Below are 72,089 nucleotides of genomic sequence, written 5' to 3' on the forward strand. Positions count from 1 at the left end.
AGTGTTGATCCTCAAAGTCAAAATAGGACCTTCGGAACTGTTTAAGACATTCTTCGTCACGGATTGCACCGCTCCATACAGCATCATACTGGGTAGGGACTGGATACATCGAGCTTACTGCATCCCTTCTACTCTACACCAAGAGATGTTGATGTGGGATCCCGCAACTGACAAGGCAGAATTAGTAAAAGCAGATGATCGACCATACTCGGTCGCGTCCTGTATTCTGGATGCTGAGTATTATTATGGTGACATGAGACCTTTGGGAGTTGCCGGGATAGATACTAAGGGTCGTCCAATTGGGGTGACTTCTACAGAATTGACACGATGGGGTCTAGTACAGGTCAAGACAGACATAAATCGACCTGGCTTCATCATGAAAGCCAAAAATCGTCATCCATGAGTACATCACTGGCCAAGGAGCAGGAGCAGGCTTATGTGTCCTTTCTCCAACGTTTATCTATTTACAGAGAGGAACAAGAGGCTTGGGGGGCAGTGGCACTAGTCGAATGCATTGAGGATGATTTGATTGAAATTCAGGCAGAGGAGGAGTTCATTCAACCAGCACCAGCAGCTTTGGGTGATACTCCACCTAAAGTAAAGGATCCAGTGGAAAATATCAATCTTGGGACTACAGACGAGCCCATGGAGGTTGGAATAAGTAAGCACCTAGGTGAGGAACTAAGACAACATTTGGTGGAGTTGTTGTAGGAGTTCCGCGATTGCTTTGCTGAGAAATTTGAGGACATGCCGGGCTTGTCACCAGATTTGGTCTGCCATCGTTTGCCAATCATGGACGGGTACAAGCCGGTACAACAAAGTCCATGACGAATGAGTGCAGACACAGCAGCAGCAGTCAAGAGAGAGGTTCAGAACATGTTCCAAGCCGGTATTATCCGACCAGCCAAATACTCTCAGTGGTTGTCAAACATAGTACCGGTACGGAAGAAAAATGATAAGATTCGCGTGTGTGTGGACTACAAGAACCTGAATACCGCGACACCTAAGGATGTCTATCCTATGCATGTGGCAGATATGTTGGTCGATGCGGTCGCAGGGCATGAATTATTATCTTTTATGGATGGTACTGCTGGTTACCATCAGATTCCTGTTTATGAACCGGATAGGCACAAAATAGCATTTCGATGCCCAGTGTTCACTGGAGTGTTTGAATATAACAACATGCCGTTTGGTTTGACCAACGCGGGGGCTACATACCAGCGAGCAATGAACCTAATTTTTCATGATGTGCTGGGGGGCATTCTCGAAGTCTATATCGATGACGTGGTGGTTAAGTCTAAGAAGAAGGAATATCACATCGAGAATTTGCGGACAGTGTTCACCAGGATGAGAAAGAACAAGCTCAGGATGAATCCAGCTAAATGCATTTTTGGGGTTCGAGCTGGAGACTTCTTGGGTTTCATAGTGCATGAAAGAGGTATTGAGGTCGCAGAAGATAAGGCTAAAGCTGTCTTAGACACGCCGGCACCAAGGAACAAGAAGGAACTTCAGAGTTTGCTTGGGAAAATAAACTTCCTTCGACGCTTCATTTCTAATTCCGCTGGCAAAATCGCAGTCTTCTCTCCTTTGCTGAAGCTTAAGGCAGATCAAGAATTTCGGTGGGGACCTGCGCAACAGGCAGCTTTTGACAAAATCAAGGAATACCTTACCCATCCACCTGTTCTTAGACCCCCACGGCCGGGAATACCTTTGAAGTTATACATTTCCGCATCTCCTTACTCCATCGCAGGACTCCTAGCACAAGATGGTGATGGAGAGGGGGGGGGGCAAGAAGCTCGAACATGAGGTTTATTACTTGAGCCGAACCTTGTTAGACGCTGAAACTAGATACTCGCCGATTGAGAGGTTATGTTTAGCTCTGTACTTCGCAGGTACTAAGCTTCGCCATTACATGCTATCCTTTACTATGGTGGTGGTGGCACAAACTGATTTAGTGAAGTATATACTTACCAGACCTATGCTTAGGGGTCAGATTGGTAAGTGGATTTTGGCATTATCAGAGTTTTCTTTATCCGACTTCTTGTTGCATCATCCTATTGTGGAGGATATTGACGACCAGAATGTGGTTGTTTCCTTTGTTCACACTCAGCCTTGGGTTTTATACTTCGATGGTAGCAGCACCGATCATTTGTCCGGAGCGGGTGTTGCATTGGTTAATCCCTCTGGCGTCAGACATTGTTACTCTTTTCAGCTGGAGTGGAAGTGCACTAACAATCAGGCAGAATATGAGGCCGTCATCATTGGCTTGGAGTTGTTGCTTGATCTGGAGGTCACCGAGGTAGAGGTATTGGGTGATTCCCTCCTAGTCATTAACCAGCTCAAGGGGGTCTACAAGTGCAACAACTTTACATTACTCCCTTTTTGGGAACGAGCATCGGAATTGTTAGACCAATTTACCGATGTGGTGCTTGATTATATTCCTCGCGAACGAAATTTCGCTGCCAATGAGTTAGCACAATTGGCTACAGGCATTCGCCTGGCAGATGGCGTTCGTGAACGAATTTTGATGGTTCAGAGACGCACATTACCTTCCTTTATGGCAAGGAAAGAGGTCAACGATGAGTGGTTGGTAGCTGTTGTCGACGCTATTGATGAGGATTGGCGGCAGCCAATCATCCAGTACCTCACTGATCCTTCTTCACCGGTGGACAAGAGGGTTAGATATTTCGCTACTAACTACGTCCTTCGAGGCAATGAGGTATTGCGCAGGGCAGAAGATGGTGTGTACCTAAGATGCATCTATGGAGCTGAGGCTAAGAGGTGCTTGCAAGAGGTTCACTGTGGCAATTGTGGTTCTCACCAAGCCGGTCCAAAGATGCGTTGGCTCATTCGCCGATATGGTTTTTATTGGCCTACCATGCTCAAGGACTGCATCAGCTTCGCACAGGGTTGCATCGAATGTCAAATGCATGGGCCAGTCCAGCATGTGCCTGACGTGCCTCTACAACCAATCATTAAACTTGGCCGGGTCGCAGCTGGGCTTTAGACTTTATCGGGGAGATTCATCCCAATTCTTCCTTGCAGCACAAGCACATTCTCTTGGCTACAGATTTCTTCACCAAATGGGTCGAGGTCATACCAGTCAGGACGACGTCTTCAGAGGTGATCACAGACTTCATCTTCAAATATATTATCACCAGGTATGGTATTCCAGAATGTTTGGTTGCAGACAGGGGGCATGTTTCATGGCTGAGAAGACCCAGAGGTTCTTAGCTGGCTATGGGATAAAGTTTCTGCATTCCAGTCCTTATTATGCTCAAGCGAATGGCCAGGCAGAAGCTAGCAACCGCGTCATTCTGTCTATACTCAAGCGAATGTTGGATGCAAATCCGCGATCGTGGCACATAAAGTTGAATCACACATTGTGGGCTTACAGAACTTCCAAGCGTACTCCAACTAGTACTACACCCTATGCATTGATGTATGGATATGATGCGGTCATTCTTATGGAAATTAATGTTCAGTCGCTGCGGGTTCGCGAACAGCACCAGTTGATTGTGGAGGACTATGTTCAAGCTATGTTTCAAGAACATGAGGACTTGGACCTTCGCCGAATGGAAGCTCTTGATAGCCTTATTGCCGAAAAGAAAAAGATAGCACGACTTTATGACAAACGCACGCGAGGACGCAGCTTTGGAGTTGGGGACTTAGTTTGGAAAGTTTGTTTTCCTTTTGGTGAACGAGTTGATGGTCGCGGTAAATGGTCTGCTAAATGGGAAGGTCCTTATGTGATTGATCGAGTAATGGGCAAAGGCGCCTACAACCTTTGCGACACTGACGGGAATGCTCATAGAAATCCCATGAATGGTCGCCATCTTAAGAAATACTTTCCTAGTGTTTGGGAATATGAAGATCCACCGATTGCGGTGCGAGCAATATAGCAAGGGTTCGTCTAGTGTTTTCTTGGACTACATTCTTTCAACCAAGTAAACAGGGGGCAACACCATAGATACTCAGAGCAATCGCGAATTTAGGCATTTTTGCTCGGTCGTGAACATTCTAATCCATAAGTTCGCGAACCCAAATTTTTTTTTCTCGAACCTAGCGAGTTTCTGAAACTTTTTGAGTTTCTTACTTGTGCTCCGGCATTTTGTGTAATACATTGGACCAATATTTGTGGTATAGCATGGGTTATAACTTTGGTTATGCAGCAATGAAACAATAACAAGTGTTTTTATGAAACAAGTTGTGTTTTATTCATATGGCTTCGTGGCCAGAAACTTTATACAAGACCTATACTATTACATGTGAGCCTTAACAAGCTCTGATACCATCTATAGTAGGTGGAAAAGGTCTTCGCGATGCTTCCTGTTCATCCCACCACCGCGAGAAACTTGAGATTAAACTGCACCAGTTAAGGACCAATTGGAACCAGCTTGTTGCCAAATATAGGTTCTAATTGGAAAACTGGTGGTAGCATGAGGGATCCTGAGCCTTGGTTTGCAGCATTCACCTGATGTTCCCTCAAAGAAGGGAGATTGGAGGATATTGCACATGGGAGGTACAACAGCTGGCGTCGCGTATCAAAAGAGGTACGTGACGAGCATGCTGTACCTATTGGCTCTGGTCCCAGATTTGGCAGCCTGTTTCCCGATGCCCGGCAACTAAACAATGATGCATAGGCCGCGGGAAGGGCTGCCTTTTCCTCTATTACTTGTAATCCTTCACTAGAAACAACCCTTAATGCAGGGTAGATCCCCGGTGTCGAACTACAAAGAAGGGAGGATGCGAGGGTAGAATAAGACTCCCACCTCACATTTAAGGGTAGAATAAGGCTCTCACAAAGTGCTACTGAGTTTGTAGGTCTGGGAGATGAAACTTAGGAAACCTCAGGGGTTTCGAAGGAGGAAATGGAATCGACATGGTTGGAGGCTGCGGAAGAAAGCGTGGTGAGATCTTCCCTTAGGGTTTCATTTTATAGCGGAAGAAACTTGGATTCAAGGGTTGAGATTAAAGATACGGATTTGGAGATCACACCCGGGATTAATTGCAGCAATAATGGTCAACCTGAAACGGTTTGCACATTCGCCAATATTAATTGCTCCGGTTTATGAGGGTTTGCATGCGAACTTACACGGTGACGAATTGAGTTGAGCTCCAGTCATGGGCTTATAGTTGGGTTGTGAACGAATCAAGGAGACGCGAGTAGGAGAAGCAGATAGAGATAAGTTACAATTCTTACTATTGAAATGCATTGATGTTCAAGTTACATTTTATTCCCAACAAGGCGAATATCTAAGAGGAGCTTTCCAGTATCGTTGGCCTTGTCACATATCAGATTGTTGAGTCTCCTTTCTTCAGCCTCAGAGGCCGCCAGTTGCCTTTTGCGCTCTTGTATTTGGGGCACAACACTTCTTATCTCTTCTTCTACAACCTTGAGCTCCCTAGCTTGCTCAGCTTCAAGCTCTGCTAGTTGTTGCTACAATGCACTAATTTGTTGCGCACGGCTGGTCTTGGCATGATGAAGTTTGGTCCTAAGTTGAGCAGGGCTTTGCGTAACGAATTATCGGGCATCAGCGTTGTGTTGGGACAGACTCTGAGCTTGGCTCCTCAAGTTGTGGCATTCTGCCATGAGACCCAGGATGGTGTTCTGTGCCTGTTCAGTATTCGCGAATGGGCTCGGCTCAAGTGAGTATAGTTTCAGGTAGCGAAGGGTATCCTTCACCTTAGCCAGACGAGCTGGATCAGTTAGGTCTTCAGAGGATAGTTCCGCGAGTTGTGCCCGGGTCTGGACAAGTTCTTGAGACTTTATAGATATTAGGGGGCTGGCCGGACCTAACATATCATCCAGGAGATCTTCCAAAGAGGGACTAGGGCAATGCCCAGTTGGATCAACAACGGGTGTGGATCCAGAGGCTCCAACAGTTGGCACAATTGGCATGCTGGAAGTAGTCGCGATTGCCACAACCTACAGAGAGTAAAGAACAATTAATAAAACAGCTAAGTGTTTACAAAGAAAGGTAGAAACGCATAAACCAGGAAGGGGTTAAAGGTATTACCCCATCAGAATGAGGAAAGGGAGCCTCGCTTCCTAGAGGAGGTTGCGGTGCGTCATCAGGGCTCGCTGGGTCCACAGTCGCGAAGGAGTGCTGCACATCTTCATCTGCTTCGTTGGAACTGGTCACGTCTTCTTCATCTCCCACTTCATTCTCCAGAATTTGGGTTGAAAAGGATTGGGAGAGCACCGTTGTAGGGACGATTGACATTTGCAACTCCAAGATCTGAGCGTTCGCCACCGTAATAGGGGGAGTGGTCTGAGTGGTTTCTTGGTTCACAGCCACAGTCGGTAATATAGCAGTCGCGACTTCCGTGGTAGGTGATTGAGCGTCAACATGAACCTGTGTTAGAGACCATGAAGGATATCATTGACCCACAAGCAATTAATATAAGTTAAAGAACTACATCTTAGCGAACAATAAAGTGTTGCTCTATGGGGCAACAGCGTGTTTGACCACTTACGGCAGGGTCTTCCATCGCGGGGGCTACAATATGAGGGGTAGACAGAGGTGTAGAAGTTGGGTTCTCGCGAACCTACAAATCAGATGAGAATCAGTCAGAGTGGTTCATGGATACAGCGCCAATTGGAACAAGTAGTGTGTTCTTTTTACCTCGATAGCTGTCTCTGGATTACTGGTCCCAGTCATTGGCTCAGGGCTGACCTGGTTCGCAATCGCGAGCGGGGCAGAGGTGTTTGAGGCACCTATTCTTCTCCTTTGAATCAACTGACATTTACAGGAGTTGGTTAGTTGAGGAGGTTACAACAGTCTTTAGTGTTGTTGTCCAACAAGGAGGAAGACTTACAGGATTGAAGTCTATGGCGTCAAGATCATCCGCGTCATTATCAGGACTAGAGGTTGTTCTTCCTCATTTACGGCTTTGGGAGGAGGAAGCACCAACTGTGTTCTCAAAAACCTGCAACATGAACCAGTTAGTGGTTTTTAATCAGTGTTGAAACAAGAACTGTAGGAGTTCGAATAGGCGTTAGGATTTTACCCTTGAAGGAACGATTCTGACAGCATTTGGAATAACCACCCGCAGCAAATCCTCGTCTCCAGGAACCTCAGGGTCCTCTTGCAAATATCTCTTGAGCCCCGTCTGGAAGATGTATTGGAAAATGACCCGCGAGCGTTGCTCCCACTGGCCAGAATTGATTCTCTCCCACCATTGAGGGTAGGCTTCGTCGATACGAAAGCAACGAAGAATACTTCCACTTGCTAGTACAGGAAGGGGAGTGGGTTGCAATTGAGACGGGGGCTGGTGTCCAGGATTAGTGTCAGTAACAGGGACCATGGGGCGTTGCCATGAGGAAAACAGGTTCAGACTCTCAATAGGAGGGAATAGAACCATTTGAATCATTCCTAACTGCCTCGCGAATAGATGGGGGGCATAGAGTTCTACTCCGTTGCAGGGATGTCGGGGTAGATCTGCCATGGATACAGCCTGTTCAAACAAATATCGACTCTCTCCATCATAGCGTCTGAGGGTTAAGAAGCCGCCTCAGATGGCTTTAGGGTGAGTACGGTCTAGCAGCAGTTGTGTGGAGTCAAGAGCTGAGGCGTCCAGGGTGTAGAAATACTCGAAGCATGCTGCGTAGCGAAGAGAGAAGTTGGGCTCCAAACCAACAAATGCATTTCCCAATACTTCTGTTAGACGGAAGTCCCTTGTATTTTCATTTCGCAGCTGCACAAAGTAGACCTGAATCCAGATGTCTAGAATCCACATAGGCCCTGACAGATTATGATAATTGAGGGGTTCCAGGGAGAGCGCACGCAGCATACGGTAGATTTTTGCCAGGACTATTTGCGCTAAACCCACAATGTGGCCATTCTAGAGAAGGGTCGCGAGCTGCAGGTGGTGCCCAGTCATCTTCTTGGAATTAGAGCAGAACATGAACTTGGTTAACCAAAATTCTAAGAAGGAAATTCCAGCATTGGCAGTAGGATTGCGATCAAAACTGGAGACCCAAGAGCCATACGATTGGTAGATACCAACGTCGCGAGTGGCGGTGACCGGGCACTCAGCATCAAAATAATCCTGATCTCTATAGAGCCTGGTACCAACTAGAAGACCTATGATAGCATATATGTCTAGCAAAGATATACCCATTTGACCAAATTGAAAGTCGAAGGTATTACTTGCAGAATTCCAGAAATAGGCGGCAATCATGATGGCACATATGTTGCTTCCAACCTGAGCCAGTTTGAAGGAAAGGTCGATACTTTCCAAGATTCCTGCCGCATGCCAGATGTCGCGATCGAGCAGGCGACGACCTTCATACCATAGTTGCATAGCTTCGGAAACTTTGGGCCATGCTCCGACAAGGGCATGGTGGTGACTGTGCACTTGTCATCCTCTGAAGGTGGCTGGGGTGTTCCTGAAAGCAAGCGGAGGAGTTCGCGAGCAGTGGTGGTAGTCGGTGTCGATATGCTCCGGGATTCCGGCAAGAGAGGGGCCCAAGTACACCGTGCTATCGTCAATCACTCCGATGGTGGTGCGATTGGTGGGTTCGCGGTTTGGATAATCGCGAAGAGGTCTCGCACCTGCCTGGGCATCACGTTGTTTGGGTTTCGGGGCCATTGTTGTCGGAAATAAAGAGCTTCAAAAGAGGGCTTTCTAGATTGTATGATGATAGAGCAATCGGGTTGGATGGATTTGTTGGGTTCGTAAACGCGATTTATATAGGAATTGAAAGGGTTTTTGAAATCGAAACTGATGGGTTCAGGGAAGAGTCATGTTTGCTCGATTGGAACTAGTTTGAGTTTTGAAACAGTAAGTGTTTCTCGCGTACTTCAGCTCGAAAGGTTGTAGTGGTTTGAGGAGAAGGCGCGCGTCAGTTGGTGACGGGGGAACTTAAAGCGTTTCAGATTATTTTTAAAAGATAACTATTTGGGGTTTTCTTTTAGCCCTTTTCAATTCTGCAAGGTCTTCAATTTAAAGGCCTGGGGGGCAATGTTTGGGCCTAAAATAATACTCCGGTATTATCTAGACTACTTAGGCTCGTGAACCGGATATTTGGGGAAAGTATATCACAAAGCAAGATTATCTGCCGTATTGGAATAGATTTAGGGGATTATCGCCGTATAGAATCTGAGTTGATTAAGGAAGGTGAATCTAAATCAACTAGGAGATTCTGAGGACTTGATTCGCAAGAAAGAACAATTTGTGTTATCTATATAAGGAGGGTCGAATGCGCAGAATAACACACGCAACGTCAAACAAACTATCGCGCAGCCGCATAGTCAAAATCTCCCAACGAAGTGAAAGTCTGATTAGCTTCGGCAACCAAGTCTCCCATTGGAGCGGAGCTACCCAGATGCACGCCTCGCGCTGCATGTAGCAACAAGTCCGATTAATTTTGGCAATTCGAGTCAAGTCCATCGAGTCGCTAGCCTAGCTTCTAGCAAACCCAAAGTCTGCACTAGTCAGCAAATTCCATTCGCGAGAGAGTCCTGCTATTAACGACACAATATAAGCTCTGCTTTTCCCCAAGCGGTCTAAAGTAAGATCGGCCATCTACTTGAGGTGGAGTGAAAGGTACCTAGCAACTCCGGTTGTGTATAAGTCATTCGAACTTCAGCGGTTTATCAGCAACTGCGGAGCAATCGTTTGAGATGAAGACAGTATGTGGAGCGCAATCATCGTCAAACAAATCAAGAGTTGTACCTAACTCAAAGGTACTGGCACGCCGACAACAACAGAGAACGAAGGGTCGAACCGTCTAGGGTTCGACACCGGGGCTTGCTGGTTGTTTTCTGAGGAGGATCCATTTTCCCAGCTCGAACAACCAGTGATCCCTATAATTTGATCTCGAAAAACTGGACGACCAGTACTCCAGTTTGCAACTGGGTTGGAGTTATTTGTGGGGCACGCTATCTCAGAGCCACAGTTTTTGAACCTCCCTTACTTTGATCTCCAAGGCACTATTCCTCCGCACCTAGGCAACCTATCATTTCTTGTTGAAATTGACTTCACAAATAACAGTTTCCACGGCCCATTGCCTCCGGTACATTAATTTCACATTCAATAGGTTTGTGGGAATCATTCCATCGTGGCTTGGCTTCGTATCTAAACTTCAAGGCTTGTCTTTGTATGGTAATAAATTTTCAGGTTCCATACTACCGGTCATCTTCAACTTATCTGGATTCCAAGTAATCGATTTGAGCTATAACCAGCTATCAGGTATGAATTAACATAACTACATATTACAAACAAATCTTTTGGACTTGTACAAACCGTACGTCTGGATCTTATTTGTACTTTATATGTAAACAGGTAGTATACCAAGAGATATCAGAAATTTAACAATGCTGAGGAAAATTTACTTTGATCATAATAATTTTATAGGTAAGGAGCCTGACTAGGTGTGCAATTCTATATTTCTTTCCATCAGTTTCCCTTCTGAGATGATGCATTGGAGAACAACTAGTTAATCATATAATATTTTTTAGGGGAATGAATTAACTTCATTGGGCATAAGCCCTTTTTACGACCATAAGGTTCAAATACAAGAGATGATAGGTCATCTCTCATACACGCTAACAACTAAGAAAATATATAAAGATGCAAAAACGCGCTTATTATACAAACCAAAGTTTGAAAAAATCCAAAACAAGCAGACATCTAAGAATGAAAAATGTAAAGCAAGTATGTAACTCCTCAAACCCTAAGCTTTGATGACTCCATCAACTGATTCGGGCCTAAGGCATCAATTTGCATACCCTAACGGAAGAATGGTCGAAAATCTAGAAAATTAAGGAGGGTCTTCACCCATGAGGCTCGAAATCAAACAAAACCCACAGAACAAACAAGAAAAATGAAAAAACAAGACATGGCCCATGAAGCAACAGCCCAAAAGGCCAAAGCCTAGCATCCCACATCTCCTCTGCTGATACTGACGGATCTAGTCAGATCCAAAACCTCAAGGGCTTCTGCCGCCGCATCAATCTGGGGACTTAACTAGCCTGGAATCCATGAAAACATGTAGAAGAAAACTTGGGAAAGTCGCTGCCATTCCTTCCCTAACACTCGACGTACACCGCCTCCGTCAAAATCCGATTCAGTTACCTTCACACCGAAGGGAATAAAAACTTCGGTATTGAAATCTAGCACCACCTTGCCTGCTAGTAGTCTCCACAACTCGAGTCGTTGCCTTCTGATCGCAAAAACTACTGTTGATGGAGATCTGCAAATGGAGATCCACCACCCGCACGGATCTTGATCTCGCACGCCTAACCCACCCTTGCACGTCATCAACACATAGAGGATCCCGCAACAAGAGGCTGAAGCCTAGCGCCGCCTGCACCAGAAACCCTAGGTTTTGCTATTCTGAGCTCCGACTTAGACTCAGCGAATTTTAACAATAGCTAAAAATCCTGGTTAATCATATACAATGTTATTCATGCATATTGGTTTAATAATCACTTATGTTTATTCTTCTTCTTTTTAGTTTTAGAAATTCCAAATGAGATTGGCGGTTTAAATAAACAGGAGATTTTGTTTGTGCAATATAATGCCCTAGAAGGAAATGTTCCAATGTTTGTCTTCAACATGTCTTCTTTGATTACTTTGAGTCTATGGGGAAACAACTTAAAGGGTAGACTTCCGGACAATATGTGCAAGATACTTCTTAATATTCGACAGCTATATTTTAGTTATAACCAACTTGAAGGTCCACTTCCATCTAGATATTGGCAATGCAAAACACTTGTTACTTTGTCACTAGAGCGCAACAACTTCAGTAGCATTCATACCCCAAACTATTGAAAACGCAACCCAGTTAGAGTTGGTCCATCTTGCCCAAAACAATTTGACAGGTAAATGTACCATACATCACATATTATATTTTAACTACTTTATATAATCAAAGTGTAAGATTGTGTTATAATCATTCAAATATAATCGATATTAGTGTCTATCATCTAAAATAACTCAACAATAAAGCATCAATTTTTGTAGCTGACTTTAAATATTATTGGTGCAGGTACCATACCATATAAGATTGGTCATCTTTCAAACTTAGTGGAACTAGTCCTTCATACTAATTATATGAAAGGGCTCATCCCACCCAATCTCTTCAACTTGTCTAGAGCAGTGATTTTAGAAGTTTCGATTTGGGTTATCTAGTTACACCACTAAGATATCTATCCTTAGAGTCCAACCTGTTGAATGCCACAATACCATCTACCTTCTGGGGACTTTCAAATTTGTTATTTCTAAACTTGTCATCAAATCATCTAAGAGATGTTATAGCTATAGATTTATCAACAACCACTTATCTGGTAGTATTCCTAGAACCATTGGGAATCTACAAACATTGTCAAATCTATCCCTTGCTAATAATAAGATTGAAGGCCTTATTCCTACTTCGCTTGGCAAGTCGCTTAGCTTGGAAATTTTGGACTTGTCCAAAAATAATTTGTCTGGAACGATTCCAAAGTCACTTGAATCACTCAAATATCTCCAAATTTTGAACTTATCTTTCAATATGCTCCAAGGAGAAATCCCGATGGGTGGACCTTTTCAAAACTTCTCTTTCCAATCATTTGTGTCGAGCAGAAAACTTTGTGGTGCACCTCTATTACGTGTCCCAGCACGTAAGAATAGTACATGCACATTCAAGTAAATCGAGGAGATCCATGTTGAAGTACATTATCCCAGGGATCTTGTCAGCAATGTTCATAGTTACCTCAATTTAGATAGTGATATTACGTAGAAGAAAGAGCATGGTTGTTGCAAGAGAAACTATATTGTCACCCCAACTTCCATGGAGAAGAGTTTCACACCTTGAACTGGTTAGAGCAACAAATGCATTTGATGAAAGCAACTTACTTGGCAGTGGTGGTTTTGGCTCTATGTACAAAGGAACATTTCCTAATGGGATAGATGTGGCCATAAAGATTTTCAACTTAGAGGTCAAGGGGCTTTCAAGAGTTTTGATATTGAGTGTGAAATGCTAAGCAACATTAATCATTGAAATCTTATCAAAATCATCAGTTGTTGTAGTCAAACTGATTTCAAAGTTGTGGTACTAAACTACATGTCTAATGGGAGTCTTGAGAAGTGGTTGTATTCTCAAAAGTTTCATTTCGATATCATGCATAGATTGAATATTATGATAGATGTTGCATCAGCGTTAGAGTACCTTCATCATGGCTATGGAATACCTATTGTTCATTGTGATTTGAAGCCGAAAATATCCTACTAGATAAGGATATGAGTGCACAAGTTGCTAATTTTGGCATTGCAAAACTCCTGTGTATTGGAAGAGATTCCATGACCCAAACCATTACTCAAGCCACAATTTGATATATGGCCCCAGGTAAAGAAACATTGCTAGTTTATTCTCTAATTTACATGTCTTTTTCTCATATTAACCTTTATCTAAAGAAAATGACTTTACATATTTATATGTTGCAGAGTATGGAATGGAAAGAATAGTTACTAGAAGAGGGGATGTGTATAGTTTCGGTATTGTATTAATGGAAACATTCATTGGAAAAAAGCCAACAAATGAGATGTTTGATGGGCAAATAAATTTGAAGCAGTGGGTTGCAAATTCCCCATTACGTGATGTTCTGGATGCTAGCTTACAAGTGACAAAGGTTGAGAATCATGATTTTGTGAAAAATAACGAGTGTTTGTCATCCATAATGAGATTAGCTTTAGCATGTTCAGCGGAATCACTGGAAGAGAGCGAATATGCAAGAGGCCGTTTTTAACGACGTTAAACATGATCCCAGTTAAGCTTTTGAATGACTATGTTGGAGATTTGGTGTTGAAACGTTCTCTTGTTTAAAAGCCCTTTATTTGATGCATAACATCTATGTTTTCCATTTAGTTAGTCTTTAATTATTCTTATTGTACTGTGTGTCATCTACTATCTGGGTGACTAGTTCCATTTCTTATTTTCACTCATGTTGATTGAAATGCAATCCATACATTCCTACATATAACATATATTGCACAATTCTAGTTTGGGAAGAACTAATAAGTGTAGGTTGACTTGGAAATTTTGGAGAAACATGAAAAATAAGCAAAGGTTTATCACTTTATATATTCCAAGTACACCAAGTAACATCTAATGTTTACGTGTAGACCCTGAAAACTTTCAGTAACCATCATCATCATCATCATCTTAAAGAGTTAAAGGACGCTTAGCCTTCATCGCTACTATAATAGCCACTATCCTTGTCCACGTCAAGAATGTCCAGCTGAACATGTTTCACCATTATTGGTTTCAAACTAGATGGAGATGTGGTGTTTGGAGGAAGCAGAGTTGGGTGCTCCATGACTGGTTTCTTGGGCAAACTGACATCCAGGTTGAAAATAGAATAGATGAGAAGCACACATGTACTTTTCCTGTGGCGCTAGTGGGAGTGATCCGTGAAGAGAACCTTTCTCGACCCCAAATTCCAGTGGTGCAAACATCGTGTAGCGTATATGATGTGTGTATTTGCTACATTCAACGAAGCATGATCCAATCTCATCCTTTTTGATTTGGGGCGGGACAAATGATGAGAGTAATCATTAACAAGATTCTCGAGAACCTGCTCAACATCGTACAGTTTCTTCGAGAAGGCAATAGTTTTCTGAAAATTTCGGAGTCGAGCAACAACTGAGTTCATCTTGATTTGGTTTCACAGAGAAATGGGAAGAGGAAGATGATATGGGAAAAGAGAAATGAATGATAAATCGAATAGGTAGGCGTCTCTATTTTTAAGCGTTTGGTTTCCGAATCCTTATCGGAAAAAGAATGACCGTCTCAGAGCTGGCGGTTAAGGTTGTTGACAACTATAGACATTTTAAATTCACTCTCCCAAAGGTGGTTTACGCGCTTCAACTTGGTGTATCTTCGCTTCTTTCTGATATGGAGTAGGGCATTTGGGCAAGGCAATGGAGATTCAATTCAATATTGTTGAGGATGCAGTTAACATGTTTGAGAAAATTTCTAAAAGGAATTTGGTGTATTTGTAGATATGAACAGAAGAGCAGCAATAATACACATAAGAAAATCTATCACATAATCAATCTAACTATGGAGCTAATCACTCACACACACACACAAGCAAACGAGGAGAATATTGGAGCAAAAGTTGTTATGTATTTAACTTACTGACCAAAAACAATATACATGAGCCACAACCTTATATATATGGCTAAAGAGATAAAACACGATTAGTCTAGAGCTTAATAGAAGTCAAAGTTATAATATGCAGTATTACAACTAGAAGACTCTAGGTTAGACTCAAATACACTAGATAAACTAATATTTAGGAAAGATTAATTATTGAAGGCTTGGTTTACATTCCAACAACCTCCCTTAAACCAAGCCAATGTCTTCAAACTTCATCATTCCCATCAGCTCCTTCAGCTTCAAGAGTGCATCTGCTTTGAGAGGTTTTGTGAATATATCAACTACTTGATCTTCAGATGGACAGTAGTGAATTGCCACCTCTTTCTTCTTCACCAAATCTCAAAGATAATGGTGCTTGGCATGGATATGTTTTGTCCTCTCATGAAAAACTGGGTTATTTGATAATGATATTGTTGAATTATTGTCACCGAAAATTGTAGTAGGCCCTTTCTGCTCTTGGTGCAAATTTGCAAGAATTCGACACAGCCAAATAGCTTGAGTTGCACACTTAATTGCTGCAACATACTCTGTTTCAGCCGACGAAAGAGCTACCACATGTTTCTTCTTTGATAACCATCATATAACCCCTGGACCAATATCAAAAGCATAACCTGAGGTGCTCTTTGACTTCTCATCTCCTGCCTAATCATTATCCGTATAGCTAACAAGCTCACTTGGACAATGAGCAGCATAGAAAATTCCATCACTCTGAGTTCCTTTGACATATCTCAATATTTTTTTTTGCTGCTTACATATGTGATTGACGAGGAGTTTCCATAAATCGGCTGATCAAATTAACTCCAAATGTGATGTCATGTCCATTCTCCACAAAATAAGCCGAGCTTGTTTACAGCCATATAAAGCCTTTTTTAACTGATAATCTCATCCCGTCCCATGCCCACCCCTACCCTCATATGATGAATATTGGGCTTCTGATCACTCCACATTTCATATGGAGTAACTCCATCAATGCTTCTACTAGGAGACTTGTTCAAGATATACACAACACAAGAGACGGCTTCCCCCCAAAACTCCTTGGGAAATTTTTTAAAATTCAGCATGCATCTCACCATATCCATAATGATTCTATTTTTCCCTCCGCCAGTTGATTTTGTTGAGGCATGTACCTGGATGTCAATTGGTACTTAATACCATTCTTCTTCAAGAATTCATCACATACAATATATTCTGAACCTCGATCAGTTCTCAACACCTTTATCTTTTTACTACTTTGCTTTTCAACATAAGTTTTGAACTCCTTAAATGTGTCACATACCTCAGACTAGTTCTTCAACAAATATACCCATGCCTTCCTACTAAAGTCATCGATAAAAGTGACAAAATATTTACTGCCACCATATGAACGAATCTGAACTGAACACAAGTGTGAGTATAATTTCAAGAGGCATTTTAGCTCTTTGAGCCTCTCCTTTTGGAAAACTATCTCTATGCTTTTTACCAAGAACACAAGTGTCACAAACTTGGTTTGGAACATGGATAGGAGGCAATCCAGATACTAAACTTTTTCGAGCTAAAGCATTCAAACTATTGAAATTTAAATGACCATAACGCATATGCCATTACCAATTATCACCATTTGACATAGAAGCAAAGCAAGGTAACTTATCATACTGCATAAATAATGGAAATAAGCGATTAGGAACCATGGTTACCTGTGCTATTAGCTTACATTGAGGATCTTTGATGGTGAACACTCCTCTATAAATCCTCATGTCATAACCTTTCTCTGATAATTGCCCCACACTTAGCAAATTGTTATTCAAGCCAGGCACATAATATACATATGATATGGTGTTGTACATCTGATAGAGCGTTGGTTAGAACGTCTATAAAATACCCTGAAAAACATCATCGTTAGTATAGAATAAGCAGGGATCGTTCAGTCTGGAGAATCAAAAGGGCCTCAAAACTTATCATGTTATTGGGGGATTTGATTTGGATTCTAAAACTACAACTTAAAAATAAATCCTAAATTACTTATATACAATTGATCAACCACTCATCACATAACCAAAACACAAATTCTACTCAAGAGACATGTATGACACGCATAGAACAACAAATAGGCAGCAAGTATTTCGATTCTTTATAAGTCTATTTCAATTCCAATTCTAATTAGAGTCCGAAGCGGTTCATCTAATCGTTAAGACTTCTTAATCATTTATAATCAATGAAGCGTTCAATCCTAAACATATGCTAAAAAGAGTTTAACATAACGAAGCGTACTAGTTAAACAACAAAGTAGCACATAAGCACATTAAGTCGAATTGGAGACAAGTAAGCAAGCATGGCGTCACTCATCTTGATTAAACATGCAAATTCCTAGAACTATCACAACCCTAAACAAGTATCAATAATTGAAACACGAAGCGCATATTCAATCAAATAACACTTTGGTGAATTAAATCGCAATCTTAGGAGAACCATGGCCTTGGCTTCCTCAAGCATTGATTTAGATGCACAAGTTCATAGAATTAATTGAAATAAAACCTAATCTAATTTCGAAAAACCTACTGCCCTAGATCATAACACACGGCATACATACATATTTCATGAGTTCATACAATCAAAACACAAAACCAAAGAAGTCTGAAATTATATTCTTCATATATAAAACCGAAAATAACATCCAAGTAATCATACAATGAATTCGAAAATTTCAGAAAATAAAAAGAAAGATTACAAGCCATGGATGAATCACACATTAGAAACCTTAAAGGATGAAGCAAGGATGAATTCGATTATGGAGAGGCAAGAGGATGATCACGGCTATGGTGGTGATGGATGAAGGTCGTGGCTTGAATTTTCTGGATATATTTTGGCAGAATTTCGGCTTAGTTTTATGAGAGAATGGTGATGGTAATTGTGAAAGAATGTCGTGCTATATATAGAGGAATGAGGCAAGAGGGGAGTCTAGGTTGCATACGGATTGGACTTGGGCTGCTTTGAAAGTCTTTCTTCTCCTCTTGATTACCTTGCCGTGATATTCTCTCCTCCCATTTGAATGTTGATAAGGCTCTTTGAATTATACACAGTATCTTCCTACATTCAAGCCCATGAATACCTCTTTGACTTGGCTGCACTCCTCTTTATTCTCCTCAAAATTTGCTGCATGCATGCAACCTATATCCTTTTACGGCTCCTTCATTAAATTGCTCACGTCTTACATGCATGGCTCAACAATTATCCTTCCTTATCTCATTTGATGTGACTTATCTCCTTAATTATCTCTAGGGCTGCATGGTTGAATTCTTCTTTCCTTAATTATCTCTTACTGTTGTGCATGGCTTCTCTCCTTTAATTATGAATCCATTATCTTCATATAATTGACCCTTAATTGTAGCACGTCATCTTCTTCTCCTATCATCAAGGGCTGGACAACATCCTCGTTAGGTTATGTCGTGCATTATCTTCCCCATTCTCACGGCTGCTCCTCTATTTCTTGCTAATTATCTTCACCTTTTATTATGCACAGTAATCTCTTTGTTTCTCTCTTGAATTATCTCTTAATTTAAATCTAAAAATAAGAAAAGAAAAGAATAAATACAAGATAATTCATCGAACAAGTAAGTTACTAGAATATGAAAATTACGGTATAAGAGTTTCAGTTAAAGTATGATTTTCCCAAATGACACGTTTCCTAGTCTAAAAAGGATTCCTAATGCAAGTAGGATTCTCAATATATCGCCAATGCAACAGAAACGTCGAAAGATGAAGACTCCTAATCCAACTAGATTTCCTAGTCCTACAAGGATTCCTACTCAAACTAGGACTCTAGACCAATTCTTCATTTTTAACTCGTTTAAGCACAAAGGCACATCCATAACTGTCCTAGACTCCTATTGTGACTCAATGACTCGATAATACAACAATCAGGGCTAAGCAAAGTACAAATGGAGGTAAAAACATATCAAGAGCGTAGCACAGAGTGCTCCTATCAACACCTCATTCTTCAATTGAATAGCGATCTTGCCTTTTTCTTTAGCCGGGATCCTTGTAGCATTCCCAAACGTGATCTTTGACTATATGGACTCATTCAGCTCCATAAACAACTCCTTGTGACCAAACATATGATTACTGAAACATGTATCCAAATACCATGTATTTTGCTCACCATTACTAAATGCACTAAAAGCCATCAGCAGAGTCTCCTCACTGTTATTGTTGTCCTCTGCAAACTTGGCATGAAATTGCTTGTTCTTTGACATTCTCAAGTTACATTTATCCTTGTAATGACCATATCTATTGCAATTGAAGCACTAGACATTTGATATATCTAGTCCTTGACTCCAATGAAAGCATATTTCTCTTCCTTTTCTTGCTCCAAATCTGCCTTGTGAACCTCTCTTATAATTAAAATTCTGATTTTTCTGAGTTGATCTTGACTCACCGTAGGGCGACCAATTCTTCTCCTTTTTGAAGCTTAACTGAGTATATAATGCTTCTTCAATCACCATCTTTGACTTCTCATTCAGCCTTTATTCATAGGCTTGCAAGTAACTCATCAAATCATCCACCCTCATGGCATTGAGATCTTGTGACTCCGCAATTGCTATGACCTTTCCTTCAAACCGTTTCGTCAAGGTTCGAAGAATCTTCTTCACAATTTGAAGATCTTTGATATCCTTCCCATTGGCTTTCATTTGATTAATGACATCCAATGTTTTCTTGCAAAGTACTCTGAGATGCTCTCTTTCTTCTCCATCTAAAGAAGCTCGAACTGCTGCCGTAGAGTCTGCAATCTCACATTTTTCACTTTATCTTGCCCAACATATGTGTTGATCACGCAATCCTAGGCCTCATTTGATGTGGTAACATGGGAAATTTTCTGAAAGACCTCTGAATCAATTGCTCCATACATATATATATATATATATATATATATATATATATATATACAGTCCCTATCTAGAGTGAAACTTCACTCTGAAATTTCAGAGTGAAGTTCCAATTTGGCACACTTTTCGGTCAAATTTTTTCAGCATAAGCGATTCAATATTTAGGTATTCCATTCAAGATCATCTCTACAAAATTTCATCCAATTTGACAATGATTTGAGCTTTCAAAATTGAGATTTACACGAACGGTTCACGTTGAACAGTTTTAATTCATTCATTGATTTAATCTAATTTCAATACCTTAACCATGTCCGAATTAGATGAAATTTTGTATAGATGATCTTGAATATCATATCTAAATATTGAATCGCTTATGTTGAAAAAAATTGACCGAAAAGTGTGCCAAAATTGGAACTTCACTCTAAAATTTCAGAGTGAAACTTCACTCTGGATATGGACTATATATATATATATATCAGGGCTCTACAATCTTTCTTCTTGTTTTGAATCAATTCTTCTCTCAATTCATGTGAGAGTTGCTTGGTCTCCTGGATCTGTTAATCCATTGATCACTACCTCTATGTACTCCATGATTTTGAAGCACAACTCCATCTATGATATCTAATGCTGGAAATTTCATTTCCCATCAAATTTTCCCACTGGGCATTGAGGAAAATTATTCCCGCGATTCGCCATTAAATTCCCGACGCTTCGTCTGTTGTGCAGTCTGTACCTGCTCTGATACCAGATGTAGATCTGAACAGAAGAGCATCAATAATACGCAAGCAAATCGATCACAGAATCAATCCAACTAAGGAGCTAATCACACACACAGTTTAGAGCCTAATAGAAGTCAAAGTTACAATATGCAGTAATACAACTAGAATACTCCAGACTCAAATACACTAATATTTAGGAAAGATTAATTGATTGAAGACCTTGTTTACATTCCAACAGTATTGGAATACAACGATTCAGGTGAGTCCTTCACAAATCGCATCTTGATTTGCTTTCATTGATACAAGTAGATAAAGAATGAATCTTTACATCGTTGGGTTGCCTTATTTTCAGAGACTCTGCAGCAGACCATCTTCTCCAACTATTCCCAGGCCTCTTTATCAATAGCAGCTATTGGTAATCCCAGTTTCTGTATTTTTCTGATTTGGCTCCCATGCTCATTAGGTAGTGTATAGCTGCGATTTGAATTAGGTTTTTATTGGTCAGGGCAATCTGCAATCTGCAATCTGCATTCTATCAGAGCTCTTGGCTATTTATGAGAAGAAGGCCTGAGAATGTGTTCAAGTCTTGCTCGAACTTCCTCGAAGTTCTGATTGAGGGGATACGATGATATTTCCATATTTGTGGGACTATGCTATTTGAAAGAATCACACTAGATTAATTGGGCTAGCAGATACAACACTAGAATGACCGAATGGTTAATCTAAGCATCATGAGCGAGCTTCTCACCAATTGAAAAGTCATAGTTTACTACTCATCAAGGGATTCACAAACTGCATAATGAAGGCTAAATGAAATATAATCCGTTAAACTAGCTAGGTGACCCTAGGTCACATTGTACCCCAATCAAGAAGAACCAAAAGCCTACCTTAAGAGAGGTTGCAGGTCTTCATTTTGTGAATCATCTGTTGGAAATCAATTGTTGGTCTGTTATAAGTTGTAACGAAAAATACCCGCCAAAAGCCAAGCCATAGAAAACCAGGCACATAAGAAATGAAGAGAGCTCGTCGGTTCAAGAGAGTCGCCACCAAGCGGCCAATACTCTCAAACCCACCCAGGGATGACGACGACGATTCTCCGCTGAGTCAACCCGATTCCTCCCCAATCCCACAGACTCCTCCCGGTAATATGACCATCTTACCCTACACGTTCTTCCAGATTGACGCCCTTGACCTCGCCCCGCGTTTGCTCGGCAAGTTCCTCCGGAGAGACGATGTTGTTCTTCAGATTACTGAGGTCCTAATTTCACTACTCTTTTTGTTTCCCCCAAATTCTCCTCTTTTTTTCTTTCTAGTAGAATCTCGAAAACTGGAAATACATGCAGTTTCTAATGGTAATTTTGACAAATGTTTTGATATATTCTGGAGTTCTGGACTGTAATTCTGTACCAAATGCTTCAAATTCTTGATTAAGTGTTTAATTTTTGTCTCAACTGCTTAGATTGCCATTTCTATCCCCAAAATAGGGAATGCAAGCTAGTCAAAATGAATGTTTGATTCACAGATTGCTTACTTTCTCCGATTGTAATTTCTGACAGGTAGAAGCTTATAGACCAAATGATTCCGCCTGTCACGGCCGATTTGGCATTACACCAAGAACTGCCCCCGTGGTAAGATGGCTGCGCGGCCTTACTTGTTTTCCTACTGAAGTTTATGATCTGAAACTTTTGATTGATCAGTGTAATAACCCTAAATTTCATTACATTATTTGATTCAATTTGAATTCTATTAAGTTATGAATTTCAGTTTAAAATGAATATAATTGTTTGCAACGTTACGGAAACGGAAACGGAAACGTTATCGGAACGTTTGATTCGAAAAACGTTACGTTTCCGAACGATTATATCGACTTTTATTCCGTCGATCGTTTGCAAAAACTTTCTTCACGAAAGTTGTAGAGCTCGTCGTTACGAGTTCGTGAGTATGTGACGCGTTCTAAACGGACGTCGGACGTGAAAGTTATTAACGATAGAAGTGAGTTTCCGATTTGGAAAAGGGGTATAAAAGGAAATTGTTCTGAAGTAGGGTTTCCAGAAATGGAAACCCTCCTCTCCTCTCTCACCCGCGCCTCTCTTTCTCTCCCTCACCCCTCGCGACATCCTTCCCCGAGCCTCTCTTTCTTCGGCGCCGATCTCGCACCTCCGAGCGCCGTGAGTCACACCGCCCATCCCAAGGGCGCCGCTCGACCTCCCGCAGCCATCTCTGGACGCGACACGCAGGGGTGCGCCACGCCGAAGCTTTCTCCGAATCGTACCGAGCTACTGCAACTCGCCGCTGCACGATCCATCATCCCCGGCGACGCAAGAGCGTGGAGGAGGGCGCCTTGACACCGATTCTTACCTTTGGAACCAACTACAAACGATTGGGGGGCCAAATCGCATCAACTCAGCTTCATTCCGAAAGATGGATCACTGCCGACGATTCAAGCTTCTCCGGTGTTAAATCGAAGTTCTAAACTTCAATTAAGGTATGATTAGATGTGATTAATGGTTTGGTTGTGATTGTTGGTGAAATTTTGGATTGATTGGGAGATTAGGGATTCGATTTGGAGAGATTGGGGAAGAAAATCGGGTGAAGGAGGGTGGGAGATACCGCCGCCTAGAGGCGGCGCGTGAGGAGGCTAGGGATAGCCTAGGGGTAGTCGGAGGCCGTAGAAAGGTAGAGGAGGAGGAGGGGGAGAGGTTGGGCACGGCGGTGGCGTCACACGCTCCGTGGTTGGCGTCGGCGCGTGGGCCCCACGCGCGGCCGGCCGGAGGTTGCGCGTGTGCCACACGCGCCGCCGTGTGAGGCGGTGTAATTAGTTTTGACTGAAGGGGTATTTTGGTAATTTACTGTGTACGGTAAATGTAAATGTAATTTTTATTTACCACGGTAAATGTAATTAAATTTTACCTTCGGTAAATGTAAATATAAATTACTTTCAGTAAATGTAAAAAGTAATTTTGTAAAAGGGTAATTTAGTAAATTTTATTTATTGAATTTGTATTTACATTTAAATCGTACGTATACGTACAGAAAATACGTATTAATATTTATACGTACAGAAATACGTATTAATATTTATACGTACAGAAATACGTATTAATTGTGTATTGTACAGTAACTGTGAACAGTGAACAGTAACTTCGTAAAAAAAACCAAAAATTGCTGAACAGTAATCGATTATTACTGTTTCGGCATTTAAAGGTTTACGAAACGATTCTAAATGCTTGTCTTATCTTTTCAAGGTGATCGCTAAATCGAGGAAAGGAAATATCATCGGGAATTGTGAATTACGCTCGAGTCGATAAGGTGAGTAAAATCTCACTTATTTACGAATCTACCCTTGCGGTGATTCCAAGATTTTTGCAAGAGATTTTAATATTGAATTACGACACGTATACAATATAGTGGATTACGTATATATCGTATAAATGGTAATAAGTACATATATATATAGTTTGCTATATTATATACTGTTATGAATTCGTTGGAATTGGTCATTTCGAATGACGAGAATTAAATGTTGAGCATGTGATGTGATTTTTGTACAATATGAGGTGTGATTATTGTACGTGGTTTTAACATGAGTTTGTTAAAATGTTTTGTCTTCGGACGAGTTTTGTCTTCGGACGAGTTTTTGTCTTCGGACGTGTTTATGAAATATGACATGTATACGATATAATGGATTATATATATATTGTATAAATGGTAAATATGTACATATATATATAGTTTGCTATATAATATACTGTTATGATTTTATCGTGATTTATGTCATTTCGATGACGAGATTTAAATATCGAGCATGTGATTTTGATTTGTACAATATGATGTGAGATTATTGTACGTGATTTTAACATTGAGTTTGTTAAAATGTTGATTTGTCTTCGGACATGATTTTTGGTACAATATGATGTGAGATTATTGTACGTGATTTTAACATTGAGATTGTTAAAATGTTGATTTGTCTTTGGACATGATTTTTGGTACAATATGATGTGAGATTATTGTACGTGATTTTTAACATTGAGATTGTTAAAATGTTGATTTGTCTTCGGACGTGATTGGTACAATATGATGTGAGATTATTGTACGTGTTTGGCAAGTCGGAACCTAGCCTTTGGCCGGGCGAAAGTTACGATACAGTTAGAGCTCTAGTCTGTCTGCCTTAGTACTGCATGTGAGGTAACGGGTGGTTATCTGCTCATGGGTACTCGGTGTATTTTGGATGTTGGGTAGCGGGTGGCTATCCAATATCAACGGTGTATTACGAGAGGGGTAACGGATGTGTACCAGCGTTCTTGGTACCCGTATTATAAATGCATTGGGTAACCAGAAGGGTTACCTAATTTCCTCATGAACGTTTTATTTCATTTTTTTTTGGTCAACCAGATGGGCTGACGAGTGACTCATGAGGGCATTTATATTTGTTGTTTTGTGATCTTTCGTATATTTTGATATGCGAATTATATTTTGATTTTACTCATACGAGCTGTAAAGCTTACCGGGTTTGTGTTTACAATCCCGGTGCACCAATTCGATGGTGTAGTGGATGACTCCGCAGGTGTAGATTAGCGGGAATTGACGGACCGCTCAGAGGACTTGAAGTGATTTACCTCCAGCTTGTGTGAGGATTTTGTGTGACTATTTTGTGAGAGATTGTGAGGATTATTACATTCCAACTTACGTAATGTAAATTATAATTTGGGTTGTAATAATTGGTTTTCTGAGTTGTATTGATAACTCAGTGATGATCCGCTGTGCACTTAAATGATTTCGATTTTATTGAGATTATTTTGTGTTTAACGACTTTAGAATTTTGAGTTTTTAAGCTCGAAATTTTGGGGTCGTTACAATCAGGATTTCTGAACTTGTGTTCATGTGTTGGTGAATGTGTTGCTCATGAATTGGTTTTGTTTGGACACAGTTTGGACCAGGAGGGCATGCATATGTTTATCTTTGCTATGGTCTTCATTCGATGCTGAATGTTGTTGCTGACAAGGAGGGAGTCGGCGCAGCTGTCCTAATACGTGCTTGCTCTCCAATTAGCGGTAATTTTCTGCAGAGATTGTCATTGTACTTTATTATTCATAACTAGAGGTACCCTATTTTCTTCCAATTGCTAATAACTCTATTCTTCCACAATTTTGTGTGAATGGCAACCAAACAGTCCGAATCCTGTCATCCTTACATCAAGAAAGAATCAAAATTCAATAGTAAACACACATTAGAGCAGTAAACCGTATGGACATTTTTAGCAGATTCTTGACTTTTTTTCCTTATACAAGATGCACATATCTTTATTCAGAGTAGAGTGCAAGCACAGGACAATGTTGGGATTACTAGCGGTGGTCTAAGGTTCTAAATAACTGTGGTAGGGAACTAGGTGGTAAATGAGGTTAGCATTTGAGACTGGTATAGAAGCACTCAGCCACTCACAGTCTTGGCTGATAGCATTACCAAGGAAAAAAAATAAGATTGACTCTATCTTAGTTACAAGAACTGTACTTGAAAGTTGGAAGGGGAATATGCATTACTAGCATCTAAAGCTATCGAATCTTCAGATCTTATCCTGCAACCAGCTGATTACTTGTTGCCAGAATCGGTAAACTTAACAGGATGAGATGTGTTCCTACCATAAAGTCTGTCAATATTTTTCTCCCAACATTAAGCTGAACAACTTCTCTCCTATTCTTCTCTCAACTTTTCTCTCAAGTGTTATTGATTACATTATCTTAACCATCACTGTAGGATTAGAGACCATACAGCAACGTCGAGGGCAGAAGACTAGTAAGCCTGTTCTCCTTACTGGACCAGGAAAGGTGAGCATTTTTTTCTTTGCCTACAATTTTAAAAGCATTCTTCTCTTGGTGCTGTTTACTTTTTCAGTGCTTGAACCTTGTTGGTTGACTGTATTGATTTACTTTTAGATGTTTGAGTGCAATGATGCTGATTCGTACGTACATAAGATGTCCAACTCGTTTTCCTTGACCTCCAAATAAGTTTTATCTGCACGTACTGTTATTGTATCAAACGTAATCTTGAGAATAGTAACAAACATGTTTAGAGATCTCTGCTTGTCTATTTCCATGCGCTTTTTTCTCTGTGTTAACTGTTTTTGAATTACTGAAGTCCATATTTCTATGTTCAGATCGGTCAAGCCCTGGGACTTTCTACAGAATGGTCTAACCACTCCCTCTACACTCCTGGTATGCTAAGTAATAATGGCTGTTCATCTTCAACTTTAAACAAATGTATGTAAATCTGAGATACATTACTGTCTGGCCAGGTGGTCTGGAAATCTTAGATGGTCCCAAGCCTGAAAACATATTGATAGGTCCGCGTGTAGGCATCAACTATGCTTTACCTGAGCATGTCAATGCGTTGTGGAGATTTGCAATCGCAGGTACCCCTTGGATAAGTGCTCCAAAGAACACTCTCAGGCCACCGTCATCTTAAATTATGAGAAGCTTGAATCCTTTAAAGGTAGTTTTGGAGGGAGAAAAAAAAGGTTTCATGAAATTATGTATTCTCTAAGCCTTTTGCTTGTTTCATGTATGTACATGATCATGCACATATGTACTTGGAAACCTTTTTACTCACTTTGAGATTGAACTTGAAAGATATTGTTTAAGTTCAGTCATATATAATCAGTAGTTAAACTAGATGAAATCAAGAGAGATTAAAACCAAAATTGGTATATATACTTGATATTCAACTATCTATTACAAACTTATGGGGATGCTCTTATATAGAGATGATAGTACAACTATTCTACCAATATACAATTGAGAATTTATTGATGTATTGAACACATTGATAGTTTTGTCAATAGTAAATATTTGTAGGCTTGTATGTCAATGATTGTGTGCTATTGTGTTGGTATGTCAAGGATTGTGTGCCATTGTTGGTGTGACTTCTTTGTTGGTGTGTTATGTTGTTTCGCTCATCTTTAACATCAGTTAGATGCTGAATTGATTGAGGTTGATTTTCGATCTTTGGTCGTCAAGTCGTGCAGTGTCTGAAGCATTGTTGTAAGCCTATACAGCAGTCTATACTTTCTTCCTTTATTTTTTGTTTGATCAGAAGTTATATAAGTTATCATGGAGAGCTCCATTTACTAATCCTGAATTCCCAAGTGTGATTCCCATGTCGAAAGTGTGTGAAACCTTTTCCATGTTGCCTCCATACACTGGAGTTGCTAGTTTTTCATGTTACTTCCTAAATATCACATTGCCTGAAAGGTTGAGGTCTCTTAAATTTGTAATGCAGTTTACTATTTTAGCTATTTCATTTACTTTGAGTAAAATGGTCAAGTCTCGGTCCAAGAAACTCGACACCCAGTAGATCGGCAAGTACGTTCACCACACATAACATCAAGCCCCACGAGAGAAAACACTCGTATAGCTTCTCATATTTGAGCTTTACTACCAGTTTCAGATTGCCCTTGACCTAAAATTTCAACTAACATAGACTATACGTAATGACAAGCTAAACTCGAAGTAGAATTTATCTGCGACGAAATATGAGGTCACTGATGTGACTAAGGACTAAAATATCCATAATTTCCTCGATATTTTAGCGAAAGTTTCTATTTTTCGACATATAGATATATTTGTTATATACCAAGAATTTTTCGATGGAAATTTTCGAAATTTCCCAATATTTTCATAATATCGCCACGTGTCAAGCTAACTTCAAATAAAATAAAAAATACTGGTTAGGAGAATCAAACCTCTGATCCATCATTTTGCAAGCACAAAGTTATAGTCAACTCTACTACACCAACTTATTGTTATATATGACTTTTTTTTATTATATATTGCATTATATGTCTCAATATTCATCTAAAATTGAAATAAAACCGAACTAGTTGTTTAAGAGAATCGAACCCCTTTGGTCTAGGCGGAAGCAATGATGGACCTTACCCTTATGGGGGAAATTCAACATGCCTTATCCACCATATTTATTCTCTAATGAGATGCAATCAAGTGAAAATATATGGACACAGTCTGATGCACAATCTTCACAAAATCTATAGTTATGGTCAAAGTTGACAAATGCTTGATCCAAACGGGAACTACCAGTAGCACAACCCACATGTAATCACTCACGACTCTTATGGTTGGCATATAATTCAGTATATGAAAAATTAGAAAGGGGAGGTATCATTTAATAACTATTTTTCACAATATACTCAGGATTTTACTCAAAAACATGATGAAAATAGTGAAAAAAATTGCACCTCATAGATCTTTTATGTGGTTCTAAATCACTCATGTAATTTCATGTTTAATGTATCATATGTAAATAAGGCGTGATGAGCTAGCCTCCATTTAGGTAAATAAATATATATATATATATATATATTAAGTAGATTTTTAATAATGCTCGACGATTATTTCATCTCAAATTACTATAACTCACTATAAATTAATAATTATATAATAATTTCTTATGACTATAGTAGATAATTGATCAAATAAACATTTCTCAAAGTTTCATTCAAAATTTTCATGTTTTTATATAAATTTCTATTAATTTACTTAATTATTTTTTTAAATCCAAAATTTTCCCAAAATTTCCATCGAAATTTCTAATTTTCGGATCATCGATATTTCTGTTTTCGCAGATATTTTATTCCTTGGATGTGGCAATCAGGGAGTACATATGTGGGATTCAGAAACTAGGATGACTATGTCAATGTTGAGTCATTCTCTCCATAAATATGCAAGCTCATGTGGTAGGATATTGATTTAAAAGACACTGTCAAGAAGTTGAACAAATCTGGGAGAGAACAAGACTTAGGCTAGCGTAGTCAAGGACTAAAATATCCATAATTTCCTCGATATTTCTGAGAAAGTTTCTATTTTTCGACATATAGATATATCTGTTACATACCAAGCATTTTTCGATGGAAATGTTTGAAATTTCCTGATATTTTCATGATATCGCCACGTGTCAATCTAACTTTCAAATAAAATAAAAAACATTGGTTATGAGAATCAAACATTTGATTCATCATTTTGCAAGCACAAAGTTATAGTTAACTCTACTACACCAACTTATTGTTATATATGATTTTTTTATTATATATTGCATTACATGTCTCAACATTCATCTAAAATTGAAATAAAACTGAACTAGTTGTTGAAGAGAATAGAACCATTTTGGTCTAGGAGGAAGCAATGATGGAACTTACCCTTATGGGGGAAATTCAACATGCATTATCTACCATATTTATTCTCTAATGAGATACAATCAAGTGAAAATATATTGACACAATCTGATGCACAATCTTCACAAATCTATAGTTATGGTCAAAGTCGACAAATGCTTGATCCAAACGGGAACTATCAGTAGCACAACCCACATTTAATCACTCACGACTGCTATGGTTGGCATATAAGTCAGTATATGAAAAATTAGAAATGGAATGTACCATTTAATGACTATTCTTCACAATATACTCAGGATTTTACTCAAAAACATGATGAAAATAGTGAAAAAATTGTACCTCATAGATCTTTTATGTGGTTCTAAATCACTCATGTAATTTCATGTTTAATGTATCATATGTAAATAAGGCGTGATGAGCTAGCCTCCATTTAGGTAAATATATATATATATATATATATATATATTAAGTAGATTTTTAATAATGCTCGACGATTATTGCACCTCAAATTACTATAACTCACTATAAATTAATAGTTATATAATAATTTCTTATGACATATAGTAGATAATTGATCAAATAAATATTTCTCAAAGTTTCATTCAAAATTTCCATGTTTTTATATAAATTTCCATTAATTTACTTAATTTTTTTTTATCTAAAATTTCCCCAAAATTTCTATCGAAATTTCTAATTTTCGGATCATCGATATTTTTGTTCTCGCAGATATTTTATTCCTTAGATATGGCAATCAGGGAGTACGTATGTGGGATTCAGAAACTGGGCTGGCATTGTCAATATTGAATCATTCTCTCCATAAATATGCAAGCTCATGTGGTAGGATATTGATTTAAAAGACACTGTCAAGAAGTTGAACATATCTGGGAGAGAACAAGACTTAGGCTAGTGTAGTCAAGGACTAAAATATTCATAAGGTCCTCGATATTTCAGCGAAAGTTTCTATTTTTCGACATATGGATATATTCGTTACATACCAAGCATTTTTCGATAAAAATTTTCGAAATTTCTCGATATTTTCATAATATCGCCACGTGTCAAGCCCTATTATTTAGTATTTATGTATATATATATATATGGTAAAATCATTTATACAAAATTTCAATCAATCTGATAATATTGTTATTATGATTTTTACTGCCGCAAACTTAGACTTCCAAGGATCGAGTCAATGGGGACCTCAAACTCCAATTCGTCGGCAACTAAATGCTTCTAAGGACGCCACCATACCTTTCCACACCTCACCACCATTAATCTTAGCCCTATTTTCTATCTTGGCCCTTAAACAAATTGTAGCATCCATCATGTAGTCCATACCCATACCTGAAGAAATTTCGCAACCGTCACAGTATCCAATCGCAAACATGACCTTAAATTTAAGTGGCTGATCCAAACCAAATCCATTTCCTAACACCATCTTCTTGCAAATACGATAGCCACCAATAATATTTTACAGCAAGGATAGATGATAAATGAAAATAAAGATAAAAAAGGGGGGGAAAAGGTGCCTAAAGTGGGTTAAAGTGTCCAATAGTGCACTAAGAAAACTTTGAATGACTATCATCTTTCAAAGAATAAACTCATATTCTTATATTCTTTCATGCTCAATTGATGATATGGTTTATATCATCAGTCTTATCCACATATAATATAATATTAATATAGATGTGAGTCTTCTAAACAAAAATATTGTGAGGAATAATTAATTACATCTCAATTAATCATAACAAACTAGATCGATGCAACTTTATTGTTTGCAAACAAAAAGTCGCTCCACCAAAACTGAAGCTAGGTATACATAAACTTTAGGGGTTTTTTTTTAGAAAGGTAAAACCAGTTTTCACGGTGGTGAGCTCTAGTCCTTCGTCAGCTTCTGAATTTTATCCGACGTTGATATGTTCATAATGTGCTATTCTTCTATGCCTCTTAATTTCTGATATCCATGTCTAGTTCTTCTTCTTTTTAGCCTTTTACTTAGTTTAATATCTTATAGGTGAAGAAAAAATTTGAGGAAAAAGTAGCAAAACAAGAGGAAAAGCATTGAAGAGAAATTCTTGATGCTAAAACAGTAGTAGTCTCTGAGGAACTATCAACTTAGAGGATTAAATTGTACTAATCTAGAAGGAATCAGAGATCGAGTCTTATATAAAAGAAAGCCCTAGAATTTATGGAGATTTTTACCGTTCGTGATTCCAACATTCCTAGAGGGAGATAGAGTAATTTGAGTACAAGCAGTTTAGGTTACGTGCAAATTTGTTATGTGTTACATGAGCTCGAGTTTTGAAGACCCGAATGACTCAGCAAAATTCCAGGAAAATTAAGACATCATTCTGGATTGTCTAATAGCCCAATCTGTATTTCCATAGAGTTTTAAGCGTGATACATTATCTTATTGGAGTCAAATTTCTCAAGGCCTAAAGTAAGAAGGAAAGGAAGTACATAAGGGTTGTTGCCATCACAACGTCCCTCCATCTTCATTCAATTAGAATGTTTTTAAGTATATTAGCTATGTTGTCTAAGAACATGAGTAGCTAAACTCCTTTTCTAGGGCTATGATGAGGCCTTAGCATGATGATTTATGACTTTGATGTTTAATTAATGGATTTCTGATTTTCTTTTAGATGAATGCTTGATCACTATTTGAATTGTATGTTTTATGTTTAAGTTCTTTGATTGATCACCTTAGGGCTTTGCATATAGTAATTTGAAGATAAATTTGAAACATAGATGCAATATAATTTATGTAGCTCTTGTGATTAATTGTGGTGAATTACATTGTTACTAGAGGGAGAATGATAGTTTGCTTGATTTCCTTGTTTTCTAGAATATAATGAGTCATGCATGTTAAATTTATACTTGAGAAAGATAGACTACATAGCTAAGATATACAACATTTACTAGAGAGAGAAAGCATCATATACTCAAGGAAACCTATGGTCTAGAATACCTGAGAAAGACATAGATACAGAACTTGTCATCTAGAGAAAAAAAAAGAATCTGTTAGTTGCATCAAGGCATATATAGGATTGTTTGTGGTTGATTTCGACACCCTAGACTCATTATCATCATATACTTCTTATTTTAGACTTATTGTGTTCTTGATTGTTTCACATCTGTTAAGTTTGTTTTTTAGTTTCTTATTATATTAAAGTCTTTTAAAACTCCAAAATCATAAGAGCAATTTTATTTCGAGTTGTTTTGTTTGTTACCCATCTCGGTGAGATGCAAGGGCTGACAACACATCTGAGTCTGGGTTTGATTTGCACATTGTGTTCTTTTTCCTGTCCAAATTCAGTTTTTCTTTTTCCAATATTACCTTCTTCGTCTCCAGAACATGTCTCTTTGAACTTCACCACCATGTTGTAGCAGCATCACACACCTCTCATAGTAGTTGCAATAGGGTTTCATTGACATGTCACCTATGTTTATCAAAATCTAAAGGTCTTCCTACTCTGATTTACCCTATTTATAAAAATGGAGCAAGGAGTTCAGTATACTGTAATATTTAATATTGAAATCTCATTAGCAAAGGTTAAAGCTTTATTTTTCGTGTTGGATTTTTAGAAAATAAGACAAACAAGGTCGCAGAAGAGAGATAACAAACAAGAACAATTGGGGGAGATAAAGTAAGAGATCAGTAACAAAAGCAAAAGAAAGAAAAATAATTGCCCCCTTAAAAAAATACTCAAAAAATCCAACACTCCCCCATTTTAACTTTGTTCCTTTTACTTCTAGCTAGTGGACACATAATTACCCTAAATAATTTGTTACTATTTAATTCAAGTATAACTTGTACCATAAGTTTGAGAGAGAGGGGGGGACTTTGTTAAAATTGGATTATAAATTTCTAAATTATGAGATTTTGTGCTGACTTTATGCATTGCTTGTCATCCATCTAATATCCTTAACTTCCAACATGTTGTAACTTTCTCTTACTCCCTACATGCATGATAATATAATTGCTAGAACATCTTTAAGATGGAATCCAATAATTTTGCGATCATTTATGCCTTTGATAGTCATGATTTTGTGTGAAATAAATCAAATAATCATTCACCAGAGTGATTCTTACCCATAAATTACTACGTACATATATACTGCATGCGAGTACAATAATGATGAACTTGTATCTATTATATCTTTCTCTTCATTAGAATTCATTTACCCACGTTCATTATTGAACTTAATGTTAAAGAATAGTAGGAGTTCCTTTTTTTTTTTAGTTTTGTTGTTTCATAATGATATATGTTGATATTTAGCTAAAAGAACAAATATCTCAGTGCTCAAAATTTTGAATATATAGTCATACATATTAGTAATTAATGAATACTGAAGAGAGTTTGATGGTTGACATAGGCTAAAACAAATTGTATGTGAACCTAGACTAGATGTGGAAATTCATATGCAAATTTATTTGATCTTATAAAAAAAATCGAGTACATAACTTATCAAACAAAAAAGAACATTAAATAATTGGTAATAAACACAACCATAACTTGATGTTAAACCTTGTCATTTTCTCCCGCCAATGAGGAGAAATCAACAAACTTAGGATACACGTTATACTTGTTCAATAATGACAAATTATCAACCACTATTTCACAGGAGCGGACAAACTTATAAGGGCCATGATTGAAGACAATCCAAAAAATTTCAAGAACAACCCTAAAAAACCGAAGGAAATACTATCATTGTTGACCATGCATCTAGTTTGCGACATTCTTTTTCTACAATTTGGGTGGCTCAATCATATGGAAGTTGGTGGAATCAGCTCAATCATGATTTAGGTACAAGAAAACCTAATCGAAAACACATTCCTAATAATTGAACATTCAAAATTATGATTGAAGAAAAACTGCATAATGATATTGGCACAGAGCAAAAAGGTACTACGGTATCTGCATAATGCTACTAAACGTAATCAAAATATGGATGAAAACACATTGATTTAGGAAAACACAATCAATGCATAACTATCATCATTTAGGTACATGAAACCCTAATTCAAAGCCCATAGAATAAAATCGAACATTCGAAACAACAATTGAAGGAGAAACTATTCCGATGATCAATTCAAGTAAAACGTAATTAGAGAAGGTGTTATATATATTATATCACACCCATATAATGATTAGAGAGATAGAGTGCTTAAGTTTATCAAGTAAATATTAGCGTACGTACAACATGAATAAAAATCAAAGTTTTCAATTAAACTTTCAAGCCTTTGATCCCTAAACCAAAGACATAAGCTAACATACAATAAAGTAAGTTAAATTAGACTGATGCTAAATGTACCCAACAAATTTCTTACTGTATAAGTAAAAAAATATCATCTATTTTCCACAAATACCCCTAACAAATTACTAAAAATAAATTATGGGGGTAATCCCTTTACAGATTAACTAGTGACTCATAAAAATATAAAAACAAAATAAAATTAAAAGCTTCTAGGGTAAGAAAATTTGAACTTGATGTTTGTCCTAAAATATGACAGAACAAGGTTCTAACTATTAGAATCAGTAATGCATCATGCATGTATGAATGTTGAAGTACATATGCAAAGAAGAGAATTCAAGAAACCGAGCCTAAGGCCTAAGCCAATGCATGCATGAATGTTGATCATAAGAAAATGAAAAAAGATGAAAATACTTGTGCTTTGGAGTTTCCACAAGTGAACAGATGTCAAAGTCCTTTCTTCTTCTTTGGCTTGGGTGGGGGTTGGGTTGGGAAATACCTCCATCTCTCATCTCCTAGCTAGCTCTCTAGTATTTGTTTATCCCAATTTCTCTGCAATCTCATTTTCTCTTTAGCTCTTGCTTGTTGTATGCCTACTCTTAGAGAATGTGTCCTATATATCACTTGTTCCAATTCAATTTTTTTCTTTTACTTCTAGGTAGTGGGTACATAAATATTTTGTCACTCTATTCAATTCAAGTATGACTTGTACCCCAAGTTTGTTGTTTCCTCCTCCTCCTCCTCCCCTTGGCAGGAGAAAATGGGTTCAACATCCTTCTCTTTGTATTTGGTGTCCTATATATATACATGTAACACTAGCCATGTTTGAACTTTTTGTCTTTTACTTCTAGCTAGTGGGTACTTAATTGACCTAAATAATTTATAACTTGTACCCTAACTTTGTGTGTGTGTGAGAGAGAGAGAGAGAGAGAGAGAGAGAGAGAGAGAGAGAGAGAGAGAGAGAGAGAGAGAGAGAGAGATGGAGGTTTGTGAAAATTAGATCGTAAATGTCTAAATTATGAGATTTTAATGAGCTAAAAGTCATTTTCCTTCGTATCTATCATATCTTCAAGGATGAAAACTCATTTACCCACATTTATTATTGGACTTCTAGTCAAAGTATAACTAAAAGTTTGTTGATATTTAGCTAAAAGAGCATCTAAGTATGCAAAACTTTGAATATATAGTTGTATACTAACCTATCGGTAATTATTGAGTACTAAAGAGAGTTTGATGGTTGGTATAGGCCTAAAGACTAGACTTGGAAACTCCTCTACAAATTACTTAACCAATATTATCAAATGATCGAGTACGTAACTTATCAAACAAAAAAGTAAACATTTTAATTGGTTACAAACATAACCATAAAATGATTACAGAGATTGAGCACTTAAATTTATCAAGTATATATTATCTTGATATATATATATATATAATCTCTATCCAGAGTGAAGCTTCACTCTGAAATTACAGAGTGAAGTTCCAATTTTGGCACACTTTTCGGTCAAATGTTTTCACCATAAGTGATTTAATATTTAGATATACAATTCAAGATCATTTCTACAAATTTTCATCCAATTTGACAATGGTTTGAGCTTTCAAAATTGAGATTTACACGAACGGTTTACGTTGAACAGTTTTAATTCATTCATTGATTTAATCTAATTTCATACCTTAACGATGTCCGAATTAGATGAAATTTTGTAAAGATGATCTTGAATAGCATACCTAAATATTGAATCGCTTATGGTGAAAACATTTGACCGAAAAGTGTGCCAAAATTGGAACTTCACTCTGAAATTACATAGTGAAGTTCTAATTTTGACACACATTTCGATCAAATTTTTTCACCATAAGTAATTCAATATTTAGGTATGTTATTCAAGATCTTCTCTACAAAGATTCATCAAATTCAGACATTGCTAAGGTATTGAAATTAGATTAAATCAATGAACGAATTAAAGCTGTTCAACGTGAACCGTTCGTGTAAATCTCGATTTTGAAAGCTCAAACCATTGTTAAATTAGATGAAATTTTGTAGAGATGATCTTGAATAGCATACCTAAATATTGAATTACTTATAGTTAAAACATTTGACCGAAAAGTATGCCAAAATTAGAATTTCACTCTGTAATTTCAGAGTGAACCTTCACTCTGGATATGGACTATATATATATATATCGTATGTACAACATGAGTAAAAATCAAAGTTTTCAATTAAACTTTCAAGCCGTTGATCCCTCCACCAATGACATAAGCTAACATACAATAAAGTAAGTTGAATTAGAGTGATGCTAAATGTACCCAACAACTTTCTTATTGGATAAGTAAAACATTATAGTGAAAATATTTGACCGAAAAGTGTGCCAAAATTGGAACTTCACTCTGTAATTTCAGAGTGAAGTTTCACTCTGGATATGGACTATATATATATATATATATATATATATATATAACATGAGTAAAAATCAAAGTTTTCAATTAAACTTTCAAGCCGTTGATCCCTCCACCAATGACATAAGCTAACATACAATAAAGTAAGTTAAATTAGAGTGATGCTAAATGTACCCAACAACTTTCTTACTGGATAAGTAAAACATGACAGTATGGGGGTAATCTCCTTACATATTAACTAGTGACTCAAAAAATTTAAAAACAAAATAAAATTAAAAGCTTCTAAGGTAAGACATTTGAGAAAACAACTTGATGTTTGCTATAATTCGTATTGGTGTTCGAGTGCTCATCTTGATTGGGGTTGCTGCATATCCAAAGTGAAAAAATTCTTTATTTGTGATGTCGCATACACCAAAGTCACAAGGTCGGGGAAAATGATCAAACGCCAATAATTCTCAATCGTGTATAAAGTATATGCAATTCGGCTTACACTCAACAAAATTTGAAGCGTGCAGAAAACCAAAGAAAGATGCTCGAGAAGAGGAATTCCCATAGAAGGGACTCGACTTCAAGAAAGAGGGGAATCGGCAGAATGTGTTGGAACTTAGTGCGGGATAGAATCCCACATTGAAGAAGAGCTATTTACTTGGTTGTTTATAAACAAACACCTATGTGAGCAAGTAAATGAGTGGAATAGCCTAGAGTGGGCTTGATGGGATTTCTATTGGATTTCTAATAGAAAATGATATATATTTATATAAAGTCATAGATGGGCCTTGGAAAATTAAATCTGATTATAATTTTTGAATTAATAATTTTATTATTATTTTCGGATAAAACCAAAGGTAATAACTGTTACCAACAGTTACAACCTTTTGAATAGTTTACCTGTTCGAATTTGTCTTTATATAAAGACGACACTGTGTCGTTGTTTTCCATCAGAAATTCATCTCTTCTTCTTCCTTCTCAAATCGATTTCTCTGAAACATAAAGTAAATTCGCCAGGGACAAGTTCTTGTGCAAGAACTTGTACCAGATAGTTGTATCCTCAAGATAGACGTCCAAAACTGCAGCACAAGTGGGGACGAATTTTTGTCTTAGGTCACTGCAAAGCAGGCCTCTATCTGAATCAAGTTAGTGTTTTTCAATCTCGATTTCATTGTTGTTATTGGTTGTTGTTTGTTTTGATTCAATTATACTGTTATATATACCTTGTTTGTAATCGTGATTTTGGTTGGTCATAACAGAAGGCACCGAAGGTGAGGCTTACCTTACAAAGTCTCATCGCTCCGAGCATCCCTTATTACTGATAAAGCTTACTTGCTCTCCGATTGGAAGTTCTTGTGTTACCTGCGAGACTTAGTTAGTGGTCGAGTCGTTTTTGGTAATTGACACCCGTCGCATGAGTTTCAATTCATATGTTACCATTCAAAAAGAGAGCAGTATCACCTAAAGTGTCTATCTCGGCCCACTCGCCATGATAGTCATCCAACTTGAAAACTCTGAACGCCACTGTTACGTGTGGTTGATGTCGCCATTAAGAGGCTCTCATATACCTATCAATAATCAATAGTCATTTACCGTCACTTGACTCCAACATATATTTCTTTAAAAAGACCTTAGGTTGTTCAAAACCTTCTGCAACCAATGCAAAATTGAGTTGACCAGTAGTAATGTCACATGAGAGAACTTGGTTATCCAAATCAAGAGCATATAGTTTATCTCTAGCATAAACAATATCATTAACATGTTGAATAATCCCTTCATCAATATAAGCCCATCTTGTATCATTTTCAAGTCTAAGCAAAGCCAGCCGACCACTATTTGCATATATGACTACAATGATGCAATCTTTTCTACTTGAGACTGGATCTGCTAAAAGAATAGCCTTGTAGACCAAATATTCATGATAATTAGTCTACTTAGTCATATATCGATCATTAGAGGGTGTAGTGGAGGAAGGAATCTTATGTAGTAGGTCTCCTTACTCGATATCCTCCCCATAACTTTGGAGAAAGGATTTATAAGGGTTACTATGAAATCCCTATCCATAGTTACAAACCATCCCTTAGAAAACTAGCAAAAACGGGTGTTTGGAAATTCCAATTGTAAATCAAGAACTCAGTTGTAGTCTCTTTTTTTTGGTCAATCTCTCAGTTGTAGTCATATATTGATCATTAGACATCTCTGGAGGGTGTAGTGGAGGAAGGGAAATGTTTGAATCTTCTGTAATACCTTACTCGATCTCATCCCCATAACTTAGGAGAAAGGATTTATAAGAATTACTATGAAATAATTATCCATAGTTACCAACCATCACTTAAAAAACCCGTAAAAAGGTGTGTTTGGCAATTCCAATTGTAAATCGGGAACTCTTTTATTCACCATGTCGCATAAATTCCATATCTCTTCTTTGCTCGAATAGGTTAAGAGCAGTGGGGACGAGTGTTCATGTAGATGATCATGGTCTAACGAATTTCATGACTCACAAACAACACTAAATCGCACAAAGTCTGATGATGCTGATGGTAATCAATGAATTAAATCCAAAAGGTTTTGAGGCAGCCCTGCCCAATCAAAGAATCCCATAATTTGACACCTACTATAAAATTGGCCTAGCAATTTTGAGTTTTAAAATATGAATAATCCTACAACATAAGGAAAACCCCTAAACCAACTCATGGAATGAATAGGAAAACAAGTCTCCAATAAGAGTTAGGAACTGTTTCAAAAAAAATTATTTTCTCTACAGACCTTTGTAAGACCAATTTCCTGCGTCACATATCGGTATTAATTAAGCCAATAACATGGTCGATTAAAACTCTAATTATAAGATAGTATCTTGAAAAAGGGCAAAATAGTAATTTATGCAGTAAAAACCTACCAGCAGTTTGTTAACCCACATTTAATCTTCTCCCAGGTTTGGCAAAATCAGAAACTGATTTGCAAAAACTGTACCACCTTCTAGACGCTACGGAAACCAGTTGTTGGTTTGTAGAGAGTATATAGTATATCTCCTCAACAAGGCTTCACGAGCAGAAAATCAACAAAAAATATGTGGTTTGCATTTGTATATCTTGGTTTACGTTTGCAGGTGTGTTAGTATGTTGAGAGTTGATTAATTATATATATGTAACCTCATTTTTCTTTCTCCTTTACAACTTTACCATCGACTTTAGTTTAGGAATTGCAAGGTTCTATATTATTTTACATGACATCAAAGAAATGATTTCAATGGGTCTGATTCATTGATTAAGGAAAAACTATAATTTTACTGCAAGAAGATGCATAGAGAAAACATATGTTTACTGGCACCCACCTAATTTACTCATTTCAAAATTTGATGTTTTGTGACTACAAACTTGCTAGAATCAATGTGTCAAATAAATAGGGTTGCAGGTAAACAAGGAGAAGAATAACCACACTAACATTCATTGATCAATGTTGCTGCTATATCTGAGTCGAGCTTCTTTCTCACACTAATTGCTAGATGATTTTACCAATTGAGGGACAAAAAAAATAAAAATGAACGACACACGTGCGAGTGCGATTTTCTCACACGCACATAGTGTATAAAAAGCTACGATGCACGGAAGCTTCACCGGAGGTCCGATTCCCGCTTCGAAATCGAAATCAGAAGCGGCAGCGTCCAGAGGCACTAGGAAGCGCGACGGAAGCACGGTCCCGAAGGTTTCGGAAGTGAAAGCTTTCAAATTGGAAGCATCCTGGAAGCGCGAGGGTTGTTGAGTATTTATAGTTTTCTTCTCTCTTTTCCGGCTTTGATATAAATCACTCTTAAAATCTCCATATTCTAAGGACTCGATAATTCATGAAGATAAAATCAAAATCTAGAATTGAATGAAAACCCATAAAACATACAGCTGAAGTCTCGTTCAAGCAAGTTGAATGAGATTTGAGAATTTGTTTGAGCTTTTAGTTTTGTGTGAAACAACAAGCGCATATAAGATAGATTATAGATGAGTTTGATTTGGAGCAAGATACTGATTGAAACTAGATGAATAAAAAAATCAGTGTTGTAGATTTTGAGGCTAGACTAGATGAAGTCCAGAGAGAGAGAGAGAGAGAGAACGCAAAATCATTCAATTTTGAGGCGCGCCGCTCATTTCAAAATGTAGATACATATATTTTTGATTCCACATACTTGGTTAGTGTGATTGCAAAGATCGACATGTGTATAATGGATTGACTGAGAGGTGATGTGCATCATTTGTGGTTAGCTACACTACTAGTACCATGTTAGTTATTGAAGTGTTTGTATTGTTATTCTAAACTATAACAAAATGTTTATTGAGCATTTTCTATCATATTGTTTTTCTTGTTTGAGGATGAAATACTTGTATATTATTGAATGATATGGGGGCCTATATATAGGCATTTACAACACCACAATCCCGTAGGATTCGGAGTCCTAATCTACTACGGAGATGCTAATGTATCTCCTAACAGGAAACCTATTAGGCTAAGACACACACAAGGGTAGAATAGTAATTCTCCCGGAACAGTTCTATAATTATAGTGATTAATTTATTATTTTATATGATATGTTTTTAAATATAAATATATATTATTTTCTTATGACGCTTTCAAAACATATCCGTTTTTAAAAAATTCAAAAAAATAGTTTTCACGTACATGCACCCACTTCCATGCAGCTTAGGTAAAAATGCCAGTCTAAAAGTGAATCTAAAAATAACTTACAAAACAAAAAATTGTCCGATTTTAATTGAATTTAAAAATAAAAAATAAAAAAATATATATTTTCAAATGCAACTGATAACGGAGCACTTCTTATTCAGAAAAAAAAAAAAAAAAGATAACGGAGCACCTAACTAGGAAACCCTATAGAGTATCGGACGGTGCCTGCCTTCCAGATCCTTCTCCATCCCACCCCCAAATTCTAGACTCTGGAACTCTCCAGATTTCCTCACTCCCTACTCCCTATTTCTTTCTCTCTCTCTCTCTCATCTTCCTCTCGAATCCCAATTCCCAATCTAACCCCCTAAACCCCCAGCTCTCAATTAGATCAATGGCAAAGTACGGCGAGGGCGACAAGCGGTGGATCGTGGAGGACCGACCCGACGGAGCCAACGTCCACAACTGGCACTGGGCCGAGACCGACTGCCTCGCCTGGTCACGTGACCTCCTCACCAAGCTCCTCTCCAACCTCACCATCCTCGACGGCGAGGGCAACCTCTTCCTCAAGACCAAGAAAGTCGAGAAAGTCGACGGCGACGCCTACGTCAACATCCGCAAGGGCAAGATCATCCCCGGCTACGAAATCAGCGTCAGTCTCTCCTGGGAGGGCGAGGCCAGAGACGCCGACGGCACGTCGCTGCTCAAGGTCGACGGCGCCGTCGAGATTCCGTACATAGCGGATGAGAACGCCGACGAGGATCCGGAGGTGAAGGTCACGGTGAAGGACGAGGGGCCGATTGGGCGGAGGATTAAGGAGGCGATGGTGGCGAAAGGGAAGCCGGTGATTCTGGAGAAGGTTAGGGTTTATGTGACGAGTATGGCGCAGGGTGGGCCGGCGAAGGATGAGGCCGAGGCTAAGAAGATTGCTCCGAAGAGTAACTCGACGAGTTCTGCGGCGAAGAAGGAGGAGGTTGTGGTGGTGGTGGAGATGGAGAAGGAGGTGAAGAAGAAGGAGAGCAAGAAGAAGGGGTTTAAGACGATAAGTATGACTGAGAAGTTCAGCTGCAGGGCGAGTAATCTGTATGAGATTTTGATGGATGAGAATAGGTGGAAGGGGTTTACGCAGAGCAATGCCAAGATAAGCAAGGAGGTTGGAGGGGAGTTTAGCATTTTCGACGGGTCGGTGACTGGTAGGAACTTGGAGTTGCAGAATGGGAAGTTGATTGTGCAGAATTGGAGATTTGGGAACTGGCCTGATGGGATTCAGTCCAAGGTAGAGTGTTTTTGAGTTTGTTTTTGATGTGATGTCTATTGGTGATTTGTGGATTGAGTTTGGTTGTTTGGTTTTGCAGGTGACACTTACATTTGAGGAGCCTGAGCCTGGTCTGACTGTTGTCAAGCTAACTCATGTGGATGTTCCTGAGGAGGACAGGTTGGTTCCCGAATTTTAAGTAGTTGTTTTCGGTATACATGGCTTAGGTTATTGTACTATGATTGTGATTGTTTAAGGAGCTTACTGTTTTATTTGTTTGTATTCAGATATGGGAATGCCACTGTGGTAGAGAATACTGAGAGAGGATGGCGGGATCTTATCTTCCAGAGGATTAGGGCAGTCTTTGGTTTTGGAATTTAAGAATCTTGTGTAGGTTCTTCTTTTTAATTTTAGAATTTGGGTGCCTTGGAAGCATGAATTCAGTGTTGAATTTAGAATTCACTGTGTCTAATGCTGGTCCTGTCATTGATGAGCTAGGGTCAGTGTTACTGGATTGTCATTTAAATGAATTGTCAATTTGTCATTCCTCTCACATTTTCAATAACTAAAAGTCATCCTGGGTTTCTTAACAGAATGAGAATGATTGTCTTGTTATCATTTTCCATTTAGTTATTCGCTCATTTTCCTTCCTGATATTAATGTTGCTTTCAATATAGCTGGATGCATGAGTTTGTTTTTACATGCTTGGGTAGGAGCTATGAATTAAGCATCTTTGGTGCCTTTTGCAGTTTTTGGTTGTTGTGTGCTTAGAGGGTGCACATTATCATACACAAATGATACAATTGTAAAGTCTAAACCGTATTCAGGTTGAGGATATATAAAAGAACACACAAATTCAGATTAGTATTACCTCTTACATGTATGCTTATTAAGCAGCATGGTTGTCGAGTTGGGCTGTTGAGTATGAATAGACATTATTTCTTTAATTACGAGCTAAAGAGGTTGAAGAACCTGTATTGTCAGTAATATCTAATGATCTGTTTATCATAGGCTCTTGATAAGTAGTGGAGTCGGGGTTGTCCTTGTTAGCTGTAGCTAAATGGTGCGCACATATCTCTGGTTGGTAAAATTAGTTACATGAATTACAGAGATGCTTGGTGGATTGGTATCAAGAGTGATAGCTTTACTCAGATCCAGAAGTTCATTTGGCTCAAAAGAATTTTATAGTAGCTGGTGATATTCCAAGGGTAGATATTCTATGACTAGTGTTTGATATGAATGTATAAATGTTAGAAGGGTTGCTTTCACGGTGCTAATCTTCAATATCACGTAGTGAAAGTTCCTGATGAGGGAATACAGTGTAGAATAGCAGGTTCCATGTGTCCAAGGTTTGCTTCCTGAGTACGGGGGTTTCGGATGTAGTTGGTGAGATTTCAAGGGTAGGTGCTGATCTTCAGTATTTTGATACATTAGGGAGTCAGGTATTTCATGATAATGTATAAATGGTTGCAGGGTTGTGCTGATCTACATTATTTTGCAGTGAACATTCCAAATGGGTTAAGGACTTGAGGCATTCCAATTGTATGTTTCCAAGTGCAAGCCAATTGTGGACATTAGGTGTAAAAATGTTGAAAGATTTGGGGTTAAGTAGTGACTAGCTGTGAAATTATAAGTTTCCTGTAGGTTTTCTGTTGATGAAACAGATTTTAAACTCGGTCTAGGATAAATTATGAACATTTATGAGGCCATGTATGAGAAAAGTGTAGCTCGCAAGGAATATATTCTTGCTAGTCATTTGAGTTGATGTTACACGGTTATTCTAGTGCGTATGAACTTATGATTTTAAGTGTCTTACATATACTCCAAGTGAATGAGAGTGAATCGGAGCGTAGAGCCTTAGACTTAAAGAGTTTATATTGAAACGGAATGGTGTCTATGACCGTCTTGGAGGTAAGTCCGGATGCGATTGTTTCTTTGCTATTTTGAGTATTCACCAGTAATGCAGTAGGTAGACGTCATATTGAAATCAATGAAATGAATCAGTGTAAGGCAATCCTAGACACAAATTGGATGTTTAGATATTCTGTTACACTTCGACAGTTGGGATGTTCGATCCGGTGTTACCAAACCTTGAGTTCTCAAGTAGCTTACTGCCCTCATGGCTTCTTAACCCTACTATCACAGTATTACCATCGAATTCAAATTCTGGCGTTCCACTCCTTGTTGTAGGGGTCTAACATTGAGATCAGTTGAGCAAAAGGTTTAGTTCATGGAATAGAACATTAACGAATTTTGTTGCCTAAATAGTAATATTGGTATGCTCTCTAAGTATTCTTAAGATTATATGGGTGTGTAGCCGGTTTGTTATCTCTGAAACCTCAACATTTGGTACTGCTATTAGTAGATGAACTGAGGCATCCAACCCATCATTTTATTATAGATCATTCCTAGTACAATACCATGACATTATCAGAATTGTCCAACCCAAGTAAGCTCATTAGTCAGTTGTGGCGTGTATCTGCGTTTCTGCTCATATCTTATACATCATACTTACTATAGGGGTATGCCTATCGATTTAGAAATGCAGAAGGTGACCAAAATAATATGGTTTGGAGTCGATAGTGCTCCTAGATTCGGAGAATATTTTTTGGTTTTTTTGTTGGACAAAACAGAACAGAATCCTAATGCTCATGGAAATATTACTTGATCAGTTGATCAGCATAGGAAATAAGACAGTCTCAAGTTGAGAACACACTTGAGTTTGTCCTTGCAGACGCGTAACGCGTTGTACAGTGAAGATAAAAATATATAGAAGGAATTTTTACTGTACATGTTGTCTCTATATATAGTATATGGAAAAATGATTAAGAATAGAAGAATGACCAGAGAAAGAAAAATTAAAAACAGATCACTAGAGCAGGAGGAAAGAGGAAGTTCGGAACAAAATCTCAGACATATTTTTTGATCATTTCTCGCACTTCTTCGATAACAGATCACTAGAGCAGGAAGGAAAGAGGAAGTTCGGAACAAAATCTCAGACATATTTTTTGATCATTTCTCGCACTTCTTCGATCACAAGCCATGCTTTATGACCTCCAATCACTTCTTCTTTAAACTCCCCATCTTTCCATACCTGAATGGTTGGCATTTTCTGGCAACAGAGAAACAGAAGAAAGTATCAGTAAAACTGAGTCTATAGATAGCAAACGAAGCGTACTAGCAAGTAAAATGTAAACAATGCAGGGTGGAATTCCAGGGCATACAGAGATGTTCCCACGTTTCACTAGAGTTTGAGGCACCTTGTTGACATCTACGTAATAGAATTTCACCCTGTTTTGTGCATAAATAACTGAAATTGTTAGTAATTAGTTGATCAGTACATATAAATTTCTTTGTGGTCAATGATCAGAATATGTGAAGGAGTATATATATGCAAATCTATTATCGCTACCAATGTGACAATTTGAATAGAGAGATTACTTGGTATCATATTCAGCAGCCAATTTCTCCAATTTTGGCTTCAGATAGATGCATTTACGACACCACGCTGCCATCCTATCAAAAATTGAAAAGAAAAAAAACCAACTCATTTAAGTCAAATGTTGCATAATAAACGAAGTAGTATGAAAGTGTGAGCATAAGGGGGGAGAACGAAAGAGACCAATCAATGACAACGGGCTGGGAGAGCTCTTGAGCATGATTTAATAAATGATCAAGGTGATCAGAGTCGTTTATTGATTCCATGACTACAAGAGTGGGACTTGAATCTGGCGAAAATGCCTCTACCTTCAAGTCTCTTCTCAGTAGCTTCTTGCTATCTCCGTTTCTATGTGAAAAACCAAACCCAGATGATTTCGGCAAAACAAAGCTGCCGCCTGCAGCGCTTCCAAACTGTTGTTGATGCTCTCTGTTATGAACTTCTCTGCAGAAAATGTGAGAATTTGCTGCCAGAACAGACATCCTCCGGTTGCTCTTTCCGCAAGAAAGAATAAGAACGCTACTATGGGCTTTGATTTCAGAATAAGCGCAAGGATTTTTAGGGTTACTGGTTTTGAACAAGGATCGTAGTTGGCGTTCAAAAATGGTGTGTGTGGTTGGCTACTTGATATTTTGGGGTTGAAGTTTGCTTTCTCAAGAGTCTTTTTGTCTTGATTCTTGCAAATGGGGGAACAATGGCCTCGAAAGCTTATCCACAAGCGATGTGTTGGAGTGGATGAGAAGAATAGGAACATAATAGTCGACCACTCTGATCGAGTGTGATTTTTCAATCTTCTGGGAAAAGCCCATTACTTGGTGAGCTTTTAGGCTCCAAGACGATAAGGGCTGGATTGTTGTGTAAACAACATGACAGAATTGACCAAAAGAAAAAACATGACAGAATCACAAGAAAATAGGAATTTCATCTGATTCAATTCAACCTGCGATTTGAGATCTAGGTTTGCAAAATTGGAAACTTGGGCTGCACATAATTCCTAAGTTTTCACTTGCGTTGATTTCTTGGATAAACACCTCAATAAAACGAGTTTATCGTGAGCTGTGTATTCACAAACTCTAACTTATGAAAATGATACTATGTCACTAGATTAAATAATATTAGGCGATCACTTATTTTCAACTTTATATATATATATATATTGGTTTAAGAAACCCTCTAACTGCCAAAAAAAAAAGTCACTTAGACAATAACAGCAAAAAAAATAGTGCCACCTGAGAAACGATAAGATGGTAAAATTAAAGTCGTCAATTTAATGAACCAACTCGTCACCCTAAGTTGAACTTAGATGGTAAAATAAGTTTTCAGTCGTCTTAGTTGGATAACTTAGACGAAAAAATCATATGTCCTTGTCTAAAATTGTGACATAGTCAGTGAACAGCTCTGTTGTCGTCTCAACAGTCAGCACAAAATTTAAGCGACACACTTTTATTTTGTCGCTTAAGCATTACTAAGCTGACGAACAGGTTGTCTAAGATGACGAAAAACGTCGTCATCTAAGTAAAAGCTTGACATTATAATCTGAATCTATTTCTAGATCAATAGAAATGGGGCAAAAACAGAAAAAATTGTTGCTCTAAAATTCCTGTGCCAGATTTCCATTTTTGTGATTAATGTTTTCAAGTTGGGTCTTCTAATGTTTTGTCCACCCCTACCCATTACTGTCTAGGTTGATATGATCCATGTTCCATCTTTTTAATCACATATTCCATGTTTTGTAATAATGAGTTGTCCGGTAAAGAATTCCGGTCATATATTCATCATATTGTTTAGTAATTATGCTATTTGTGTTGAATCATGTTCTTGTATGGTTATATATACATAATTTTTGTAACCCTTTTAAATTTGTGTCTATTATTAGTTTTCAGTCTTTTCACATGCATGCATGCTTTTCTCCTTGACCTAGTGGGGAGAATGAGTCCCAAAAGAGCCAGAGCATTCTACTTCACAAAGTACACTACAATGTTTGAGCGGAAGCTCCACACTAAATTTTTTTTTTATCCAATATGATGGATTTATATAGTGCCTACATTGAACACTTCCAAATAGAAACAAGTCCGGCCACCCCGTACGCCCCATGATCGACCAGCCATGTGATATTCATCTTTACAGTTGATAACTATTATTAATTGTAATCGAAAAAAAAATATCACGTTGTTATTGAGGCTGGCAAGCTACACATACATCTTGCTTCCTCTGGTACTCAACTTTTTGTGCTCAGGGGTTTCCATCACATGGGATCCTCATGCGGCCATTTTCTCAGATCTCGGTTCATAATTTCATATTCCTTCTTCTTCGCGTGCGACGTCCATCCTGTTTGTTCAGCTGGTTTGCTTAATTAGCTAGACAGCAACAGCAGATGAGTCCAGTGCTGTTTATTTGCTCCCATTATTGGTACTTGGTAGTGACAGATCGAGTTGGCCTATATACAGTACAGTATCATCATCAAAGCCGGCTTGAGGGACAAGAAAACTAAATCAGGAAAAGAGAAATTTCATAACTGCATGACTTCAATCTTTCTTACGTACTCCTGTGATGATGAAGACAGAGAAGATGGCATATATACAATATATACATGATCAGAATGAAGTACGTGGTTGTTGGATGAATGCGTAGGCAGCTGTAACAAACATCACTCCTGTTTGGATTACGATAAGAAAGGATAAGGAGCTAGGACGGGCAGTTAACGATCTAATATCTGAAGTACAATGAAACATCACCGCAGGAGGAATTTGTCAAATAAATCAAGATCTTCCCTAGTTTATTCGAGTCGAATTAGAGAGAAGCAAAGCTAATTTTCATGATCTAGTTATGAATTAGGATAGGTACGTAGGAACTAATTATATGCGCGCCAAGAGTCTAGTAGGGACTTGGGATCGAGTAAAGTTTTCCTCACTCTATGAGCTATTATTGGCTTCAATGCAGAAAACGATTGAACTCCTTTGCTGACCGCATGTTCCTAGCAATGAACTTTGCTGGTGTATATATATATACCACAGACCACGGAAGCATGTATTACAAATTTTTTATTGATTATTACTAGTAGATGACCATAATATTACAGAAGGTTTAATACAACAGAATGAAAATTAAAGGTTACTGACTAAGGACTTATGCATGAATTAGAAAGAACTATTACAATGAAGAAGCTCTCGGATTGTCAAGAGAGGGAGAGAAGAGAGGAATTGAAAAATTCCGGGGTGCCTTCCTTATGGGGGAGAGAGCCTCCTTATTTAGGAAAACAAATCTGCTTTTACTGTTTGACTTTTGACTGTTCATGAATAGTGTTTTGCCGGTTGACTGTAGCTTCGGTGGAAAAGTTAATTACTGGTTTTGACTTTGATTGGGCTTTGAGGTTTTGACTGGGTTTGAAATGTACTGCTATGTCTACAGTTCATACGGATCTTGGCTATCTTGGTAGTCAGCCCATCTGGTTGGTTGACTCAGGGCTGCTTCACTGTGGGCTTCTGATGATGAGGAGCAATTATCTTCATTATCTTCAGTTTCTGAAAGATTAATAGCCTGTTGTGATAGAGTGACTGCTTGTTGCATAAGTTTTTCAGCCATTTTTTGTAGCTCTGATGCTGTGGTGGAGGTTGATTTTGAAGATGTAGACTTTTTTGACTTATTTTTCTGACTGGAAGAGGATGTTGTTTGGGCCGTGCTAGCCTGGCCTGGGCTTATTGCAAACGGCTGGTGTGCCAAAATGACTTCTGCAGGGGATGATTTAATTGTGACCTGACCATGTGTTGACTGGAGATTGACCGGAGCTGTTTTAACTGTAACTTGACCGGGAGGATTGTCTGCAAATTCTTTTTCAAACTGGGCGAGAATTCTGTCGGTGTTGAACTTGTCCCACCATTTAACTAGATAGTTTCTAGAAATACAAATTTCATTGTGAAAGTCGTAATTCCATTTTAAGATCCAAGGGATTTTGTATTTTGACATGAACATGAGTGTTGGGTCAAAGTTTTCTTCATAAGTAGTATGGGGAACTGAAACTTCAAATTTTTTTACTGCTGATTGTAGGGCAGGAGGAAGAATATCATTAGAGGTACCATGGTACTCCCACCATTCTCCGAACCATAAAGGGAACTGGCGGATGAATTTACTGTCAAAATTGATAAACCAAGAGTGACTGAAATCTTGTTTTTGATGGAGGAAAATTTTATTCCAGGCATCAATATAATCATGATAGGTACATTGGAAGGTTGGGTGTTTGGAAAAAGCATCGAAACCCCAATCAGATAATGGGATAACCTTTTTAATATAAAGGGAATGGTACAAAATTTTCTTTGTTGGATCTTGATTTTCATAGATAGCTTTAATTGAAATTGACTCAGAAGTAGTGAGACAATTGTGATAGAAAGATAATGGTTTACCAGGAGGATAATGGTTGATTGGGCCATAGAAAAGTTTAGCCATAGCAATTGGTGATTTTAACTGTATTAGGGATGGTTCACCAAAGAAAAAAAATTCTCTAGCCCTAAACTGATAAGGTGATGATTTCGGATGATGGACATACGCCGGGGGAGGTGGAGCTGTTTGGAGTTTGAAAGGATCACAATCATTGACTATTGCTGACTGGTAATTGGGCTTTGGTTGACTGAGAGTAGTTCCTAGTGGACTATATCTGTTTGTGACTGGTAGAAGAGTATGACCTGTATAGGGAACGAGACTAAGAGATGAGGATGACTTGGGATTTTCATCTTTTATTTCATTTTTTACTGGTGATGGTGACTCAAGGTTTACTATTTCTTTTCCGGCCCTGTGGGAGCCTGGAGAGTTGAACCGTCGCATGATGAACCCTGCAAAAATTCTCGGGTTAGAAAATCTGGTATATGATTATCACTCCCCTTTATGAATGCAATTTCAAAATCAAAAATACTTAAAATTCCTTGCCATCTGGCAAAAATCTGTTTACTAGCAATATTTTGAACATCTTTTTCTAAGATATCTTTTGCGCTTTTGCAATCAACATATTTAATATCTCTTGTTCTGATAAATTATCAATGTTCCATTCATATGTTTTGTCAGAAGAAATTGCAAATTGTATATTTGAATGAGTGCTTGGTTGAATATCTATTGGAAGTGGCCTTTCAGTCCAATTTCTTGAATGTTGTTTCTTTGGTCGCATTATTCTATCAATATTCAAAGTTTGGAATGCCTTGTCTAATTGGAAAATTATGGTTGAGTCGCTATCGGAAGTAGAATCAATAGTTTGTTTTGTATTGATTACATAGATTGTATTAGATGATCCTGGTTCATTTTTTAGATTTTTTAACAATTTTTCTATCTTTTGAATTGAATTTGTAGGCGTGACAGTCGGTTTACTGTTGAAGTGAATTATGGGAGATTCTGTTTTAGGGCTAGGTAGAATGTGAACTTTAGATGTAACATGATCAAGTGTTGTTTCTATTTCGTCTAATTGTTCTTCAATAGTAACTAAGTAATTATTTGTGTAATTATTTTGTTCAATGATCTTCTTAGCATCTGGGTAAAGTTCTCTAACTTTTGGATCTTCAGAAGGATTTTTAAAAGGCGAAGCTAAAACTGGGCTTGATTTGTGATTAAAAATTATAGTTTCTGAAGGAGGATGACTAGAAGAAATAGTGTTAGTTTGGGTTGAATTGGGAATGACAGTTTGCCATTTTGTTTTTGTTAAAGTTTGAATGTTTTTATGTTCATTCAATTGGTTTAGAAAATCAAGAAAGAATATTTCAGTTTTTGTCTTTTGCATCAAACTTTGCCAATCTTTAAATAATTGTTTTCTTTGATTTTCAAAAGGAAATTTCATCCTAAAGAGATTTCTCCTAAGAGTGTTTTCTTTAGCTTTCAAATGAGTATCTAATTTATAATAATTGATTTTGAATGGTTGACTAAGCGTATTTATATGAGGATTTGCTGGAGGAACTACAATAAAATCTGAAGCTGTTGGAGATGTTGGAGAGTTTTGTCTTTCTTCAACAGTTGTATTATTATGATTTTCAGTTTCAGTATAATTTGGGTAGCTGACTTGTTTATTTGTCCTTATACTGTGTTAATTCTTAAATTCTGAACTTGTTCTTCTAATTCTTTTATTCGAATTTCTCTGATGACATTATCAAGTTATATGTCACGATCACGGTGAGACATTGAATCTGCAGTGGTTGATCCGGCAAATGATTGCCTGGCAGTTGCAAAAGAATGCCTAGAGGAACTTCCTATTTCTTGAATTCTTGGTGTTTTGCTAATTCTTGAATTTTGGAAATTAATTCTTATAGTTCCATCATTGTATTGACGGATAGAATCTAAATCAGAAAGATTACATTGAGTATTTGTTGGTTGATATTCATTGGTAAGAGACCATTCAGCCGGAAGATGGACATCCGACCATCTGATAGTTTGCGGGACAGTGATGTTTGCATTATTTTGACTGCTTTGAATCAACAAGGTTTGGCTCTTAGGACTTCTATTAATGGCTTGAAAATTCATATTTGTGTCAGTAACTTTGTAATGGATTCGGTAGATTAAAGCAAGAGGTTGGGTCCCTTCAAGGATATTGTATCCTGAGGTCTTAATGTTTAAAGTTAATGTCTTTAAAATATGAGGATCACTTAGGCTGATTGAAAAATCTGGGAAACAATTAAAGTGAACTGGTCTATTAAAAAGACTTGATTCGATTAAACCAAGGGTACTGTTAGTGAAGTTGGTAAATCTTGCATCTCTTAAGCATAAGAGAATGGAGGCATTAAGACCAAGCCTTGTTAGAGGCTTAATACCAATTTGAACTAAGCCGATATGGAGGAAATGGTGACCATCTTTCTGATGTTTTTTAATTGAATCTGGACTGAGAAGTTGGCAGGTTTCATGTTGTTTACTTAAGGCATAAACTTGTTCTACTGATTTAATGTGGTGTTCTCCTTTAAAGGCTGCAAGATTCCATTTTTTCCTATAAATTTCACTGGTAGGTACTCTAGGTATGTTCCAATCATTAGGGTCAATATTATCATTTGACTGGTATTCGATCTGTTCTTCATTAACAATGTTCGGGATCCTATTCAAGGAGAAACTAGACCCTCGAGAGGAGACTGAATTGGATCTGAAAAGTCTGCTCATTGTGCTAGGTGGAAGGGATCTAGTACTAGACTTAAAATGGTAGAGAATTGACTTCAGAATACTTAGACCTAAGAGTAACACTCTTCTCTGCTCCGCTCATGCCGCATCCGCTCATGCCTCACTTGGGACTTAGTGTTTGGACCTGGAAAACTTACTGTTTGGTTGGAGAAGAAGGAAACCCAGAAACCCAGTAGATAGAAGTAAATTCCTAAAATCTTAAGAATAGAAGCAGAAAAACAAACAAGTAGCACAATAAATAGAGGATTTAAAGATTCAACTCAAGGACCACTCTAGGAGGCTAGGCCTTCCAATCGGGGATTGAGGAGTGTTAATGAATGATCGACTTAGGATCCACACTTAGGAGGCAGAGCCTCCACCTGGGGACTAAGAAGTTTACTTAAAAAGCAGAGATTAATTACTTACAACTCTTACGGCTCTGATACCAATATATATAGTCCCTATCCAAAGTGAACCTTCACTCTGAAATTACAGAGTGAAGTTCTAATTTTGGCACACTTTTCGGTCATATTTTTTCACCATAAGTCATTCAATATTGAGGTATGCTATTCAAGATCATCTCTACAAAATTTCATCTAATTTAACAATAGTTTGAGTTTTCAAAATCGAGATTTACACGAACGGTTCACGTTGAACAACTTTAATTAGTTAATTGATTTAATCTAATTTTAATACCTTAGCAATGTCCGAGTTGGATGAAATTTTGTACAGATGATCTTGAATAGCATATCTTGAATGACTTATAGTGAAAACAATTGACCGAAAAGTGTGCCAAAATTAGAACTTCACTCTGTAATTTCAGAATGAATGTTCACTCTGGATAGAGACTATATATATATATATACATATTAGAAAATCAATGTGTTTGCTACTACCAAGTTTTTGCAATTAAGTATATACAAACAGTACATTTTACAGCTTTCGATCGCAAAATGATTTTTCTATGTTGAAATATGAACTGAGATGAAACTCAAAGAATGAGGAAGTTAGAGTTGAATAATTTTCCAATGTATTTCAATTGTATGGAATACAAAAGCTTGAGCATCTTAAATAGCCAAAAAGATAAACAAAACTAACAGCCATTTTCACTTACTCTATACAAATCTACAAGAAAAAAGTTATCACTAGATCTAAACAACTTTGAACAACCAGGAATTTAGGGAAAATAAGATCTACATAACTGATTTTTATGGGGGAAGATCTGCATAACAGGACTTGCATTTAAAGCAGCAGTTGAGCACCATACGACACCAAAGAGAAAAAATGACCACATACCTCATAACTAAGAATGACACAAACAAGAACAAACGACAACCAAACTGCAGGGGATGCAGCCCTGCCTGCTCTGCAAACTGCATCACTGCACAATTGAAAGCATACCTTCAATACTCCTCATCAAACTGGATCGAGAGAGTCTCTTGACCCAAGCTTGACTAAAATATGATCAAATTGAGCTGTATGAAAAATTATAATGAACACATCAGCAAGTTGCTCACTAGGCCTGATATAAGCAATAGAAAGAACCTTGGACTGAACTTGATTACGAACAAAATGACAATCTACTTCAATATGTTTAAATCTCTCATGAAAAACCGGATTTTCTACAATATGCATGGCTGCTTGGCTGTCACAATAAAGACTAATTGGAAGAGAACACTGAATGCCAAGATCACTGAGTAATGTTTCAACCAAATTAATTCACAAGCAATGAAGGTCATGGCCATGTACTCAGCCTCTGCACTAGAGCGAGCAACAACTGACTGTTTTTTTCTTTTCCAAGTGACTAAGTTGCTTCCAATAAACGTGCAAAAACCAGTGGTTGATTTTATATCAATGGTGTTGCCTGCCCAGTCAGAGTCAGTGTAGCCCTCAAGAGTAAAATGATCATGTTTTCCCAATAAATGCCTTTAGCCACAGTACCTTTGAGATAACGAAGTATCCTCTTAACATGCTGAAGATGCAAAGCATGTGGAGGTTAGGGTGCATGAATTGACTTACAAGACTTACAACATAAGTAATACCCGGACGAGTGATGGTGAGATAGATCAATCTACCAACCAAGCGTTGATCAGCAGAAATGTCTTGAAGAGACTCACATGCATATTCAAGCTTGAGATTACTAGGTAAAGGGGTTTTGGTAGTTTTGTTGTCCCTCATGTTTGCTTCATCAAGCAAGCCACTGATATACTTCCACTGATTCAAAAATAGACCATTAAGAGAATGATCCATTTCTATGCCAAGCAAATGATGCAACTAACCAAGATTCTTAATTGCAAAGGTAGCATGAAGAGAGGATTTCAAAGCTTGGATTTCAGTTGCACTATCTTATGTAATGATCCAGTCATCAACATACACTAAAACAACCAATCCCCATCTGCCTTGATTTAATGAACATGGAGGAATCACCAACACTGCATTTGAACCTTGAACCAAGAAGAACATAACTAAGCTTTGAGTACCATGCACTATGTGTCTATTTAAGGCTATATATTGCCTTATGCAGTTGACAAACCATTCCATGTTTTTCTTTTTCTTGAATGTGACCAGGAAGTAATCTCATGTAAACATCCTCCTCCAACTCATCATGAAGAAAGGCATTTTTAACATCCATTTGGTATAACTTCCATCCATAATTCACAGCAATAGACATCAAAACTCTCACTGTGTTCATTTTAGCTACAAGAGCAAAAGTTTCCTTGTAGCCAAATCTAAATGTTTGAATAAAACCACGAGCTACTAGCTTTGCTTTGTGCCTTTCAATGGTTCCATCATAGTGAAATTTAATTTTGAAAATCCATCTAGCACCAACTGCTTTATGCCCTTTGAGGATCTGAATCACACTTCATGTGTTGGTGTCATGTAGAGCTTTTAGTTCATCTTCCATTGCTTTTCTCCAAACTAGGGAATAAATGGCTTCACTGTAAGATTAGGCTCGGTAGTAGTACATAACTGATTTAAGTAGACATTATGATCATAAGAGGTCTGATTTAATGCAGCAGTGTTACAAAGAAGATGGTGTGAAGGGTAAGTTTCAAAACTCTTTAGTAAAACTAAAGGTGTCCTAGTCCGACTAGGATATCTTTTTTGTTGTTGTTGAGGCTAAATTTGACTTGAGGCTGGTTGTTGACTTTCCACATTCACATTTTCACCCATTTCTACATTTTCTTGAGGAACTGGTGAGACATAGAGGACTATTATTAGCAACAACATCATTCACCTCAATCTGCACAATTCCAGGTTCTGTAACTATAACTTTGTCTTGCACTACTGGTGAGTTAGTATTTTCAAATAGCTCCCCTTGAAGAAGATCACTCTCATGAAAATTGATAAAATAAATTAGCCTCATCAAAACACAAATCCCTAGTAACAAAGTATTTTCTACTCACAGGATCATAGCATTTATATCATTTCTGTGATGATGAATAACCAAGAAAAGCACACTTCACTACTCTTGGATCAAATTTATCTTTAGAATTTCCTTGAACATGAGCATAGCATATGCAACCAAAAGCTTTCAAATGAATAATATCAATCTTTCTTCCCTTCAGAACTTGAAATGTTGGATCAAAACTCAGAACACTGCTTGGAAGCCTATTTATCATATATGCAACACATTAAATTGCATATGACCAAAATCGTTTTGATACATTTACTTGAAGCATTATGGCTCTTGTTTTTTTCTAAAAGATCTTTATTCTTCATTTCTGAAATCTCATTTTGCTGTGGTGTATTAACTGATGTGCTCATATTATCCTATTTTTATATACATCATATCCTTAGTTTATTTGTTTAATTCTCTAATTTATGATTAATTTATATTATTTTAGTATGTTTCTAGGTTTGTGTCAAAGAAAGAAGAAAATAAGCTAAAATGAGCTAATAAAGATTAAATGGCAATTATATTCTTCAATGTCAGAATCTACATGTGCAGGACATCCAACTTTCCCGAGCTACTGTGAGAGTTCCACCATGAGATTTATACCATTAGAAAGATATGGATGTCTATTTTCTGTAGAATTTTACGGATATTAATTTCGATACTCTGAGAGGAAGTTATAATCGTTTGATGACGAAAGGTCAGAGTTGAAACCTACTCGGGTTCACTAGCATTCATGGAGAACTCAAGTTTCATTGCACAAATGCATTAATTTTAATACATCAAGGTCAATGATTCAGATGAAGATGCAAAGAGTACATGGATTCCTACTTTTACAAAAGATAATTCAAGGTTTTCTCATTACATATCAAGTTAGGAGTCTTAAACCAAGTCTTACAAGGAAACTGAAGTCAAAGATGAGCAAGAATATTTCTATATAAAGGAGCACGAATTTCATATGAGGGAGGTTCGAGAGCACAATGTAGACGCCTAAGGAGCAGAGATCATCCATCCATCTTCCTCATTCCATTCTTTTATTGTTTTTGTTATGTTTTTCTTAGTCGTAATGTTAAACCTTTTTCTAGGGTTAAGATAATGCTCTATCATGATTTTTTGTGTAGTTTAATATTTTATTGATGGATTTATAGTTTCTTTATGATGAATTCTTAATCACTATTTAAATTGATGCTTTATGTTTAAGTTCTTTGATTTATCACCTTAGGGTTTTGCATATAGTAATTAGAAGATGAATTTGAGGCGTACCTGCAATATAATTCAATTTAACTTCTTGTGATTAAGAGTTGTGAATTACATTATTGTCGTACTTGAAGTAATAGTTTGCATGATTCTCTTGTTTTCTAAAATGTAATTAGTCATATGCCGTACTTGGATAGACTGCATGCTAGGATATACGACATCTGCCGTACCTAGAGAATATTATACACTTAAAGAAAACTATGGTCTAAGTGTCATACTTGGACTTAGATACAGGAATTCTCATCTAGAGATACAAAAGAATCCATTAGTTGCATTGATACATAAATATGATTGTTAGTGGTTGATTATGATACCTTAGGTTCTATCTTGTTTGTTTATTTTATAATTTTTTATTTGAAAACCTAAAATCTATATTTTTAGTTTAGATCAATTAAGTTAGGATTAATTCTCAATCCCTAATTGGAACGACATCGTACTTGTACACATTACTAACGATGATTCGTGTGCTTACGAGTTTTAATTAAAATTACAAAACATTAACACAACTGGTTTGGTGCAGAATGTCATGTTCAGTGAGATAACTTGACATAATTTTTTATGTTACTCACTGCCATTGTCAAATCTAAAAGTGCAAATGTTGGATGGAAAAATGATTTTTCACCGTATTATGAAAGTCTTTAAAGCTCCTAAAAACTTAACTTTTGGCTTTCAATAGATACACAAATGTAGTTCTTGAATAATCATCAATAAATGTGACATAATATTTGTAACCATCAACTGATATTCACAGTACCCCAAACATCCGAATGGATTAATTCAAAAATTCTAGAAGTTCTAGACTGAGAATTTGAGAATGGAAGTCTAGTAGATTTTGCCTTGTGACAAGTTTCATATTCATTGAGCATTTTACATTGATTTGGAAACAAATAAGACATGACATGACTCAAGGGATGAGCTAATCTCATATGCCACAACTAAGGTTGAAAAAATGAAGATTTTGTCTCAGCAAGTAGACTTGAAGGAAAGCATGAAGAAAGTGAAATGTAGTAGCGACCGTTGAGGAAGAAGCTCTCACCAATCTTTTTTTTTGAGACTCGATCCAGAACCACAACATTACAAGTTGAGAATGTGACAAGTCAATCTAAGAGATGAGTTAGTTTTCTCACATATAAGAGTTTAAAAGGAAATGAGAGAACAAACATAACAACTGACTCTTTAGATTTTGAGATTTTTCCTTTCCAAGAATTGGAACCTTTTTCCCATTAGCAACTGAGACATGAGAGGGATTTTCAAATGCAAAAAAAATGTGTAAAAAAGAGGAGTCATAAGACATATGATCTGAGGCTCCTAAATCAACAATAAAAAAATCATGTTTTTTACTAAGATTCAAAGCTATGGATAGAGCACATATTATACCTGGGATCTCATCTTGATCAGCCAAGTTTGTGTCTACAAGAAAACCAGCAAATTTTCCAAGCATTGAAGTAGAATCATTGTTATCTTTATCACCTTGCCTTTGTTGAAGAAACATGGCAAATTCATTATTGAGACTAATGTGAGTATTGATGACTCTAGCCATGATAGTAGAAAGATAATGAGATTATGAGAATGGAATGGCAGAAGCATGTCTAATATAGATCACTATTCTGATACTATGTTGAAATATGAACTGAGATGAAACTTCGAGAATGAGGAAGATGTTGAATAATTTTCCAATGTATTTCAAATGTATGGAATACACAAGCTTGGGCATCTTAAATAGCCAAAAAGGGAAACAAAGCTAACAACCCTTTTTCACCTACTCTGTACAAATCTACTGAGAAAAAAGCTATCACTAGATTTAAACAACTTTGAACAACCAGAAATTTAGGGAAAAGAAGATCTGCAAAACTGATTTTTACGGAGAGAAGATCTACATAACATGACTTGCATTTAAAGCAGCTGTTGAGCACCATACGACATCAAAGAGCAAAAACAATCACATACCTCATAACTGAGTATGACACAAACAAGAACAAACGACAACCAAACTGCAAGCTTGCAGCCCTGCGTGCTCTACACACTGCATCACTCATGCACAACTGAAAGCATACCTTCAATATTCTACATACATTTCCCGACTTGGTTGGAATCCTTCAATTCAGCAACTTTTGCGAGCAAGGAAGGAGAATTATTCAACCGTCTGTTTGGTCAAGTTAGATTTGTAGATAATTATAAAAAAATTTATACATTCTATATATCCATTTGTCTGCTAGATATGGACAAATTATTAATAAACTACTTATACTAAAAGACACTAGCTAGTGCAACTATCCGACATTATTACTAACATGCATAATATGAAGTATTAATGTTTCTACGTACTGTGATATGTTCTTATCGATTGTAATTATAATCGATCAGTACGTAGTGATACCAAATTATTACAATGTAAATAGCAATGCTTGACTCGCTCACCCTAACAACAACTATATCTTCTTATAGAATATGATCCATTTAGAATGCACGACCCATTGATGACATCCATTTTAGAGTTAATTAACTTATTAACCGTGAGTTATCAAATTCTGAAAGCTAAACCTTGCTTCCTCTGATCTAGTACTCAACTTCTTCAGCTCAGGGTTTTTCACATGGGGATATCATGGTCCGGCGCCATTTTTTCAGATCTCGATCAATCGTTTCCTGATTAGCACTCCAATTATGTTTTCTGGGATTCGTGATTGGATTAAGCCGGCTTATTAGAGATATCAGATATCTCTTACAACCGATTTCAATTTTGCTTTGCCGTCTTGGATTGGCATTCGTCACCCTTCAAATTTATAATAAGGCCATGACTAATACAGTGACGAAGACTTTGTGATCCATCTATAAAGTTCGGTTATTGTCCACTCGAGTCGGTGGTGATCGAAGTAGTTGTTGGATGAGTGGGCTGGAACTATGGTCTTAAATAGCTAACACCTCAGTCTTTGTTTGGATTAGAAAAAGTCACTTATTCATTCATAAAAACAAATCAACCTTAAAAAAGAATTTCGTAGCATAAAATCAATAAAAAGTGTTCATTTCATACAGTCGTCTACATTTATTCTTCTTCCATTATTAATCTCTTCTAGTAGAACATCTCACATAGTCCCCTATAGATATGCACATTCACATTCAAATAGTCATTAAAAAGAGCAGCGTATAGGGTTAATTAATTAGTTATATACCAAAAGCAGTTTTCTCAAAGGTTGCATAGTCTTCTAGCTAAGCTTAAACTATCTCAGTTTCAAAAATATTCTCCAACTCATATGCAAACATGACAGGTACATACAAGAGTGCGCATATAGAACCCTTGCATGCCCTATTTAGATTAGACGTCCTGTTCAACTTACTCCCTCGCTTTAATTTCTTTGTCCTTCTTCGTTGTTTAGCTGGCCGGTTTTAATTTCTTCATTGTTCTTGGTTATGTGGACATTAATATCGCAAACTTAGGCACATTGAATTGGCATGCCGGATGCCGGCACATTGTTCAATTAGACTGCACAATGCTTTCCATTTGTTTGCTCCTCCTCTCAATTCTCTCCCGTCTCTCCTCCAAATTTGAACATCTTTTGATCAAAATATTCACATCATGTAAGTCTTATAAATTTCTCTATTATTAATTTCTCAACGTATATATTCACACACCGATTAAGCCAATGTATATATATATATATATATTTCTTCTGGTATTTCTATATTTTCTTTCTTTTTTAGACAATACTGTATTGTCTATTAGCTATGAAAAGGATCAGAAGATCGAACAAAAAGCCTAAGAGCTAGATTGATAAACCAATGCTGTGTATGAAAAGAAATTAACGGAAGAAAATGAGCGGTGGAATTGAATAAGCATCACAGATTTATTCTCAATTGGAAGAAAATTAGTTGCACGAGTCACAGTCAGTGGCCATTAGAATAAGATGTAACAATAATGATTAGCTAATAATTAAATAATTAAAATAAAAATCATGAAAATCAGCACCGACATATTTGAGTGGATGCCTCTGGGGTTGACGCGTCTCATTAAAAAAGTCCACGTCAAACTGTACGGCAGAAGATTGTTAACCCTCCTGAGTCCTGACGTGTTAATCACATCTTTTTTAAACTCGTCGACGGAAGCCCGTCGGATACCATATTGTAAAAAAACCTAATTATCAATTCGTCTCCTTTTGGTCAAGTCCATGCTTACCTCCGGTTGAAGATCCATGGTCCAACTCAGGATGTCAAAGTTTGATTCTTTGGTATTTTGAATAACGAAGCCTATCTTAAGGGGCAAGGGAAGTTCGTTCAAATCAAAAGCATAAATAGGAGTGTAAGTTTTGCATGTATAACTTCGGTTGGGTCATCATCTGATCTAAAAAAAATTGTTCATTTCGAAGTGAACATATTTAGCCGAACTTAAGTTTTGTGCAACGATGGATCGTTTGTAGCAAAACTTAGAATCTATGCAAGCAGTCGATGGCGGCATGCTCTCCAAGCCGTGCATGAAAGGGACAATTGCGATGTATATATATCAAGATCTAGGATTTCTTTAAGTATCTTAACATAAGTTATCAGCTATATAGCACGGACACGTGCAATTACTCATGTATTGCGTGTCGGACACGGAAACAGATACAATACAGCTAGACACATTTAAATACGCACATACACGGGTATTCTTTTTTTGATACGTTATAGACATGCCGTATCTGGAATGGACACGCATATATGACATACTGTGATTCGAAATTAGGCTGTTAATGCATATGGGAACTCCTCAGTCATTTCTACTGAAATACTTTCGTTAATATTTATGCACAATTTAACATATATAGCAATCCAAATAGTTTTATAGAATATAAAACAATTTTTTTTGAAGTTCATCAATATATTTTTTAGAATGTCGAATTTTCCTCAAAAATCAATATTTTTAGTCATTAGTTTGAATCTGTGTTTAAATGTTTTAAATTAAGAACTATATCACTCATGTTTCAATTTTTTAATATTCATGTATATTAAAATAATAATTAATTAATGTATCAGTCACGTTTTCGTGTTTAAATAAAATTTAATTTGTCGAGAGTCCGTGTTATCGTATTATGTCCAATATAGACACTCACCTCATAGGTTATTCAAAGATTTTTTTTTATATATATACTAAACTAATTACCATTCACATTCTCACACAACTTCCGACTAATTCTGACAAATAACACTCGCATGCCTAACTAAAGTGAGTTATACTCCTAGTGGAGGCAGGATTGATCATCATGAATATCAATGGAGACTTGCCTACTTATGCTCACCGTTTGCTTCAAGTAATCATGTTTTAGTTTAAGTACGGACGGCAAGTCCAAAGGAAAAAGGCTATTAGGGTTTGCTTCATTAATCATCATCCCACCTTAATCTCCAACATGAAATCCAATTACTAAATCCCAAAATATTTCATCGAACCTCCCAACCCGGCCAACATTTGGCAAGTTCGGCCGGTTCCCAATTTCTCCGAACCCAACAAACCCTTGACGGTGATTCCAATCTGTAAATTAAAAAAACAAGTCTTGTCTTTTCTCTATTACCGTCGTTTGTGGGTCCCGTCACTCCGCCGCGTCCTCTTACTATACCAGTCCACCGTCGTCTACTTTTTCCGTCACCGTCTGCTCAGAATAGCGGGAAGCTAGGTCCCACCCTTATCTCTGTCATCCACTTCCATCAACAACTCCCCACGGTAAGTTTCCATCTTTACGGGGTCTTGTTTATACCACTTCATGTATTTTCGAGATGAATTTCTTCTAGCACTAATTTGGCTAATCCTAATAGAGTCCGTCCATTACCTTTTAGGAAAGATTTTGATTCTGTGTAATAAATAATGCATCTAATCAATGCTCTTTTGCAAAGTATCACTAATAGTAATAGGATGCATTAAGTAAATATTTAGCCTTATCAAATTAAAGTATATTATTAATTAGGTGTATCCTCACATAAGAGATTGTAAAAAATTAGTAAATCTAATAGGTAGAAAAGATACGCCGTCTACTGAAATTTGACTAATTTTTTATTTAGATCTAACACATATTGTAGAGGCATGTGTCCCTCATATTCTCCTTGCACTATTCTTTCATTATTGAAAGATAAACGTATTTGAGAATGTGTGAAATAGAGACTTCGATACCTGTAAGACATAATAATTACGGATTACATATAGATCTTTGTTAATTATCTTAGAATATAATTTACTAATTTCATAAAGTTTACTTAACCTCCAATTTTCTTCTAAAAAAACCTCAAATTTACTACGAAATCACAATAGTTACCTTTACCTTCTCGGTCAAATCTTAACGTTATAAAAGCTTACCCATTTTTTGTTTTTTCAAATAAAACCTTGTCCCAATAATCAGGCCACGAAACATGGTAAAAGTAGTAAGCCGGTGGTTAATCAACTACTTTGCCCTCTTTAATGCCCTTTTCATTTTTTAATACTTAAAATTACGACCTGCCCATTCCCGTTGCGACTCAACACTGTACCCTCACGCGTCAAAAGAAATTCCCTTTTCCCTTTCTTTAAAAATTCGTTGAAATCGCTCTTTTGTACACTTGGCCCTCTCGTAAATACTCCCTCCTTCTAAGGTCAATCATTCATATTATTCCCCAGGCCAAACACAGTAAAACTCACCACTTTCCTCAACTCCATTCTCTGCTCAAAGTTTAGTGGGGCTTGGTGCTTCGTTCACTTCAGACCCTTATTCTTCTTCTTCTTCTCACATCTGGCTCCTCTCCACAACCCACCATGGCCGAGCCCACAAAGCACAGCCACCCCATCAACGGCGGAACATTACTCTCAGACATGAAGAGCCTCTTCTCTATTATCAAAACCAGACGAACTATCGCCTTCGCTTATGGCTTCATGTTCGCCTTTGTTGCCTTCACTGTTTTCTTGGCCTTCAATCCAAACCCTAACTCCGGTGCCCCTTGGTTCACTAACATCTTCAGCACCTCCTCCACTACTTCTGGTGGTGGATCTCAGTTCTCTTCCTTCTTCTCTTCTTTCTTCTACCCCAATGCTTCTTCTTCTTCTTCTTCTTACCAACAGTTTCAGAGCCCTGCATCCCCTCCACAAACACAGCCCTCTAGATCTAATGAAACCAGTGTGAATATACAACCGCCGAGCCAATCTCAGCCTATTGTGAATTCCGACACGCCGCAAGTTTTGAGCCAAAACCAGACAACCTTAGCGCCCAAGGAGAGTTCAAGTTTGCCTGAACAAACCCTTGTGAAAAACCAAACTCAAAGCACTCCGAATTCTGATGATCAGTCCACAGTTTTAAAGGCGAATCAGACCACAGTTGCCGCCACAGTAACTCCGGTGGCGGTGCCGGCTGTTAACTCCACGAGCTCATCTCCGGAATCGGGTGCCAATGGGAAGAACGAGACTAAGAGTGTTGCTGGGACATCGAATAGTACGGCGGTGTTGAAGAAACAGGGGAATGAAACAGAGTCTAGTGTGTCGGTGAAGCAGGACAAGGAGGAGGATTTGATCAGGTCTTTGTTGAGTTGTGATTTGTTTCATGGGGAATGGGTTGAGGATGATTCGTACCCTCTTTACGAACCTGGGTCTTGTCCCTTGATTGATGAGCAGTTCAATTGTATTCGTAACGGTAGACCGGATAAGAATTATCAGAAATTTAAATGGCAGCCTAAGGATTGTACTCTCCCAAGGTATGTGGTTTTACATGTTCTGCTCCAATTTGTTACTTGTTCTAGTTTTCTTATATGAAAGGTTGGCTGTGAATTGTGGTCTGCTTGATGTAATTTCTTTCCTTTAGTGATAGGCTTCGATTGGTTAACATTTGTAATGATCTGTGTTGGATTTCAATTTTGGAGCTTTTGATTCGGTTTTTTGAAATTGAAATTTGATGAATTAGTTCTAGCCCCTTTGGATCGTTTTGCACTTATGGGTTTTTATATTGCTATTGATCATGTGATATACTATGTTTATGATGGACCAAGACTTGCTCAATGTTAAACGTTGCTTATGATCAGGTTGGATGCAAATCATATGATAGAGTTATTAAGAGGAAAGCGTTTGGTCTTTGTTGGTGATTCTCTGAATAGGAATATGTGGGAATCTCTGGTTTGCATTTTAAGAAACTCCGTAAAAGATAAAAGCAAGGTTTATGAAGCCCATGGAAGAACCCATTTTCGCGGGGAAGCTTCATACTCCTTCATATTCAAGGTATGTCTATTCTGTCATTTGACTTGATCTTCCCTTAGGTTGTGCAGTGAGGAAATATTTGGTGAAAGTTTTATCTTACGATGCTCTGCTTAATTAAATGGACCGGCAGGAATATAATTTCACAGTGGAGTTCTTTGTTTCTCCCTTCTTGGTTCGAGAATGGGAAATGCCGGACAAAGATGGATCAAAGAAAGAAACACTTCGTCTTGATTTGGTGGGGCGGTCATCTAATTTATACAAAGATGCAGATATTCTCATTTTTAACACTGGACACTGGTGGACACATGACAAAACTGCGAAAGGGTACGTCTAACTCTACTTCTATGGCCATATTGCTTCAAAGTTATTGTTCTGAAAGCCAGATGGATGCTGTTTATAATTTAAACCCCTATCCATGAGAACTAAAATAGCTTCAATCTTTGCAGAAAAGACTATTATCAAGAAGGTAGCCATGTTTATGGTGAACTGAACGTTCTCGAGGCCTTCCGGAAGGCTTTGACTACTTGGTCCAAATGGGTTGATAACAGTGTTAAGACGGCGAAAAGTATGGTTTTCTTCCGGGGTTATTCTGCTTCCCATTTTAGGTAAATTGGAATTATCAACCTACGTTTGTGATGCGTTAATCTGGCCGTCCTTTATTAGTTCTCTATCATAACATTCCTCATCACCATTAAACTTTGAGTCACATAAATCACATTCAATCCTTTTCTTCACAAACGTGTTCATATTTACAACTTTTTTTCATTTTATAAAATTTGTGCTTCACTTGTGCTTTATTTTATTTCTCCTCCAACAGCGGTGGACAATGGAATTCTGGCGGACAATGTGACAGTGAGACTGTACCTATCTTCAACGAAACTTATCTGAGGCCGTACCTGCCAAAGATGCTGGTGCTTGAAAAGGTGTTGAAAAACATGAAACACCACATCACCTATCTCAATATCACAAGAATGACCGATTTTCGGAAGGATGGTCACCCATCAATCTACCGGAAGCAAAAGTATTCCCAAGCAGAAAAGAAATCCCCAACAAGCTTCCAGGACTGCAGCCATTGGTGCCTTCCGGGTGTCCCAGACACTTGGAATGAGGTTCTTTATGCTGAGCTCCTAGTAAAACTGCACAAGAAGAATCTGCATGAGCAACTGCAACAGCAGAAGAAGAGAGCATAGGTAAAGGTTGCACAAGCCTAAGAATGTGATAATTAATACATACTGAAAACTGTCTAAATCACACTAGAGCACTATACACTCTTTTGGGCCATTCTTTTTGGTATTATTGATACAAAACATAGAAGCAAAGATATGTGAAGAAAAATGATGTTCTTGGAGACATGAACCTGAGCTTGTAGTAAAATTATCTGTTTATGTGAATGAAAAGAGCCGAGGGAAAAGAGTGAAGAGGGGAAAAGTGCAGACGGGGATTTTAGATGGTGGGGTGAAATTTTCACTTGTAAATTTCTTCTCCTTTACCACATCTTGTTCTTTTGGCCTTGAAAGGTTCTGAGAATTGTAAATGTATTGATTCTAATTATTTAGTTGTTTTATTAAAAATAAAATAGTGGGATATATTATAATCTCATGTTCCTATGATTATTTGTGTATGAAGTTGCTGACTCTGTACTGCAATTAATGAATTGAATATATTAATCTATATCGATGTAAGGGTCTCTCATTTTCTTACTTGTCACATGGTATGTTTGGTTCTAACTTGGCAACATTCCATACTATAATTGAGAGTCAGGAGATCCATGTTTGAACATAATTTGTTGTCTTAGACTCTTAGTCATGTTTTGCTTCCCTTTTTTTACCTTGTTGGGACTCCAGTCTTAGTCGTGAGAGCTAAGTTACTCTAGAATAATGTTTCTTTGGTATGAGAGATTTCTTAGTTTAGTAATTTACCCTTCTTCTGTTTGTTATCTTGGAACTTGGGTAATATGGCATTGGCACCACATGTATTTACTCCAAGGAGGATCTTAATTACCGCATTAGCTACATATGCAATACACATGATTGAAAGAGGAACCTGTAAAATCGATGTATCTGAGAATGAAGGACCCCCCCTTACCAAAGCTAGAGTAGAACGAACGAACGATTACTGAAGGGTGGGAAACATCACATTCCACACTCCGCAGGGCAAAATAGAGACCTCTGATTTGAACCCCAGTTCCTTAAATACAAGCTCAGAGAGGCAATGCCTATATAGCTCTCGGCCTTTGAGCTAAGTAGGCTTCAAGGCTTACACCAGCCTCTATATATTCTGGATAGGTGACATAGGAAAAATGATTTCATCCCATCTATTTTGGTTAGTTCCTATAGATTCTAAGGAATCAAATTTGTTAGCAAATTAAAGTGGATTGTTGGTACTCTCCTCTTCTTTTCTAAAGGGTTTCAACGAGGTTCAGGAGGCCACTACTGTATATAAATGAATGCATGGATTCCATTCTTGATAACAAAATTACTGGACAAAATCACACTTAAATATTTATTTGAGAAAAGAGGATGAATATCCTTAATTCAAATGGTTACAATCGAAAGATGAGTGCATCCACAAGGATTTTGGAGCATCATCACACTGCCAATTAGTGTTTAAATCGTCATCAGAGCACCCGGCCAATTGGTTGTTATGGGGCATCAGCTCCCTGGGATAGTCGCAGTCTTCAAACTCTTTGGGATATAAAAAAGAAATTACTGTTTTCATCAGAAAGATCAAAATCATCAAATCCATTAGCTGAGATTGCTTGTACATCGCTCATAAAATTACTCTCCACATCAATAATTGTAGCCTGCATACTTTGGAGCATGGCGAACATTTCAACTCCATGCTTGATAGCTAATAGCTCCACCGGTTCTTTTGAAGCTACATGACATATATGCGCTAGCTTTGAGAAACCAGCAATATGTAAGTGTACCATTAGCATATCTCACCACCATCACCAGTGTAATTTAGCATGGCAATTACGAAAGCACCATCGCTCACTATTAAGCATTTGAGCTTCAGTCTAAACGACGTTGGTACTTTCCATTTCCAATGCTGAAGCTTCTGAAATGGTTTTATATATGGCTTGCCAGTATGAGCAGCTCTATATTCATCATACCAGTTACACATTTTAGAAGAATGTGCTGGGGAATGCAGAAAAATGAACTGTAAAATGGAAATAGAAATAACTCACAACCACAAGCGGAAAATAAAAATGATAGAGAACACCGGAATTTAACGTGGTTCGGCAAAGTGCCTATGTCCACGGGTAGCAACCATAAAGAACCTCCACTATATGAAGAAATGTTATACCGTGATAAACACTACTTCAAGACTCACACTTGAAGGGATACACTCACACACACTTTATTTTGCTACACACACAAACTCTCTACTTGGAGTTTTCTCTCTATCTCTCAGTTTTGATCACACACAAGATGATCTCTCCCTTATTGTTCTTCTATGTTTATTGCACCATTTCTCATACCTTTATATGCAAACATCTTTGTGCAATTCATGCATTTACATGTAACATGCATGGAAGCAAAATCAATATTCTTCCTTGATTCATGCTCAATGTTGGCATGTTCATCAATGCATTCTTCTTTCTTTGTCAAACAAATCAACCACCTACCACTATAAGGTTGTAGATTTATTTCTTACCTTCAATAAAAGTTGCTCCAAGTTTCAACAAAATCAACTCCATAAATTAATGGGTCACCAAAGCAATAGGTGTGTTTAATTTACTCATGTGAACATCACCTAGTTTTCTCACCTCCATTAAGGAGGGATTGACCCAATCAATCTCCCCCTCCCGACTTAGATGGAGAGATGCGCCATTCCAGACGCGCTTCTGCAGAACTCGAACTTCTCATTCGGTAGAAACTTCGTCATCATATCCGAACTGTTCTTGTCTGTATGAATTTTCTTTAGCAGCATTTCCTTAGCTTCCAGCACATCACGTATCCAGTGATACCTCACATCAATGTGCTTTGACCTCGAGTGAAAACTCAAATTTTTGCTCAAGTGAATCGCGCTTTGACTGTCACAATGCAAAACAAATTCTTGTTGTGTATGACCCAATTCCTGTAGGAATTTCTTTAACCACAAAATATCTTTGCACACTTCCGTAGCTGCAATATACTCTGCTTCTGTAGTTGACAAAGCAACACATTTTTGTAGCTTTGATTTCCACGAGACAGCTCCTCCTAAAAACGTGATCAGGTATCCGGATGTGGACTTTCACATGTCAATATCCCCGGCCATATATGCATCTGTGTAGCCAACTAGTTCAGACTTGCCACTTCCAAAGCATAGACTCATCTTTGAAGTTCCTCGCAAGTATCTTAGAATCCACTAGACATCATTCCAATGCTCATTGCCTGGATTAGATAAGAATCTGCTAATAACACCAACTGCATGTGTTATGTCTAGTCTAGTACAAACCATCGAGTACATCAAGCTCCCTACTGCTGAGGCATATGGCACTGTTCCATTTCTTCCTCCTCCTTCTGACTCATAGGACACTGCTTTGAGCTGAGCTTCATGTGACTAGTAAGTGGAGTAGCAACTGGTTTTGCTTTCTCCATGTAGAAACACTCTAGTACCTTCTCAATGTACTTTTCTTGTGATAACCACAATTTCTTGTTCCCACGATCACGAGCAATCTTCATGCCTAAAATCTGCTTAGCTGGTCATAAATCCTTCATATCAAAGGACTTTGATAAATATGCATTTAACTACTGAATCATAGCAGTATCTTTGCCAACAATTAACATATCATCTACATAAAGTAGTAAGATGATAAAATTACCTTCAATGGGTTGTTGAATATAAACACACGGATCTGCTGACGTTCTCTTGCACCATGACTCACTATGAAAGAGTCAAACTTCTTATACCATTGTCTTGGTGCTTGCTTCAATCCGTACAGACTTTTCTTCAATTTTCAAACCATATGCTCCTTTCCATTGACTTCGAAGCCTTATGGTTGCTCCATATATATTTCTTCATCTAAATCACCATGAAGAAATGCACTTTTCACGTCCATCTACTCCACCTTTAGATCCATGCTTGCAGCCATGCCCAAAATGACTCTAATTGAAGTCATCTTAACAACAGGTGAGAAAATCTCATCAAAATCAATTCCTTCTTTCTGGCTGAATCCTTTGACAACTAAGCGAGCCTTGAACTTTGTCAGTTTCTCATTCTCATCTTGCTTTAACTTGAACACCCACTTGTTCTTGAGTGCTTT

General features: G+C 37.7%; 6 protein-coding genes across 7 annotated transcripts; 5 read left to right on the forward strand and 1 right to left on the reverse strand.

Annotated features, from left to right (window-relative positions):
- The first annotated feature begins 1,927 nt into the window (after positions 1–1,927).
- LOC126796923 (uncharacterized) lies at positions 1,928–3,007 on the forward strand. Its single transcript, XM_050523638.1, has one exon. It carries the CDS (start codon positions 1,928–1,930, stop codon positions 3,005–3,007), a length of 1,080 nt encoding a protein of 359 aa, XP_050379595.1.
- A 5,726-nt stretch (positions 3,008–8,733) lies between these two features.
- LOC126796924 (receptor kinase-like protein Xa21) lies at positions 8,734–13,739 on the forward strand. Its single transcript, XM_050523640.1, has 8 exons — positions 8,734–8,822; positions 9,008–9,126; positions 10,129–10,200; positions 10,294–10,365; positions 11,468–11,555; positions 12,145–12,639; positions 12,734–12,963; positions 13,438–13,739. Exons 1-8 carry the CDS (start codon positions 8,734–8,736, stop codon positions 13,737–13,739), a joined length of 1,467 nt encoding a protein of 488 aa, XP_050379597.1.
- A 7,962-nt stretch (positions 13,740–21,701) lies between these two features.
- Positions 21,702–27,415, forward strand: LOC126799855 (DNA-3-methyladenine glycosylase). Its single transcript, XM_050527119.1, has 6 exons — positions 21,702–21,987; positions 22,289–22,360; positions 25,660–25,783; positions 26,484–26,554; positions 26,884–26,941; positions 27,022–27,415. The coding sequence occupies exons 1-6, from the start codon at positions 21,745–21,747 to the stop codon at positions 27,189–27,191; spliced, it is 738 nt and encodes a 245-aa protein (XP_050383076.1). The 5' UTR covers positions 21,702–21,744; the 3' UTR covers positions 27,192–27,415.
- Positions 27,416–42,479: 15,064 nt separating this feature from the next.
- On the forward strand, positions 42,480–44,058 carry LOC126798663 (uncharacterized). Its single transcript, XM_050525677.1, has 3 exons — positions 42,480–43,486; positions 43,566–43,645; positions 43,753–44,058. The coding sequence occupies exons 1-3, from the start codon at positions 42,605–42,607 to the stop codon at positions 43,844–43,846; spliced, it is 1,056 nt and encodes a 351-aa protein (XP_050381634.1). The 5' UTR covers positions 42,480–42,604; the 3' UTR covers positions 43,847–44,058.
- Positions 44,059–46,148: 2,090 nt separating this feature from the next.
- LOC126799468 (thioredoxin-like 3-1, chloroplastic) lies at positions 46,149–47,589 on the reverse strand. Of its 2 annotated transcripts, XM_050526673.1 has the most exons (5): positions 47,088–47,589; positions 46,907–46,981; positions 46,690–46,756; positions 46,434–46,577; positions 46,149–46,347 (listed from the first exon to the last, which is right to left on the reverse strand). In XM_050526673.1, exons 1-4 carry the CDS (start codon positions 47,384–47,386, stop codon positions 46,461–46,463), a joined length of 558 nt encoding a protein of 185 aa, XP_050382630.1. In that variant the 5' UTR covers positions 47,387–47,589; the 3' UTR covers positions 46,149–46,347; positions 46,434–46,460. The 2 variants fall into 2 exon arrangements, with proteins under 2 accessions (XP_050382630.1, XP_050382629.1); XM_050526672.1 differs by having other exon boundaries at positions 46,149–46,577.
- A 17,767-nt stretch (positions 47,590–65,356) lies between these two features.
- On the forward strand, positions 65,357–68,522 carry LOC126796967 (protein trichome birefringence). The gene is made up of 5 exons (XM_050523674.1): positions 65,357–66,342; positions 66,667–66,859; positions 66,969–67,162; positions 67,285–67,443; positions 67,656–68,522. The coding sequence occupies exons 1-5, from the start codon at positions 65,414–65,416 to the stop codon at positions 68,026–68,028; spliced, it is 1,848 nt and encodes a 615-aa protein (XP_050379631.1). The 5' UTR covers positions 65,357–65,413; the 3' UTR covers positions 68,029–68,522.
- The last annotated feature ends 3,567 nt before the right edge of the window (positions 68,523–72,089 follow it).

This window comes from Argentina anserina, chromosome 6, assembly GCF_933775445.1.
Source record: "Argentina anserina chromosome 6, drPotAnse1.1, whole genome shotgun sequence".
In the NCBI taxonomy this organism is placed as follows: domain Eukaryota; kingdom Viridiplantae; phylum Streptophyta; class Magnoliopsida; order Rosales; family Rosaceae; genus Argentina; species Argentina anserina.

Coding starts and splice junctions, on each gene's coding strand:
- LOC126799855 (XM_050527119.1), top strand. CDS start 21,745: ATGAAGAGAGCTCGTCGGTTCAAGAGAGTCGCCACCAAGCGGCCAATA. Junction 21,988..22,288: donor TTGTTCTTCAGATTACTGAG/GTCCTAATTTCA, acceptor AATTTCTGACAG/GTAGAAGCTTATAGACCAAA. Junction 26,942..27,021: donor CCACTCCCTCTACACTCCTG/GTATGCTAAGTA, acceptor CTGTCTGGCCAG/GTGGTCTGGAAATCTTAGAT.
- LOC126799468 (XM_050526673.1), bottom strand. CDS start 47,386: ATGTCTGTTCTGGCAGCAAATTCTCACATTTTCTGCAGAGAAGTTCAT. Junction 46,982..47,087: donor CAGCCCGTTGTCATTGATTG/GTCTCTTTCGTT, acceptor AATTTTTGATAG/GATGGCAGCGTGGTGTCGTA. Junction 46,757..46,906: donor GCTGCTGAATATGATACCAA/GTAATCTCTCTA, acceptor TGCACAAAACAG/GGTGAAATTCTATTACGTAG.
- LOC126796967 (XM_050523674.1), top strand. CDS start 65,414: ATGGCCGAGCCCACAAAGCACAGCCACCCCATCAACGGCGGAACATTA. Junction 66,343..66,666: donor AAGGATTGTACTCTCCCAAG/GTATGTGGTTTT, acceptor GCTTATGATCAG/GTTGGATGCAAATCATATGA. Junction 66,860..66,968: donor CATACTCCTTCATATTCAAG/GTATGTCTATTC, acceptor ATGGACCGGCAG/GAATATAATTTCACAGTGGA.
- LOC126796923 (XM_050523638.1), top strand. CDS start 1,928: ATGGTGGTGGTGGCACAAACTGATTTAGTGAAGTATATACTTACCAGA.
- LOC126796924 (XM_050523640.1), top strand. CDS start 8,734: ATGGGTTCAGGGAAGAGTCATGTTTGCTCGATTGGAACTAGTTTGAGT. Junction 10,201..10,293: donor GAGCTATAACCAGCTATCAG/GTATGAATTAAC, acceptor ATATGTAAACAG/GTAGTATACCAAGAGATATC. Junction 11,556..12,144: donor CTAGAAGGAAATGTTCCAAT/GTTTGTCTTCAA, acceptor TGGGTTATCTAG/TTACACCACTAAGATATCTA.
- LOC126798663 (XM_050525677.1), top strand. CDS start 42,605: ATGGCAAAGTACGGCGAGGGCGACAAGCGGTGGATCGTGGAGGACCGA. Junction 43,487..43,565: donor CTGATGGGATTCAGTCCAAG/GTAGAGTGTTTT, acceptor TTGGTTTTGCAG/GTGACACTTACATTTGAGGA. Junction 43,646..43,752: donor GATGTTCCTGAGGAGGACAG/GTTGGTTCCCGA, acceptor GTTTGTATTCAG/ATATGGGAATGCCACTGTGG.